General features: G+C 40.0%; 1 protein-coding gene and 1 long non-coding RNA gene across 2 annotated transcripts; both read right to left on the bottom strand.

The window, feature by feature from the left end:
• Positions 1-21,242: 21,242 nt before the first annotated feature.
• Positions 21,243-23,355, bottom strand: LOC148646977 (uncharacterized). The gene is made up of 2 exons (XR_015927777.1): positions 23,160-23,355; positions 21,243-21,455 (listed from the first exon to the last, which is right to left on the bottom strand). It is a non-coding gene; the product is annotated as an uncharacterized LOC148646977 (long non-coding RNA).
• Positions 23,356-42,645: 19,290 nt separating this feature from the next.
• Positions 42,646-45,411, bottom strand: LOC148646976 (complement C1q-like protein 2). Its single transcript, XM_088609035.1, has 4 exons — positions 45,183-45,411; positions 45,000-45,050; positions 43,864-43,998; positions 42,646-43,625 (listed from the first exon to the last, which is right to left on the bottom strand). Exons 1-4 carry the CDS (start codon positions 45,310-45,312, stop codon positions 43,345-43,347), a joined length of 597 nt encoding a protein of 198 aa, XP_088465161.1. The 5' UTR covers positions 45,313-45,411; the 3' UTR covers positions 42,646-43,344.
• Between the last annotated feature and the right edge of the window lie 15,537 nt (positions 45,412-60,948).

Here is a 60,948-nt window from a genome sequence, read left to right as displayed (position 1 = left end):
ACCTATATTGTTTGAATTGGATGTGTACTTTGCATTGATATATCATTCAGTACAGATGCAGCCATTCAAAATGGGTGAGGTATTTCGCGGCATACCCCGGTGGGCGTGTCACAGTATCACGCGGTATCACGCATTTCACGTGTGTCACGTGACTAACTATCCGGCGTCGCCTTGTAAAACCGCCAGGGGGAGCTTAACCTCTCATGTACAGCATTTGAGCCTTTAATTTTGAACTGTGTATTACAGCATGTTAATCATCAGTCATTAAAATGTTGGTATATATTATGAAAGCAAGATTGCTCAGTTGGACAGAAGTACACAACCTACCTTTATCAGAAATATTTATGCATCAAAGCCTTTACTGAAGATATTACTAATAGTATTAATAATGGATGACTTTGGACAAGCTGTATACTCAAAGTATAATTTCTTTAGCACATTTGTACAAGCACTTGGAATCTGTCCAAGCCATACTTTGTCAGGCATTTTGTTTTACTTCAACGGGGCATAAAAACTTCCTTGCTTTTAACAGGGCGTTTCATAATTTCTAGCTACGAAAATGATTTAAAATGCGACACCTATCATTCAACTAGAGCTTAAAATATCACAAGGAAAAATACACACCGGTATTCCATTTCTCCCTAAACATTGTAAGCTTCGAAGTCTTTAACTAACGTGATACCGGAGTCAACAAGCATACTTTTAGAATTTGATTAAAAGGGAATATAATATGGAATCGCGTATCTAAAGAATTTAATAACGGTATGATTATATCCGTGTACTGCGGCAGGACTGTGTAAGGCTGTTTCGCCTACCTGAACATGCGAGCTGTCTTGTAGCCTACTGGTCTAGGTGCGTGACTTCCAACTGGTAGGTTGTGTGTTCGAATCCAGCTGGTGCTGGACTTTTATTTTAACAAACATTTCTTCGAAAAAATAGGTAAGCGATATTATGGACAATCAATTGACTTTTATATTTCAAAATATCGCAACATGATCGATATTTGCGATATTTTGAATATATCTTCCCTTCTGACAGTGGTTCCTGCTTCTATTGTGTGTGTGTGTGCAACAGTAAATTTTTATAGAGAAATGGAGGCGGGACAGTATGCGTTACAATATAAACATTTATATTGATTTAAATCGTGTTCTGATTTAAATCGCAAACGCGTGTTTAATTATGTGTTTTTTAATCATGATCAGGCTAATGCATTTCTACATTTTCTGTATGAACCAGCTTAGAGGTTCATACAGAAAGACAGCTTGTGTTTAAATTGAGTGTAAGGTAATTTATGCTTCTAAAGTCATGGTCAGTATTGTTGTACTGTGCTGTACTGTGTCACATTATTTTATAGCGTTTTTATTGCGTTATTAAATCCGGTGGCGCTGTGTTAGTTTCCTGACTCACATTATTTAAACTGCGACACTGATCATTCATCTCTAAATAAACTTTATTTTATATAGCATTTTAAGCGAATAGGTAATTAGATTGCTCATAAACCTAATCACTTTTTCTTCATAAACACAGCGTGATTGCTCTCTGAAAATGCTTTTCCTTTATTTTTAAAGTAGGCTCAGATTTCAACTATAGATCGTATTATTATAAACTTTCTTGGAAAAATGTATTTTATGTAAACCATGTTTGCTATTAATTCATTTAGGGCTAAAATACGTTCATTGTCTTCTAATCGAGTCGAGTTGACATTGGAAGCCTGCCACACCCGGACCGTTAACGCATTAGCACGTCAAAGCCCATTGAGCCAGTATTGGCTTTAGTATCCCCCCCTTCTCCCCTCAATTCAATTCAATTCAAGGTGTTTTATTTACATGACAGATGGGTACAAGCAGTGTTGGGTACTGTATGTATATTGTAACGCTTACGGCAGACAGGCACTGTGTAGGAGCCGACGCACCAGAGCAGCGCCTGCAATTTTTATATTTATAACTTAGTTTTTAAAATTAGTCAAGCAATACGAAGCATCTCCTTTTACTTAGTGCCTGAGCATACTGCAACGCGTGTGAAGCCCATAAACGATATTAATTTTGGAACTTAAACATACAGTATATGGCTGGTCTCGGTACTTTAAAGAAAACATACACACCAGTATTCCATTTCTCCCTAAACATTTTAAGCATCGAAGTCTTTAACTAACGCGATACCGGAGTCAACAAGCATACTTTTAGAATTTGATTAAAAGGGAATATAATATGGAATCGCGTATCTACAGAATTTAAAGACCAGACAATCGCAAACTCGTTTTCAATAAAATTATTTTATTCATTCAGCAGTTTGTGAGAGGGACATCCAGCAGGGAGAGACACACACACCGGTTTTCATTGACAACATTGTTTTTTTTTCAATTCCTCTTGTCTAACAGGAATGTTTTGTTTGTGGACAGACTGTTAGACAAGAGGAAAAGACTGCCTCCTCCTACGAAGCATTTCGTTGATCCGATCACGAATTCTTTTCCAGTCGTACGCAGCAAGGGTTGAGAATCTCCGATTCACCATCGTACTAATGGTTTCCCGGAGATTGGGTTAAAAAAAAACAAAAAACATACTAACAACTGTGCCATCCTACTCCTTAGTTAATACATTTTATTATTCATAAACAGTTAACATTGTTAGCAAAATATTTTGAATTATATTTAACCCTATTTTTTCTTTAGTTTTGTATTTAACTTATTATATGATAGTCAGACTTAATGTATATTTGAACAATGAAAATATATTTTTACAAGATTTTACATTAAGCACTTAAAATTAATATGGTTAATAATAGTAAACTGTAACATGCTGTAACAAGATCGGTTACAAGAAGAAAATGCTTTCAGAGAAAATGTTTCAACCAAACTTATTCCCACACACCCCGCCCCCACTACCATTAGAATATACACAAACATTTTAGCGTTTCATTCTGAGCAGAAGACCCTCACACCTGAAGAGTGCTGGCTGTGACGAATTAAACCGGTTTTACAGGTTTCAATCACAGACCATGTGACATGGGACTCAGTAAACTACAGTAACACCGTATTTGATAACGCTTTAAAAACGCTATAAAATAATGTGACTTGGCACAGAACAAGTTTACAACACAGTACAAAGATAAATGCTGACCATGACTTTAGAAGCATAAATTGCCTTACACTCAATTTAAACACAAGCTGTCTTTAGCCCTCTAAGCTGGTTCATACAGAAATGTAGAGATCTAGGCTCAGAACACACAGCTTCATTAGCGAATACATATGCAGGACAACTAGAGAAGACGTTTTACAGAGGGTGGATTTTTAGAAACATCCCATCAGACATCCCATCATATTCACAACGTGAAATCTAGAAAATAATATTACGTAACCAAAATCCGCAATATGGAAACAGAACCTGTGTAATTGTTGATAGATGATGTACTCGTAACATTTTTTCAAGACGAACTACAACATTTAAAAAATGACTTGTATGTACTTGATATCTCTAATCAATCCACGGGTCCCAGCACAAAACGAAAGTAAAACGCATACCGTTTCTCGCTTCTTATTGCTCAAAAGTAATTTGACCGTATGAAATGCATAATATAAACCTAGAAACATATACGTGAGCAGTACTTAAGCACTGTAGTATCGGTGTTAAGACATACCTCTCAAATACAAGTTAAAAATATCTCAAGACCGATTCTGGTCGTAATGAAACCATGCAAGGGAGTTTTTATGTCCGTTGCAGTTCTTTTGCAACATGAATATAATTATATCGTTATTAATTTCTTGAGATACGCGATTCCATATTATATTCCCTTTTAATTAAATTCTAAAAGTATGCTTGTTGACTCCGGTATCACGTTAGTTAAAGACTTCGAAGCTTACAATGTTTAGGGAGAAATGGAATACCGGTGTGTATTTTTTTCTTTAAAGTACCGAGACCAGCCATATACTGTATGTTTATGTTAAGATTTCCCTTCAGTGGTAAAATTAGATATGAATATTCAATACTTAAACGGGCACAGTTAAGACATTAAATATACATGTACATATTGTATACAGTACAGTTTGCATACGGTAATATGTTTATGTTACGCGATTAAAAAATAAATAAATAAAACTGGAAGGTCCAGCACCACCATTATGTTTATATGGTTGTTTTTGTTGGTTGGTTGTTATTATGGTTATTAATAATTCGATCTATAGTTGTAATCTGAGCCTAAATAAAAAGAAAAAGCAAGTGATTAGGTTTATGAGCAATCTAATTACTTATTCGTTTAAAACGCTATATAAAATAAAGTTTATTATTAATTTGCTGGACAGAGCGGTGAACATTATTATGCATAAGACAAAGATAACGATCCTGATCAGTTTAGAAATCTGTGTACGCTGTAAGGTTTTTACTTCTTAAACTTTTAAAATACACGTTTAGAATTGAAAGAAATTCTCTTCCTGGTATAGCAAACCAGCACGTCTTTTTTCTCCAATCAGAGGGGTGTCAGATGGTGTCAACCAATCACCATTCTGCGTTGGGTAGCAACGGGTGACTGTTCTCAGGCGGAAGATGTAAACAGCTTAATGTTCGTGTTAAATATTTTTTTTTAATTAAAATTCATTCTATACAGCAATCGCATATTTGGGTACCGTTTCATAAAACTTTCATGCTTAAAATGTTTAGGGAGAAATGGAAGACTGGTGTGTATTTTTTCTTTAAACTACCAAGACCAGCCATACACAGTACAGTTTACATACATACAGTAATGTTTTAAATTAATATCGTTTATGACCTTCAGATGCGTTATGCTCCTCTTCTTTTTATGCTCAGCTACTAAAATTTCCCTTTAGTGGTAAAATCCATATAAATATTCAAAACTAAGCGGATTAAAATGTGCACAGTAAAGACATTAAATGATTCAATCTTTGCACTACCAACCAATGCACCACGAGTGCCCCTGTCGGTCATTTTGGCCAGCCAATCACTTGCCCTGCGGTATGCTCCGGTAGCCCGCGGTGGCTTGTGGGTAGGTTACCGTACCGCGGGTTTTTACCGCGCATTTTGAATGGCTGCATCTGTATGTCTACTTTATACAGTGACTGGGTGATTCAGTACATAACATATAATGTTTCTGGGTAAATGCCTGCACTGAAACAATTGTGTCTCTACAAGTCATTCTAAGTCATCTCTGTGTTAAAATGCATAGAAAATAACAAAACATTCTCAATGAATCATACAAAACTATCAGTGCACCTGGAACTTATTATACATGGTTCACCCACATTATAATGTAGGAGAAGCTCGGGGTGGCAGGACACTAGTCAGTTACCTCCTGGGGCAACAGCAGCTGCAGGGAATAAAGTCCTGTGAGAGAAGAGCTGTGAGCTTCCCTGCTGAGCCTTTGTCTCTCTGAGCAGAAGGATAAAGAGAGAACTAGAGGGGGAGTAATGGGAGATGAGGAGGAAAGCAGAAGCCAAAAAGACTAGAGGACGGAACAAGGAGCACAAGACCTGAATCGAAGTGCACAATTAGAAAACCAAACTGAAATGATTAAAAAGACACTTTTTCAGGGCGCACATCAACAAACCAACTCTGATCATTCCATGACTAGCCTGATACACATGGTATCACTTTCTTGTCCATAAATGTAGACAGATTTACAAGGTTATTTCTGGGAATTATGGGAAAAGTAAACCATGTTCTACTGAAGCCACAACACATTGTTGGAGTGTTTTTAGAAAAGTGCTTTATAAAGTACTGGAAATAGTGGTTAGAAAATGGATAGATGGACTTTTTTGTTGTCACCAGAGAACACACTTCTCATGAGCAGGAAAATTAAACACCTTAAATATCAGAGATTGCAGATTAGAATCTATCTCCAGCCTCACAGTCAGAATGATTAGATAATATAATCCCAGTTTTTTCAATACTGTAACTGTGTTAAATGATCCCTTTTAGTAGTAAATATATATTTTTTATTTTAAAATAAAGTTTTTTTAAGTGCACCCGCAGTAGGTCCCAGCTGCAGCAGTGCAGTCCCTGTGCAGTCTTGCTGAGGGAGGTTATTGTACAGCTGTGTAACACTGTGTGACCAGAGCTTTACTGTTGATGTTGTGTACACTCTGACAGTAATAATCTCCTGCATCTTCAGCCTTTATTTGCAGCATAAATCAGGGTTTTAGGAGCTTCTCCAGGTTTTTGAAGGTACCAAGACAGAGCATAGTATGTAACATCATCAACTGTGGTAGAAAACACAGGACTGCTGGCTTTGCAGCTGACAGTAATGGAGTTTCCCAGTGAAACAGGCTGACCTGGAGACTGAGTCAGAACTATCTGACCATTTGACTCTGCAAAGTAAGAAATAAGAAAAGTTAAATATTTTAACATTTTAAAATACACATCATATTTAAAGCAAACAAGAGATACTTTTACTTCTGTCCTTAAACACTTGGAAATTTAAATAAATATAAATGTAAAACAATTTAAAAAATACATTAAAATCCCACTATATTTTAATAAAATACCCTTCAAAATTCACACCTTGAGGAAAGAGCCCCAGTGTCCCCAGCAGTAGAATCAGTGGCATCACTGTGTGTGTCAGTGACTCTGAAAGGGCTGAACAGTGACTGATCCACACTCTGAGTCTTAAAGTGAGGCGGCACAGGGATGCAAAGCTCCTTCCTGTATATAAATCCTGTCACAGACAGTTAAAAAAGGCCTGAGCTGGGAGAACAGATGCAGTCTGCAAGGGTTGGGTCTCTTTTAATCTTATATGTATAATGTATATTTTATATACATTATAGTCACATAGTATTGTATATACAGGCACATAACAATAGACAAGTGTTAAGATTTCATAATTGTTTAAGTGTTTTTTGGTGGCTTTTCTAAATCGCAAATAGAGCAATGCTTTTATGGATTGTACAGATAAAATTACACACCTGAAGAATGCTTTACAGCCGTTGTGTTTTCTCTCTTCTCTTTTCAGCATGGAATAAACCTATTACTTGTTCTTTCCCATAAAATTATGATGCATCTACAGTATAGTTTAAAAGCATTTTTCCATTATTCCATAGGCCATTGCAGCTGTATTATAAACTGACTGTTATGCTTTTACTAATATTATTGCTTCTTAATTACCACTTGGGGCCTCACAATACAAAAGAAAGATTTTATTTACCCACACTACCTGACCCAACCCATCAAACCTAATACCTAATATTTTTAGAAAATCACTTCTCCCATTTAAATCTATTTCCTATCTTATCTCCCAGTTACCATAAATTATAACATGAGACCTGTTTTTTTAATGAGTCAATATCTCTGCAGGCTAGAGTAGAATCCATTCTGCCACAATAATAATCTGCTGTCACGATCGTCGTCCCTCCTCTGGAAGGCGCTCCTACCCTTTTTCGTTGTGTTTCTAGTTTTATTTGTCCCAGCTGTGTCTTTTCTCCTTTCCCTATTTAAGCCCGATGTCACCGTAGTTCCGGGCTCAGCTTTGGAAGGCGAATGCCCAGAAGCCCGCCTACCACTGGGCACAGGTGTGGCCCAAGGGCACAGGCTTCACCATGGCATCCTGACCTACTGAGTCCGAGACTCGGAGCGGCTTGTCCTGTTATGCTTTTAATTATTCGTGTTAGTAGCTCCCTGTTCCTGAGTTTGTCTTGGATGGATCTTCCGGCACCTGGACCTTGGACTGCGCCCTGAATTCCCCTATTTGACTTCTTTTTGGACTTTTCGCCTGCGTTCCCCCCATGCACCAGTTCACTGCCGTCACCACCCCCATTGTGTCTACCTGACCCGATCCTGCTGTGTCTTCCCTGATGTCCTCCTCCAGTCACTTCCGGATTATAATGTCTCACATAGGGTCTTTAACAACACACTCCACGGGAGATGGATTCTGCTCCCGTGACACCTGTATCTTCAGTCTGGACTCTAGTGATTGTCAGTGTAAAGGCTGTTCCAGACCCACTGCCTGTGAATCAATCAGGAACCCCAGACTGACGAGTTGTGTGCTACCTGTATATGAATTCTACTCTAGCCCGTAGGGCCATCTACCTAATTCACACAACCTGACCCCAACCCATCAAATTTGATACCTAATACTTTTATAGAATGCTCTTTTCTTGTAAAGGTTCACAATTCAGATTAAATGGGATTTCTTTTTAATTTAAAGAAGCTTTACAATATCATTCTCCACATTCCAGACCCTTTTAATAATGAGTCAGCATTTCTGCAGGCTGGAGTCGAATATGTGTATCAATATGTTTTTGTTACAATCCAGGTCCTGCAATCCAATGGCAGGATGAGCTGTCAGGTCGGAACACAGGTGCAGGGCTCTGTGAGATTCCCAGGGTGTCAGCAAACCGAGTGTAGTGAGCTCCAGCTGAGAGATGTGGAAGACAGGCTGATACTGTGCTGAAAGCAGGCTGATAGTTGAGGGGAAGGGGAGGTGGCAGAGCAGTGACACTCTGGGGTAAGACAGGCAATGGAGCCCCTGAGCAGGAGCTGTCTGGTTGCTCAGTTAATAAGAATGGAAACTGCAGTAGGAAGTGAAGCAGCTGAACGAGAAGCTGTGTAAATACTGACTGAAGAGAAGGAAGAACTGAAGATCTGATAATTATAGCCAGATAATATGTAAGCAACTATAGAGATCAGCAAGAAAGATCAGCAACAGAAATCGCAATGGTAAACATAATTAATGTGTGTTTTCTTAAGCAAAGGTTACAGAGCCTTTTTGGAACAAAGCAGACTTTGTAGGAATGATACACAGTTTAACAGAGAAATCATTTATAAAATCATTAAGTAATAATGGGACTCAGTTATAGCAATGGAGTGCAATGAACTGCAAATACAGGTTTAAAGGGATATCAGAAAGGCCACAACAGAGATAAAAATGAAAATGGAAATGGAGACTGAAACCAAAAATAAAAGTTATTTCAGTCATTTAACAACAAAATAATCATTGAGAATACACACTAAAGTGTGTTCCAACAATGCTGGTAAACTTCTAGATGATGAAGGGGAAATAACTAAATGACTGCTTCACTTGGGTTTTCACTAAAGAAGAAGTAGACAATCTGCCTCAAAGCATTTCAAGTATTCTTCAGATAGTGTAATAAATAAACCTCCGGGTACTCCAACTGTACCCAGAGAAATGAGAGGTGTTCTTCAGAAGACACTGACAGAAGTCTTCCAGATATATCGTAATTATGAGATTGCACATTCTCTGGTACTTTATGTAATCACAAGTTAGCACAGTTGTTATACAATACCTACATCACCATTATCTGACTTTCAGTTCTAAACAGTAAAATCCATTCCAGGGCACACTTGTTCTTGTTTGAAGATAAATCTTTGTAGCAGCAAGGCTTATTAAAATACAGGAATTAAGTTTTCTGCTCCCTTGCCAGTGAGGCCCCATCTCTCTCTTCATCTCTGTGGTGCAGCTACAGAGAAACTATTCATGCAGGCTGATTTAAGGTTTCTTTTGATAAGGGACAGCTCCCAAACGAGTAACCAAAGGATCCACCCGAGGTTAGCATCAGCAGCAAGCCTTGTGAACAGGTCGGAACTGTGGACAGCTGAATCACTATTCAGAACTAGCGCTTCATCAGGAACGAACCGGTCTTCTTCCTGACCTGCAGGGACCCACAGTCACTCTCCTGAGCACAACTTCGCTAGTTAAAGCCAACACTAACTAGCCGGTCAGTGAGCATCAGCAGCGCACCGTCACAAGCCGAACAGCACAGCCTGGCACGGAGCCAGAGAGCGCGGATTGGACAGCAACAAGCCTGCAACTGTTTCTTTGTGCCCGCAGGAGATCTGAATCCCCAAAGATTGGATGAGTATTCAACTTCACTGCATTACTGCTCGAGAATTCAATTGTTATCCCAACCAGTTGATATCAATTTAATTCCTAAGAGTTATGTACTTGTTTTGAGTATCTAATGTAGAAGTTATAACCAAGTTCATTTACAAAACAGCCTAAATGAATGATATACTGAACGTATGTCCTCTTGATATATGTAACTCTTTGTGACTTATTGAATATATACCTTTTGTATTCTGATAACCCTCTCGATAAGATCTGTTAGGTTTATGCATATTTTATGCATATTTTATGTATTAATAAATGTATTCTTGTGTATTAGTACCTATGTGTGTGCGTTGTTTGAGTTATACCGCAAGGTTGGATTCTAAAGCCATTAAAAGAATAATTTTGTGACTTACTGCTACAATTAATAATTGTCCCAGTAAATGCCCAAACCCCTACAGAACTGGTGCCTCGTGAGAGCACACTACAGTCTTCATGGTTAAAACTGTGTTTACATGAGGCACAAAATGTAACATTTCATTTTGAATAAACTCCAGGGGAAAGTTAGTCTGTGAGCGTTATGCAGTTTTGCATACTGTCATACAGGAGCATTAAACCCACAGTGCCAGCAAAGCTATCGGCAGTTTGTAGGCACTGTCATTGCACAGTTACTTTGGTAATTTTCCACAGTTATTGTGGTATTTGTCTCGCTGTTCTCTGGTGGCATTAAATGCTTAAAGTCCCAGTGATTTTTACCAGGAAGGTAATTGCTTTGGTTTCACACAAGAAAAAGAATGAAATTCTATACAAAAAACAAAACAAGCTCACAATACTTAACAGAGACAGATAGATATTCTCCATCCCTCTACTTTGTTTGAAATCTAAACAGGACAATCACCATTGTTTTTCAAGTTCAGCATTGAAGTTCAATGTTCTCTATACAGTATGTTTTAGCCAGAAAATTATTTTTCTTCTTCAGGCTGTGTGTGAAACATTTGCTTTTATACATTATGCATGTAGGTAGTTGGGTCTATGCAGTAAGACTACTGTAGCAGTCCCTGTGTCCCCAGGAAGCAGTGATTCCATGAAGAAGCCAAGAGGATAGTGAAGATTAGAAATGTGCAGATTAGAAGAGGTTTTCTGGGGAACAGACCTCACTCTTCAATATGAATAACCCAGATACATCATGTACATAATGCGCATTCATTTAGTATGGACTGGTGTTCAAGACATGTGAACTGACCGCAAATTATTGAGTTTTCTTTTTTTAAAAGAGTAATTTTCTTGTATAACCATGACTTAAACACTTCTCCAAATTTATAAAGAGAAAAACAAGATTTATTATATATGGTATATATTTAATTTTATTTTTTTTATTTTTTTATTTATATATTAGATTTATTTATTAGAATCCTTCACGAGACAGTTTCACTGATGAAATCATAGTGCTGTTACAACAAAGACAGCAATGCCCTGATCTGTCTCCCTTTTGTGGTCAATGTTAATAACTGATCAATAACTGTTTCTTCTTGAGGTTCTGTTTGATGATCAACACGTCTCAATGAAAAACATCCAGATCCCCAGTGTCTCACAGTAACTTCTGTGATCTGTCTATAGATATAGAGTATATTGCTTTCTATTCTACATAAACAATACAAGTTACAAGATAAATATAGATATATAGTTATGCAAAAATATTGAAATCTTTTGTTTGATGGCATTTATTAGCTATAATGCTAATAGTTTGTTTGATTTGTCATTTTGAGTTTCGTAGTCTATTAAGCTTAATACTTAAATACATCTACAGATCCTTTCTGTGTGTTTATTACACAAGATTTACTGTATACATGATCAAGTAAAGGTTTATTCCATGCTGAAAAGAGAAGAAAAGAAACACTACGTTTCAGCTGTGTAGTCTTCTTCGGGGAGACCACCTTTACTTTTTGCCTTTGCAGGCCAACCCAGATGATGCAGCTACGTACCTACTTGAACTATTTATAAATGATGTACAAACACAGTCTGTTTAGAGATATAGCAGCTCTGCAGCTGTTCTAACTCTCAGTCCTCAGTGGTTCTTGTTATGAGCTCCTGTAGAGCTGAGGGAGGTTTTTGTACAGACGTGTATCACTGTGTGAGAGGGTAGCTACTGTATATTTCTGCTGACTGTAATAATCTCCTGCATCTTCAGCCCTATTAATAGGACAGCACCTCCTACAGGGCAGCAACTGAATTCCTGATACAGAGGAAGGTCTGCAAACTGCTGCTCTTCAAGCACCACTCACAGAAACACAATCATATTATTGATTTGCCATTGCAGTCCTGACTGGCCTTGCTTAGGTTCAGGGTCACGTTTAGCCAAACATTTTGGTGATATTTAAGAAAGATATTTATTGCACATTTCTGAACTGGACACAACTTATCAAAGTGTCAACTTAATAAAATTGTCATTCCGGAGTGAAGTAAGAGACAAGATGTTAAAAGGGTTAATAACTTAAGTCAGTTCTGCCTGAAAATTAGACTTCTAAGCAACAGGGGTTTATGGCAGGAAAGGGGGTTAACTGATAAGGATTCCAGATGCGAGCAAGGAACCCCCTGGGGGCATAATCTTAAACTGACCATTTGGCCAAATACCATGACCCCCCCCCACCATAACATATATTGACGTCTGAAGCAGCAAGCAAGGACTATATAACCTAAAAGTTTGTACCGGCACATCGAACAAGACTTCGGTTTTGTTGTTTCTTGCGGGAAACAAGACTTCGGCTTTATTGTTCCTTGCATGCAATAAACTCATCTGTTTTACTTCAAGAATCAAGAACCTTATTCGTTCTGTTACAACAGGAGTAACCATTTAGCCTTTTGCATAAAACACAGCAATTCATACAGCATACACTGTATACAGCAGTAACTGATCTTCCTTGAGGTATCATGAATAGAAGGGATTTTGAAATCTTCTCTGTTTTACTGAGGTTTTCCCAAGCTCAGGCAGTAACAAATCCAGTGTTCTTTTCCCTGCCCTCGTGTTATTTGGTTTTGAACCTTCATTTCTCTTTTCTCACTCTCTTGTAGATTTTTTACACCTTTAAAAACCTGGAGTTCAGCCCAGCAGAGACTGTTGGGCCCAAGGCTGCTGATACAGTACATGTGATATAATGAATGACACAAAGTACTGGCAAATCCTACAGGAAAACATATTTGACTCACTAATCGAAACAATGGGCAAAAAATTCACTCTTCTTTGTGAATAATGATCCGAAGCACAAGGCCAAAACCTCACTGAAGAGGTTTGACAAGAACAGACTGAGAGTCCTTGAGTGTTCCAGTCCCAGTCAAAGCCCAGATTTGAATCCCATAGAAAAGTGATGGAGAGACTTGACAAGTTTGGTTCATTAACTCTGTCAAGAAGAATGGGTACAATTACAGTATCCCACAGTGCAAATCCAGTACAGACCTGTCCAAAGCTGCATTCTGTGTAATAACTGAGCTGAAAGGAGCACAGTGGTCTGGGTTGGTGGTGAATCCTACATGCAGGCAGGCAGACGAGTGAGCAGGAGGGCAGACAGGCGAACAGGCAGTAATCTGCAAGCAGGTGGGAGACATTCAGAAGCCAGAGAAACAGTCCTGTGGCCATACTGTGGTCATGCAAACAGGATTTGAAGGAAAAGAATTAATGTGCACACACAAAAGGAGTATAGTCAGGTGAAGTGAGAAGGTCTGTAGCACAGGAGAGGATTCAGACAAGGTAGAAACTGTCTGGGTCAGAGATGGGAGGAAACAAGCGAAGCACAAGTGAGATCTGAAACATAGTATCACAGCCTAGTTATGGCTGTATTCCATTGCAGTTGATAAGAAAGCTAAGCTTATCTTTGATGACCCAATCCAACCTCTTCATTCCTGTTTCCAAGAACTGCCTGCAGGGAGGTAGTTTAGAAAACCTACGGCCAAGAAAAACGTCTACAAGAAATCCACTGTTTCCTGAAGAGTCAGTATATTAAACACAGCTCAGTGACTGTTTCCTGTATGGAGCTATGGGAATATGTGTAATGGTAGCGGAGCTGGTTTCGGCACAGTGACGTCATCGCCCTCCCTGCGTGTAGCAGGGACCTCAGGTGGCTGGGTTGGGGGAGGTCCCCTTTAGCTCACTCGGCTGGTTCCCTGTTATGTTACACCCGAAACCCGGGTTCGTGCCCAAGTGTTGCAGGATGAACCGGTGGGGTGGAGCGGCGAGGGCACAGGCCTGCACAGAACCGCAATGGTCACATAATCGTAGTGTAGTATTGGCAGAGCAAGATGTGTGTACTGTATACAATACTTAATTTTGCATGTTTGTATTTAATGTACATAGATTTTATGTTTTTTTAGTTTTGTATGGTGATGCCAAAGACAAATTTCCACCCTTTTGGATAAAAAATAAAGTTATATCTTAACTTATATCATTAATTAAGTTCAGCTTTTGTCTCAGTTCAATTGCTTCATACAGTAAACTGTGTTCTGTTCATCTGTTTTCATCTCAGTAGGTCCCAGCTGCAGCAGTGCAGTCGCTGTGCAGTCCTGCTGAGGGAGGTTTTTGTATGGCTTTGTAACACTGTGTGAACAGATATTTACTGTTGATGTAGTGGAAACTCTGACAGTAATAATCTGCTGCATCTTCAGCCTGGACTCCTGTGATGGTCAGAGTGAAGTCAGTCGCAGATCCACTGCCACTGAAACACTCTGGGATCCCAGTCTGACGGGTAGTTGCATAATAGATCAGGAGTTTAGGAGCTTCCCCAGGTTTCTGTTGGTACCAGGCTAGACGGTTATTACTGTACACTGCAGGACTGGTCTTACAGCTTTCAGTGACTGTCTCTCCTTAGAGAACTGATCTCATTAATTGAGTCTGAGTCACAGTTACCTGTCCACTGGATTCTGAAAATAATTTAAAAAATATTTGTCTGATCCCTGACTGAATTTAAGGGAGACATTGACCAACATGAGACCCCAGTAGGTGAGGGCCAGGGACAGATCATAGCATCTCACTCTTTACAACATCTCCCTCTGCTGGGGACTGTGGGGAGAGCATTATCATTACAACCCTGCTGTCCTTACGATCTCAACTTTCTCACACAGCCTGTGCTCAGCCTCCAGGAGACAGCAGCTCCCTGTAGTGGAGAGCAGGGACTTGTAGCCTCCAGTCGACAGTACAGGGAGGCTACACTGAAGGCTTTTCTTTCCACTTGCTGGAGGGTAGAGTTCACACTTTCAGTATGATACAGTATATACAGGGAATTAAAGATAGAGGTTGCTGTTGGGTTTTGAAGAGCCTCCAGAGGAAAGTTTTGCTTTAATAAAAACTCCTTGCACTTTTTATATTATTTTATAGTTGCAAGTTTTATTGTGCTGAGGCCACATGATCCACGGGCATTTAGGTTGAGAACTGTCACAAGTAGATATTTTTATAGCCAGCCTTGTGGGGTGAATTACCATCTCCCTGCAGTGTTGAAGGAGCTTTCTGCTCTTCACTGTGATAATACCATCTGCAGCTGAGTGTTTTGCCTCCTTTTTATACCGCAGGGAAACTGTAACCTGTTGAAGGCTTCTAGATATTTCTCTATATATCCTTGGACATGTTTATTGTAATTTCACAGTGGAATGTTATTGTTGATTTAATTTTGTTGGATTTTATTTTAAAATGGAAGTATTTGCAGTATTAAAAAAAGTATTTTCCACAGCCATTAGACTCCTAAACTTCAGCTCTTAATTAACCAGCCCCCACTCACATCCCACAGTTTCTGCACTGAACTCACAACACTGCCTCTGCTGGGCTTTTGCACTGTGCTGCTGTCTGAATGCTAGTGAACATTACAGCTGTTATACTTCTAATTTATACTACTGCTATTGTATTCTGGATTAATCGCATGCATATTCCTGCCAACCACAGTTTTATTTTTTTATTTTTATTTTATACTGTTTCTTAACATTATGCTGTTGGCACACATGCCATTATGCTCCTGTCTCTAGCAATATATGTTGTCATCTGTTATGCCATTTGTTATGTGAGGAAACAGGCAAGTAAGCATTTCATTGTACTCAGGTCCATATGACAATGAACCTGAGCTTGAGGTGTGAACAAATGTGACCCTTGTGCTTGATTAATAATCAATTATTAATCAAAATTATGGATTATATTTTGTTAAGTGCTATTAGTATTAGAGTATTGTATTTATAGAATAGTTTAAAGAAAGCTATTATATCTTAAATAGAAAGATTTCTGTCATATGATGTTGTTTGTTCCTGTTTTATCTGGGGTATGAATATAGCTGGAGCCACTGTGTCTAATCATGGAACTCCATTTAACTACAGATATGTCATTCATGAAATTCAGTGTGTTTGTGTGCAGTTGAGGTCCTCCACAAGCTAAGTCCAATTTCATTGTCTTCCCTCTCAGCACCTGCACTAGGTCTCAGCTGCAGCAGAGCAGTTGCTGTGCAGTCCTGCTGAGGGAGGTTTTTGTACGGCTGTGTAACACTGTGTGAACACACCACCTGTCCACTGGACTCTGAAAGGAATAAAACAACAAGAATTTACAGTACATTTTTAACTAGAATATTGTTCATACTGTATATGTAGTATGACATTTTTTTACATACATCTTCCACACATTTTGTATCTTTCTACAGTATACCATTCTTAGCTTGAATACAAAGAAGGAAGGCAGAGATGAAGATGGCAATGAAGGTCATTGTTGCTGTGGCTTCTGTTGCCATGAAGGGCAGCTCTCAGTCATGAAGTGTTAAACTCATAGGGCTATAAACACTCCCAGAGCACTGAAGCATGTGCTGCCAATGCAAAGTGTCTCTTCGATGCAAATTGTTTTCATTTGAATCATGGTGTAGCGGCGAGGCTTATTAATAAGGCAGAATTAAGTGTTTCTGAGCTTTCCCAAATTAGGCCCCATTTCTCTGTTCATCTCTGTGGTGACTATTCATGTAAGGTTCCTTTGATTTAAGGTCCTAGGACAGCTCCCAAAGGGGGATGCACTTAGCTAAGCCTGGATATCATGATCAATGGTCATCCATTGGCGCCTATCTGTCTAGGGAGTGCCAGTTGGACATCTGGACTGCATTACTAAGTGTCAGGAGTAAGTGACTCATATCTCACCTTGATCAACCAATCAGGGACTGGTAGGGCCGAGTAACCCACGTGGGACTCTGATGCCCATGGAACTTTCAGCCAATCAACGAGCTGAAGTTCCTCCAGGTAAAAACAGGCAACACAGAGAGCCTGAGAGATTCAGATTCAGAAAGGGAGATTCAACGAGATTCAGTGAGATTCAGAAGGGATTCAGGAGAATTCAGTGGACTGTTCTAAAGGGAATTCAAAGGAGAATTCCAGGGCAGGACGGCCCAGGAGCAGAAGGCTCCCAAGGGCAGGACATTCTCACAGCGCGCCTCCTGACCATCCTGAGATTCAGCCCGGACAACCACGGAACGGCCAGTGTGTCCGAGTGCCAGAACTTTCCTTTGTTCTAAGAGTCTAGAGTGGAGGTTGCCAGAGAGTAACCAGCAGCAGGCCTCGTGAACAGGTCGGAACTGTGGACAGCTGAATTACTATTCAGAACTAGCTCTTCATCAGGAACGAACCGGTCCTCCTCCTGACTTGCTGGGACCCACAGTCATCTTTTCTCCTGTGCACAAACTTTGCTAGTTAAAGCCAACAATGAGCATCAGCAGCACACCGTCGCAAGCCGCACAGCACAGCCTGGCACGGAGCCAGAGAGCGCGGATTGGACAGCAACAGCCTGCAACTGTTTCTTTATGCCCGCAGGAGATCTGAATCCCCAGAAATTGGATGAGTATTCAACTTCAATGCATTACAGCTCGAGAATTCAATTGTTATCCAAACCAGTTGATATCAATTTAATTCCTAAGAGTTATGTACTTGTTTTGAGTATCTAATGTAGAAGTTGTAACCAAGTTTACGAAACGGTCTAAATGAATGATATACTGAACGTATGTCCTCTTGATATGTGTAACTCTTTGTAACTGAATGAATATATATCTTTTCTATTCTGAAAACCCTCTCGATAAGATCTGTTAGGTTTACATGCCAATTCTATGAATTAATAAATGTATCGTTGTGTATTAGTACCTGTGTGTGCGCGTTGTTTCAGTTATATCGCATGGTTGGACTCTAAAGCCATCAAAAGAATCAACTTTGTGATTTACTGCTACAATTAATAATTGTCTCAGTAAATGCCCAAACCCTACAGAACTGGTGCCTTCAGAGAGACACTATGATTACATATTTGGCGTCCCTGAATGGCAATGAATCATTACAATGGACACTCCAAGAAAAATGTTTGTCTTTGAATAGAGTAAGATTAGCAGTTTAGTATTAAAACATCCATGAAAAAACAGATTTATATGGAGAACATGATAAAGTACAATCAGCTGAGGCCATATTGTATGTGTTAAGGTATATTTTTTAAATAAATATATTTTTTAAATAAATTATTTTTAGAAATTATGGTTTGTAACTTCACTACATTTTTAGCTGAAGTCTGTTCTTATACTGTACACATCAACTCGCTTTTGAACCAAATTAATGATGAAGTGTTCAAGAGGCACAAATGACTTTTTTTCTTTAATCATAGTGATGTTCATCATTATGTACTAGAATGTGCATCATAACACCCAGATCCCTAAATAAAACCTCCTTTTCCCTAAGGAAAACAGGGGGCATGCCCATGGTGCGCTGGTGTTCGGGGGAGGTGTGGCTGAGGCAAACAATCCGAGGGAATCCGAGGCAAATCAGAGAGTGTAGCAAATGTCCAAGACCAGGTAATCCATCCTGACAGACAAACAGAGTTAAAAGCCGGAGCGGGGGAATAAAAAGGGGGTAACAGGACCAGACGCTCCAGTCCCAGTCCCAGATGGTCAGGACGCTATGGTGAAGCCGATGCCATCGAGTAAACTCCTCCTTAAAGGAGGAGTTTACGATCATGACACATCCTTGCTCAGTCTTAGGTTTTCACCTGAAGGTTACACATCCTGTTTTACCATGAGATTCTCTCTGCTGTCCCCTTTTGGCCCATGGACTTTTGCCTTGTCTTTTAACCACGATTTCTGGATTTTCCCTTGGATACTTATTGCTCCAAGACTTTTTGGCTTTTTGACCTGTTGTTTGTTTGGACTTCAACCTTGGATTTCCCTGTCTCTTCTGCTTGCAGCTCTTTGAGTTCCCTGTATCTGCATAGGGTCCATCCCTGACTATAAGCTGCTCTCAGCGGAGCAGTATGGATAGAGGCAAAAATATACTGTAGAGGAAAACATGTTTTAATAAATTCAGTAATAGTGAATTAAAAATGAATAGACAATTCACTCTTCTTTAGTGCAATGGCTCGAAGTCTAGAGCCACACTGAAGAAGTCTGACAGGAAGAGACTGAATGTCCTTAAGTGTTCCATTCCCAGTCAAGTCAAAGACTTGAATACCATAGAAAAGTGATGGAGAAGCCTGACAGCTGAAGTTCATAATCAACCCTCAACAAACCAAGTGAGGACTGAAGCAGCTTTCCCAGGAAGAATAAATATGATTTTACTACACCATCCTGCTGTACACAATGAGGGACATGCACTGTATCCAGGAATGTTGACAATAGTATTTATTGTCAAATTAGTTTCCAACAGTGATTGCCTTAGGGGAATGAATATTGATGCTTCAGTAAATTTCACAGTCTTTGGCATCTTCGAAGGTTTCACTGATATTTATCCCCCTACACCTACTGTATAACAGAGTTCTTTTGAAATGCAATTAAAAAAAGCACTTGAAAAATTACATTAGACACATTACTTGGAATTCAACAAAAGCTGATATCATTGGCAGGAGGTACATGGTACTTTGTAGTACTACAGTTTTACTTGTACTTAATACTACTCATTTATATGTATAAGTAGGAAAGCTTTGTGGTATGAAAAAAGCCTTAGTTATTTTCAAATGTAAGAATGTAATCATTTATTTCAAGCTTTAAAACCTAAAAATTGCTTGAATCACAAGACTAAACTACAACCAACAGACCGAAAACTCCTGAAAAAGATCAATTGTGTTTTATAATTACTTTGTCACTTTTTGTACTGTAAATCAATGATAGACTATATATTAAACTTTGTGAATTGTCTGTACCTGTATAGTTTGTTAGATTATTGTATTGACATGTTGTATCTTAACAAAAATATTCTGAATGTGGGAAATGGCCTAATTTACAGAAAGACCTTATTTCTTAAAAATGGCGAGATTAGAAACAGATGCCACAATATCACAAAAAATGTGCAAATTTGTCTTGTACTGTATGTGAAATAAATAACTGTGGGTAAGAGTGGGGATTTCTTGTACACTAAATAACTGAATAACAGAATACAGTATTAATATAAAATATTGTATTTTCTCACTTTGTTAATTCTGTTTTCATGTTTGAATATGTACTTGAAGCTTTTATTTTCCCTGTTGTTTGAAAATAGTATAAATATGAAAATATAGGATTCCTCTAATATTTTTCTTCAATGTTAATCAAACCCCACCTACTGTACAGTATATGGACTGGGGGCTCAGGATGAGCTGGGATATTACACGGGGTCACTATGAGCTCAGACAGTAGAGACAGTGAGAGACTGTAGGTGTGAGATGAGGACTTTAATAACATCACTGTTCTTTTTCACACAGACTGATTTTCAGATAATTAAGCTGGGCTTTATGATCTTGTGTTTGAGCTTTCTTTCTGTTACAGAGTGTAGGAATTATTATGATCAGAATTGAATTAATTGTATGAAATACATTATAGAATATGCAAACACAAATTTTAATATTATACCTAAAAAGGATGATTTTGTACGGAAACGTATTGCTGCAACCAAGGGGAAAAAATCTCACCGTTATCTTATAATTAATGATCTTGTAATTACGAGGTAGTAATTCTCATGTACTTCATGTGATAACGCAATAGCACAGTTGTCATATAATACCTATAATATTTCTACGTGCAGACTTACAGTTTAAAGCAGTGGAACTGCTTGCACGTGTATATAACAGAACCAGCGTTGCTTTAATCTCTAAATCCCACACAACTAGTCCTCATGCTTGTAATAATTCTGTTCATATTTGCTTAAAATGGCAATTTCATTATGACTAAACCCCAGTCAAAAGTAGATCCATACAAATTCTGCAGCGCTTGATATCATTAAACCGAAAGTGCCAGCCGAGCTCACTGTAGCTTCTAAATGTGTTCAGTGCACAACATAACAGGTTGTACATACAATGACTTAAGCATTGCTATTTTGTAATTACAAGAAAACTATCTCGTAATTATAAAATAACAAATTATCTCGTAATTATGAAATACCTGTACTTTTCTCGCAATTACTGTTATGCTGGGCATGTGGGTGGAAACGGGGCACGGCGAAGTAATTATTTCTGGAGCCTGTTCAGCGGTGAAGACTAAGGCGTTTATTGGATGATGACAATGGGAAATAGAAGGAGGGATTGTCAACGGCTGAGATGCACAGATGAAGCAGGTAGGAAACGGAAGGCAGGAGAGATGCGCAGGAATGGCAGATGGGTCTGGGATGAGGTCAGGGCGGGTTGATAGATGATTAGCGGTGGCAAGGTCTGGGAACTGGAGCTGGGAGACCAGAAACTGAGAAAAAAAAACTGTAGTTACCTTCTGGAAACTGAAATAGAGAGCAAACAGACACTAGGGTTATTGACTCAATGTCTGAGCCCTGAGGAATACTTCTTCATGAAGCTGATAAGCCCAGCCTGATCTTGTTATAGATGGTCCTGACGAGCTCCTTCCATGTGTGGAATGTGTCGTGGAATCGGAAGGAATAATTGTGGGAGCATTGGAACTCGTCAGCATATCACAATTATGAGATAAAGGGGCGTTTTTTTTCCCTTGGTGTCTGCAATGCACTTCCATACTTGTGTATTTTATATTTTGTTAAATTATTAAAATATTTTCATTTGGGGCATTTCAGTAATCCTTCTTCAGGTGCTTAGAAAGCAATGCAACCATTGGCACAGAAGAGACAAAGCCAACAATGAGAGAAGGGTGAAGGGTGAGAACTGCAGGCTGTTCTGTTGGCTTGATCAAGTTGCTGTTGTACAGTGCAGGTAGCAGTGATCTGTCTCTCTTGTGATCAGCGTTGAAAACTGCAGTCTGTAACGATTGTGGTTAAATTTGACAATAAACACACCAGGAGAATGATCAAGAACTTCTCTGTCTTCAGGCTACTGCTTCATCTGATTCATTTTAAAAGATCCTGTGTCCTGTGAACAGGCTAAGAAATAAAAAAAATAGACTATTGCTTTCTCTTCTCAGTGATTGAGGTTATCATTAAACTATAAACTAAAACTATACATAATATTTAATATTGTTTATATTTAACTATATTTATTACAGCTATATTTTTATTTCTTTAAATTGTAAGAATGTATAACATTTATTTAGCTGTTAAATGTACAAATCATCTTTAATTTTCAGTTTCATTTAATAATGTGGATACATGTTTACCCAGTAATTTGATACTGATACCCTGTACTGCCATCAGATACAGTAACTCATTTGTATGGGTAGAAATGGACCAAGTAAAGTCTGTGTAATTCTAGAAATCATATTTGACTTACCCAATAAATTAAAAATGAGTAGAAAATTAACTTTTCATTAGCACAATAACCCATAGCTCACGTCCAGAGCCACACTGAAGAGGTCTGACACGAAGACACTGAATGTCCTTGAGTGTTCCAGTCCCAGTCAAAGCCCAGACTGGAATTCCATAGAAAAGTGATGGAGAGGCTTGACAGCTAAAGTTCATAATCAAACCCTTAACAGACCAAATGAGGACTGAAGCAGTTTTGCCAGGAAGAACAAACAATTACACCATCCTGCTGTTCACATCTGAGGGAGACATACTGTATCCAGGAATGTTGACAACAGTAATTACTGCCAAATTTGCTTCTCAGTAATGCCTGCCTTAGGGGACTGAATACTGATGCCTCAGTAAATTTCCCCATCTATATCATCCTTGAAGGTTTCACTGGCATTTAGCCTTCTACACCTATAATAGAGTTCATTTAAAACTCAATGAAAATAAATGCTTGGAAAAAAATGAATTAGACATTACTTGGCATTCAACAAAATGTCTATATCATGAAGTATAAGATAAGATCACTTTATTGTCCATATACAATTTCTTGTTTAAATAATTATATAATAAATTTATTTTTGCATACCCCAGCTTGCTCTCCGGTGAGAGAGAGAAGCCTGGGGTCAGAGCGCAGGGTCAGCCATTTGTGGTGCCTCCGGGGGAAAGGCTTATGTGATAGAGACAACAGTACTTACACCACGCTCTCTTCTTTAATTTTCGTGGAGCTTTTCTCCGTTTCCAAGCCAGTCCACAATCCGTTCTCTCAATCCTTATTCAGTCCGAGTTCCAAAGTCCGTAAAGTTCCACCAATCCATGCCGTATCTAAATCGTAAACCGTAAACCGTAAACCTTTATTTCTTCCGTGAATCCGTTATCCTTAAATCTGTCCCAATACCAACTGACTTCCACTGTCTTCCACGCCGGTTCACTGTTTCCAGGGCATATATATTTTATTTCCTGCTGAGACACACCTGTGTCTCGTTGTTTTTCGGCCTAAGCCCTTTCCATCTGACTTCTCTTAGCGGCCATCTTGGTCAGGTCTAATTCAAGTATAGTGAGCAGATCACTCCTGAAATACCTGTCCTGGATGACCCTTCCTCTGGTCATCTTACACATTGTATACAGTGCCCCTGGAGCAGATGGGGTTAAGGGCTTTGCCCAGGGGCCAAAAACCGGGGGTTAAAAAAACGAAAATTACGTGAATCACAAGTCCAAACTACAATCACAGACCTGAAACTCACGAAAAAAGATGAATTGTGTTTTATGATTACTTTGTCACTTTTTGTACTGTAAATCAATGAAAGACTATATATTAAACTCTGTGAATTGTCTGTACCTGTTTAGTTTGTTAGATTATTTTATTGACATGTTGTATCTAAACAAATGCATTTAGAATATGGGAAAACCTAATTTCATTAACATTACAATATTTGAAACAAATACCACGATATCAGAAAAAAAATTGAATAAATTTATCTTTTATGTGAAATTAATAACTATGGATAACACTGGGGATTTCTTATAATGACAGTAAATAAGTAACAGAATACAGTACGGATATGAAAAAATATTTTAATTTCTCGCTTCGTTAATTCTGTTTTCATGTTTGAACATGTGCATGAAACTTATTTTCCCTATTGTTTGAAAATAGTATAAATATGAAATTCTTGCATTACTCTAATATTTTTCTTCAATGTTAGTCAAACCCCATCTACAAACTGTTCTGATTGACTGAGTGTGGTCTTCGGGCTCAGGATGATCTGGGATATTACACAGGGTCACTGTGAGCTCAGACAGTAAAGACGGTGAGAGACTGTAGGTGTGAGATGAGGACTTTAATAACTGTACATCACTGTTCTTTTTCACACAGACTTTCAGATTTATAAGTTGGGCTTTATGATCTTGTGTTTGAGCTTTCCTTCTGTTTTGGAGTGCATGACTGATTATTTTCAAATGAACACAATTGAATTAAGTGTATAAGTTATAGAATTTGCAAACACAAATGTTTATATTACACCTAAATCTTTTTTGTATATTTTATACTGTGTTTAATTATTAAAAAAATGTTTTAATTTAGGGCATTTCAGGAATCCTTCTTAAGATGCTTAGTAAGGAAGGCAACCATTGGCACAGAGGAGACAAATGCCAACAATCTGCAATGAACTGCAATGTGTTTTGTTGGCTTTATTGATGTGCTGTTGCACGGTGCAGGTAGCAGTGATCTGTCCCTCTTGTGGTCAGTTTTGAAATCTGCAGTCTGTAATGATTGTGTTTCTATGTGACAATAAACACACCAGAAGGAGAATCAAGAGCTTCAGTGTCATCAGGCTCCTGATTCATCTGATTGTCATTCTAACAGATCCAGTGTCCTGTGAAAAGGCAGTCCCACATGTTAATAAGAAATTAACTCAGCAGCTTTTGCTTTCTCTTCTCAGTGATGGAAGTTATCATCGGAATAAACATAAACCATATATAATATTGTTTAAAATGCTAAAAAGATGTACTTTTAAATTTTGTCAAGAATGAATAACATATTATCTGCTTACTGTAGTTGTTCAAAGCACAAGTCACTAATTATTTTTCATTTTCAATTTCATTTTATAATGTGGATACATGTAGAAGTAATTTGGGTAAAAAATGACTATAACATTAATATAAAAGTTTAATACATTATGTACAAACTTAGTGGTGCTCAGTTCACTTGCAGCAGCTCTGCAGCTGTTCTCAGTCTCAGTCCTCTGTAGTTCCTGTTGATGAGCCAGAGCAGCTCCTGTAGAGCTGAGGGAGGTTTTTGTACAGACGTGTATCACTGTGTTACCCGCTATTGCTCTGCTGACAGTAATAATCTCCTGCATCTTCAGCCTGGACTCCAGTGATTGTCAGTGTAAAGGCTGTTCCAGACCCACTGCCAGTGAATCTATCAGGAACCCCAGACTGACAGTTTGTTGCCAAATAAACCAGGAGCTGTGGAGCCTGACCAGGTTTCTGCAGGTACCAGTGCAGGTAGCTGCTAACTGACTCTGGCTGTACAGCTGATAGAGACAGAGCTTCCTAGCAGAACAGACTGAGCTGGAGACTGAGTCAGAACAATCTGCCCACTGGACTCTGGAGTTGAAATGGAAAAAAGAAAGAGTATTAATACTTGCTTGTTATAAACGTTAGCTGTTTTTACACACTGATCTTCTAAAAATTAGGTTAAATATTTTGGCACAATAATGAAAATCACGACTGCTTCAGTACTTCAGTACTGTATATCAGGAAAAAATTAGATCTGTATATTCAGCTTCAGTAATGAGCTAAGATAGAATTAAATTAACTGGAACATAGGGTAATTGATTAAATTGATTACGTTGTTTCAAATAAACACTTTGACTGTGCTGTGTCCAGTTAAAAAATTACAATAAATATCTTTCTTAAATATCACCACAATGTTTGGCTAAACTTGTGACCTCTGAGCCTAAGCATGAGAGTCCTTGTCAGTTCTGCAATGAGAAACCAATAATAACATTGTTTCTGTGAGTGGTGCTTGTAGAGCAGGAGTCTGCAGACCTTCCTCTGTATCAGGGATCCATTAGCTGTCCTGTAGGAGGTGCTCTCCTATTAATAGGGTCTGCGACACAGCGGTCATTTTTTTCACCTGAAGTCCCGCTAGTCACAACTAGGGGGGACCGGAGGATGAATAACTACACTCTCAGTGCTCAGTGAACTAATTATAATTAATAATTGGTTATACTTATGTAGCGCTTTTCTGGACACTCCACTCAAAGCACTTTACAGGTAATGGGGACTCCCCTCCACCACCACCAATGTGCAGCATCCACCTGGATGATGCAATGGCAGCCATAGTGCGCCAGAACGCTCACCACACACCAGCTCTCAGTGGGGAGGAGGGCAGAGTGATGAACCAATTCAAAGAGGGGGATTTTAGGAGGCCATGACTGGTAAGGGCCAATGGGAAATTTGGCCAGGACGCCAGGGTTACACCCCTACTCTTTTCGAGAAACACGCTGGGATTTTTAATGACCACAGAGAGTCAGGACCTCGGTTTTACATCTCATCCGAAGGACGGAGCCTATTTACAGTATAGTGTCCCCGTCACTATACTGGGGCATTAGGACCCACATGGGCCACAGGGTGAGCGCCCCTGCTGGCCCCACTAACACCTCTTCCAGCAGCAACCTTAGTTTTTCCCAGGAGGTCTCCCATCCAGGTACTGGCCAGGCTCAAACCTGCTTAGCTTCAGTGGGTTGCCAGTTATAATAATAATAATAATAATAATAATAATAATAAAACTTTATTTTATATAGCGCCTTTAAAGTTGGCTTCTCAAAGCGCTTTACAGGATGACAATAACAATAAATAAGAAGAACACACAAGATAAGACACAATTACAATTACAACAATACAACAATAATAATAGAGGAGACCATGGAAGGTGGTACTAAGAAGAGCAGAGGGGTGAAGAATGGAACTAGTTAAGTAAAGGCTTTTCTGAAGAAGAAAGTTTTGAGTCTGGATTTGAAGGAGTTTAGAGAAGGTGACTCTCTGATATCAAAGAGTTCCAGAGCTTGGGGGCATAACAGGAGAAGGCCCTGTCACCCATACAATGTAGACGGGCTTGGGGGACAGTAAGGAGGGCAGAATTTGAAGAGCGGAGGTTGCGAGGTGGGGAGTAGGGCGATAATAGTTCAGACAGGTATTGAGGTGCCAAGCCATGTAGAGCCTTATAGGTGAGCATGAGGATTTTAAAGTCTACATGGAATTTGACCGGAAGCCAGTGCAAGGACTCCAGGATAGGAGTAATGTGAAAACTTGCACTAGACCTGGTCAGGATTCTGGCTGCTGAATTTTGGACATACTGCAGTTTATTCAGAGTACATTGAGATACCCCAGCATTGCAGTAGTCAATTCGAGAGAATACAAATATGTTGATCAGCTTTTCAGCCACAGTTAATGATAGCATAGGGCGTAGACTTGGGATATTTTTAAGGTGAAAAAAATATGTTTTGACAGTATGCTGCACATGTGGGTCGAATGTTAAGCCAGAATCAAATATAACCCCAAGGTTTTTCCATTTTGATTGAAGCTCAAGTACAGAGCCATCTACAGATAGGGTTACAGGACTGGCTTTAAGAAGTTGATGGGGGGTGCCAATAAGCATGACTTCAGTCTTGTCGCAGTTAAGATGAAGGAAGTTTTGAGTCATCCAAATTTTTATGTCAGAGATGCAATTTGATAGAATAGAGACAGCCACATCAGTGTCAGGTTTGGTATGGATGTATATTTGAGTATCGTCAGCGTAAAAATGAAAGCTGAGGCCATGTGATCTTAAAAGCTGACCAAGTAGGAACATGTAAATGCTGAAGAGCAAGGGGCCCAGTATTGAGCTGCAGAGTGATATGGCTGCTGGTACTGAACTGCACTATCCCAGTGCTCTGAGAGCCGTGTGGGAATTCTGTCTAAACGAAATGACCGGCAACTGGACCTGTTGACAGGGGCACCTACAAAACATTCTCACATGGCTGCTTCAGTGTTCAGTACAGAACCTCATCTCTGCTCTTCAGACACAGGCGTAATTTTCCATTTCACAAGAAGAACAAAGGTCTTCTGTCTTCTTTGTCGAGACTAGTACTAACTTGGCTTGTGGCATTTCCTTTAAGCCTCAAAATAATTAAACGAAAGATCCCTAAGCTGGTCCTCTGGCTCTCACTCAAGGGGTATTGATCTGAGACCACTGTCAAAGCAGGACCAGAGTTATTCCAGCACCACAACCCTGTTACAGGTGTTCAGTCAAATTCTTGAGCTGCTGGTTATTAGACCTGTGACACTTTAAGAATGTTTACCACGGCATCCAATAATATGAATTTGCACAAACAATAATAACTCTATATTTACTTATCTTGAAGAGTATGAATCCTGAGTAAGTGGACTGATTGATCCTGCAAGTTAGGCCAGTGTAGTTCAAGTTCAAGCTCAAAACTATTTGCCATAACAAATAGTTGCATGAAATTTGGTTTGGAAAGCTCACACAACTAAATGCATGCAATAAAAATACTACATAAACCCAATAACACAAAATACATCAACCCAACATATGTATTTTATGTGGGTAGCTGCGTCAGAGAGAAAAAACACAACGTTTCGGCCATGGAGCCTTCTTCAGGTGTTTTTTCTTATTCTGAGCTTATTAAAATATTTCTTTGTGATTCCTGAGTGACTAATCAGCCTTTTGCATAAAACACAATTCATACAGCATATATACAGCAGTAACAGATCCTCCTTGAGTTGTCATGAATAGAAAGGATTTTGCAGATAAACCCCAAATCTTCTCTGTTTTACTGAGGTTTTTCCAAGCTCAGGCAGTAACAAATTCAGTGTTATTATCCCTGCCCTCATGTTATTTGGTCTTTATCCTTCATTTTTCTTGCCTCACTCTCTTGTAGATGTTTTTACATCTCCAATAACCCGGAGTTTAGCCCAGCAGACACTGTTGGGCCCAAGGCTGGTGATACAATACATGTGATATAATGAATGACATAAAGTACTGGCAAATCCTACAGCAAAACATTTTTGACTCACTAAACTAAACAATGGGTAAAAATTCACTCTCCATTATGAATAGTGACCTGAAACACAAGGCCAAAACCTCACTGAAGAGGTCTGACAAGAAAAGATTGATTGTCCTTGAGTGGTCCAGTCCCAGTCAAAGCCCAGATTTGAATCCCATAGAAAAGTGATGGAGAAGCTTGACGAGTTTGGATCATTAACTAATTCTGCCAAGAAGAATGACAAGATGTACAGTACACTATCACACAGTGCAAATCCAGAACAGACCTGTCCAAACCTGTAACCTACTGTATGTAATAACTGAGCTGAAAGGAGCACAGTGGTCTGGGCTGGTGATTAATTCTACATGCAGGCAGGTAGACAAGTGAGCAGGAAGGCAGACAAGAAAACAGGCAGTAGACTGCAAGCAGGCAGGAAACATTCAGCAGCCAGAGAAACACAGTCATGAAGCCATGTTGTGGTCAAGCAAATGGGATTTCAAGGATAAGCAATGTGTACACACAAAAAGAAACCCACAAGTATAGTCAGGTGAAATAAGAAGGTCTGTAGAACAGAAGAGAATCCAGACAAGGTAGAAACTGTCTGAATCAAAGACAGGGGAAACAAGCAAAGCACAACTGAGATCTGAAATTATACTGCAGTTCAGAAGAAAGCTCAGTTTATCCTTGATGACCCATCCCAACCTCTTCATTCCTATTTCCAAGAGCTGCCTGCAGGGAGGTGGTTCAAAAAGCCTGTGGCCAAGAAAAATGTCTACAAGAAATCCTCTGTTCCCTGAGGCGTCGGTATATTAAACATAGCTCAGTGACTGTTTCCTGTATGGAGCTATGGGAATATGTGTAATGGTAGTGTAGTAGAGCAAGATGTGTGTACTGTATATTGTATACTGTGCATATTTGTGCACACCTAGGACCATTGTTTGTATTTAATGTGGTTTGATTTTGTGTTGTTTAGTTTTGTATGGTGATGCCAAAAGACAAATGTCCACCCTTTTGGAAGGAAAATAAAGGTATATCTTATCTTATATTATTAATGAAATTCAGCTTTTGTCTTAGTTCAATTGCTTCTTTATGAAGTAGACTATGTTCTGTTTCACTGTCTTCATCTCAGGAGGCTCCAGCTTCAGCAGCGCAGTCGCTCTGCTGTCCTGCTGAGGAAGGTTTTTGTACAGCTGTGTAACACTGTGTGAACATATTTTTACTGTTAATGTAGTGCTAACTCTGACAGTAATAATGTGCTGCATCTTCAGGCTGGGCTCCTGTGATGGTCAGTGTAAAGCCACTCCCAGATCCACTGCCACTGAAACAACTTGGGGTCCCAGAGCTCAGGGAACTTTCGAAATAAATCAGAAATCTAGGAGCTCCTTCAGATTTTTGATGGTATCAGGTCATATGTTTACCTAGTGAGTTACTGTAAACTGGACTGCTGGTCTTACAGCTCACAGTGACTGTCTGTCCTGGGAGAACTGATCTCACTGATGAGTGGAGGTGAAGATGGAGGTGAAAGTCATGGTTGCTGTGAGTTTTGTTGGCATGAAAAGCAGCTCTCAGTCATGAAGTGTTAAACTCACAGGGCTATAAACACTCCCAGAGCACTAAAGCATGTGCTGCCAATGCAAACTGTCATTCTTAGAATAGTAGACCTTTGTAGAAATGCAGTCAAATCAGAAACTGATTACAAGACAACAAAAACAATTGGGGGTAAATTAGTCTTACAGTATATAAGTTTCAGCATTGTGCCTAATTTCTTGAAATCAGGTGAAAAGCTTGTGTGGAGGATCACACACGGAAGATAACTGTCACGAAACAGTTCTTTCTGGGCCCTATGCAGATGACACGATCCGGAATTGTGAGGAAACACTGGGGAAAAAGTCATACAGGAGAGGGTATGGAGACAGGGGGCTTGTCCAAGGGGTGCAGGTGTCCAGGGAGAGTGATTCCGGGGCGAACAATCCATGAGAGAATCCAAATGGGTAATCTAAGACAGAAGGTAGAGTGCAAGGCGAGGGGATCCATCCAGAGAATAAAACCATGAACCGGGTCTGGACCGGCGGGGCGGGGAATCAGGAACAGAAAGTTAAAACCATAATGGAGCCAGACACAGCAGGACCCCGGGCTCTCACGAAGCAGAATTCAATGAGGAACCAGGAGTGACGTCTGCATCTGGCTTTTAAGGTGGAACGGAAATAAGAAACAGGTGCAGGTAATGGGGCAGAACAAGGAAGGGCTAGAGTGCCCTTAAGAGGAGGAGTAGCAATTGTGACAATAACTTTGGGGAACATAGGAGGGCATCTTGTGATGCCACTATGTAACTAAAAGAATACAAGTATGAAACGATACAGTCTTAAATGTATGTGTGAATCTCTTTGAATCTTTTTCCCTAATTACTTGAAAACAGAAATAGAATAAAATATTCCAAGAAATTATATTTTCCTCCAATCTCAGACAAACCCCACCTACTGTATCTATTGTTGTGATTTATGGAGTGTGGGCTGTGGGCTCAGGATGAGCTGGCATATTACAGAGGGTAACTGTGGGCACAGACCGTAGTGGATCCTCAGAGAGACAGTGAGTGACCATACTGTTATGAGATGAAGACAACATTACTGTACTTTTTCACACCAGCTCATATAAATATTTAGAAGTATATATAGTATATGGACTTTATGTTTGTTATTTAAACAATATTTAATGTGAACATACAGCAAGTGAGTGAACTTTTTGTTACAGTGCAAAACCAGATACTGTACTTTTCAAATTAAAAGAATTTACTTGAGTGTAAAAAATCCATGATGTAATTTACTCAAAAGGACAATTTAATGGTGTACCCAAGACTCAGAACACAAAAAAAGTATGTTAATACAATTTCAGAGAAGAGTCCTTCTTCACATGAATAGAAATAAATGTAATCACTGGCTTAGAAGAGAAAATTCCAACAAAGGGAACTCTTGTATGCTATGAGAACTACAGGGTTATTTTCTTTGCTTTATGAATGTGCTCTTCCAATCAAGAGGCAGTGATCTGTCTCCCTCTTTTGGCCAGCATTGTCATTGATAAGAAATAACCATTCTAACTAAGTGTGCATAAATTATTAGTCTTTTCACCAAACCTGTGCCAGTGATCAAAGAATTCTAGATGAAATTTCCAGGGTGGTTACTGATAGGGACCAGAAGGGGAGGTCAACTCAAAGAGTATGAGTGAACACCAGAGGACAGATGTGGACCTGTTCCTGCGGCTGAGCTGGAGGAGACTGAGTCCTTACAGCAGGGTGCTGACGGAACTGGCTGTTTTGCTGAAGGTCCAGGAGGTGCCTGAGGAGATGGTAGTGAAAGAGGTTTACTGACTCTTTAAAGCCAAAGGGCCAACATTTACTAGAAGAGGTGCTATCTGGATGCCCGTGGCCAAACTGCCGTACTAGTGATACAGTACCTGTCACTCAGAAATGCCCAGTAAAGAAGGTCCAGACCCTCTGCTGCAGGTACAAGCAGGGGCGGCTTTGGAATATGAGGGAGTAGAATAGAGCAGCATGCTGTCTGTGCACGGAGGGCTGGGATATCACAACATCAAGAAGGCCTATGTCATGAAGAGCCTGGGGTGGTTAGGCTACACATTCTGAGGACACTGAGTAGAGCAGACTCTTTCTTTCAGAAGTATGATCTCAGATCGCTATGTACTCAGCTCTACCAAGAAATTAGGGTTCCAGTTTGGCCAAACTGCACCTAGAGGAAGGATCCATTCAGCAACGACTAATTGGGTTCTGGTTCTTATTCTCAGTCCACACCTGGTCTAGGATATACCTTCTACATGTAGCCGTGGATGTTACTGGATACTGAGCAATGGGATAAGGACTAACGCTACTTAAAATAGAGAAAGACAGAGAATGTGAGGATTGAACGAGACAGATGAGTGGTGAGGTATTCTGTAAAGGTCTACACCTTCTTAAAGGGGACGAATGAGAAGCTGGAAACATAACACTGGAAAGCTAGAATTTAACAACATATCTGAATCATCTATAGAAGCCATTTCTGAGAGAGATGTTATCGAAGGCTGGTTGAGAGATAGGGATGGAATAAAAATGTTTATTAAACCTGTGGTGATCAATAGGACAGAGGGTGGTGCTGTCCTATGTGATATCACATAAAGGTGATATGTAAAATAATGTTTTTTTATTATTGTTATAGAGAAACATGATCAGATTTTCCCCGGTTCAGAAAAAAAGATCTAAAGTATACTAGTTAAGAAAAATAAATCTAAACGGGGAGAAAGCTATGCTGAAAGTTTATTAAAATACTTAGAAGACAAAGATATCAATTTATTTTAGTTAAAATTGTATATATCACCTTTAAAAGTGGAATCTCAAAGCAAAGTTCATACCCAACACTGATTGTACCCATCTGTCATGCTAATAAAACACCTTGAATTTAATTGAATTGAGGGAGAGAGGGGGGGAGGGCGAGCGAGATAACCAGGACGTAAGGCAAATAAGATACACTCCACAGACATTCACAACAGCGACATATCATAAAACGTTTGCACATATAGTTAAGTTATTACTTGGTTTTCAAAGTGCAATGAAATACAATATTGTTGTTGTTGCTGTTCTTGTTGTTTTTATCCTGTAAAGCGTTTTGAGAAGCCACCTTTAACCTTTTTTTAATCACGTATCTAAGGAGATCTCAGTATAACTTTGTTCATGCACAAACAGTGGCATGTTACATTATTAATTTGGGTGTCTCCTCTTGCCAGAAAGCTCTAAATTGCATTTTGAGTGTCACAGTTTAAATAATTTTCGGTGTTGGAAATTATGAAATGCTCTGTTAAAAGCAAGGGAATTTTTGTATCCATTACAGTAAAAGAAAATGCCTGATAGAGTAGGGCTTGGACAGATTCCAAGTGCATTTTTGCAATCGGCCTTATTTATGGGTTGCAATTTAAAAAAAGTCAAAAACTGCGCTCAAAATGCAATTTAGAGCTTTCTGGCAAGAGGAGACACCCAAATGAATAATGTAACATGCCACTGTCTGTGCATCAACAGGGTTATACTGCTATTCCCTTAGATACCCGATTAAAAAAATAAATAAAAAATGTTTTGAATCCCCGGCGGAACAGGGCATCCATATGAATCAAGTAACAGGTTTATTCCATGCTGAAAAAAAGAAGAAAGAAAAAACATTCCATAAGAATTGACTGAGCTCCGCTCTGTACCACACAATGATCCCCCCAGAGTCTCTGCCCCGGGTTATTTGGGTTTTTTGACAGAGGATAAAAAACTCTCTCTCTCCCTGTGTATTGTCCGTTTTTTTGTGCTGTCCTTTGACAAAACAAGACTCGCCAGCTAATGTGAATCGAAACCTGTTTTTCTAGCTTTTAAAGTCGTGCGATGTGTAAGCCACAATTCAAATAGAGAAAAAAGAGCTGACTGACAAGATTTAAGATGTGGCTGTAAATGTTGGATTAAAAAAAACACATTACCCGACGTTTGTTGCATTGCTTGAAAAATAACTTTATTTTGAGAGACTGGATAAGTAATTCAAGTGTTTTTTTTAACTTCCTGAAAAACAACTAATAATTTAGAGTTTGATTAATAGGGAATATAATACAAAAATATAGTACTAAAAATAAGATACACTCTACAGACATTCACAACGGCGACTGTCAGAAGATAGGACACAGCAGCTCAGGCACCTGCTGAATGGAAAAGGGGCACTTTAATGTTCTGTATGGCTAATACTAAAGCCAATACTTCAATACTTTAATATTCTTTTCTGTATGTTTAACAATAGTGGGTACTGGCCTAATTCGTCCCTGCTCCTGTTGTTAGGTGTTAATGTGTTGTTAAGTGTGAATTTGTACCTGTTTCCCTGAGGTCTGGCTTTTTTTCTGGAAAACCATAACTCTGGACTTGTCCAGATTGACTGTCAGCGCCCAGGTCTGACAGTGCTGCTCCAGCAGTGCCAAGTTCTGGCGCAGCCTCTGTTCTGTGGGCGACAGCAGGACCAGGTCATCTGCAAAGAGCAGGAACTCGATTTCCATAATTAATGCAGATCAGTAAATCAAGGGACAAAAAAATTATTGCGCCCGGGTCCTCAATGGGCTTTGACGTGCTAATGCGTTGGTTTAACACTCCGGGTGTGGCAAGCCTCTAATGTCTCCCTACTTCGGCAAAAGGCACCCGCCTTTCATTGGAAGACAATGAACATTCTAGCCGTACATGTGAATATAGCATAAATACACCAAGGGATTGGGTGAGCTCCCATCACAAAAAAAACTGCGAACCTGCACTACAGCGACCACAGTACAGTATGGAGACCAAGACCTTTTACGGGAAGAGACGGGGTGCTTCTACCACCCCAGCTTCCAAAGAGCAAAGGGTAAGCAAATACAGCAGACTTCATCTGAAATACACGATTACAGCGCATATTACAAGGTATTATTGCCGTTTTGAATTTTAAATTCAATTTTAATTATTTCTTCGTAGCCTGTTCTTCAAGAAAACACCGCACGGGCAAAACGATCTTCGAAATCTACCACCAGGACAGTAAAAAAGAAAGCAGTAAGACGGAAAAAAAGAAAAGTTTATTTTGACGTCTGTAACGTGACTGATGAATACTACTGTGTGACTTTATTTCTTACATTAATTATGTTATTTTGCCACAGGCCGTGGGTCTCCGCTCTCGGCCACTGGCCAGGGTGCCAACATGTAGAAGCAGCATCTGTGTGGAGACATTTTGGCAGCAGCGGGAGCAGTACGATGCATTACTGGGGAGGATTGGGAGGCTAGATACACTCCTGAAAATGCAGAGGAAGGAGACAGTATGTTCCAGCAGTCAAACAGTTGAGCAGCTGTCTCCCGAAAAGTGCCTCTCCCCGCTGCACAGGTTGCAATGCCTGGCGGAAGCTGTGCCCCCCGCAGAGCACACACCGCCTCAGGACACTCCATCCCGGCCTCTCCGCTCACCACCGCGCAGGAATTTGTTGATGCTGTCCCCGCCGTCTATCTCCCCCCAGGAAGCACCGTTCACAGAGCGGAATTCACAGACGCCAGTGGGATGAATAATTCTCCCAGATATCCAACTGCTACCCATCACTCAGGAGATGGAGGGGGGGTTGTACTTGCAGTGCATCGGCATAGACGGGAAAGCAAGAGCCGACCGCTACGCCGCCCTCGTGTTTCGAAATCTTGTGACTTTTGACTTTACTGGGGGTGGACCACGTCTGTAAATTTTGATGGGTCCAGAGGCAAAAGTGCCTTGCCTTGCAATCTCCGGGAAACCATTAGTCGCATGGTGAATCGGAGATTCTCAACCATTACTTCGTGCGACTGGAAAAGAATTCGTGATCGGATCAACGAAATGCTTCGTACAAGGAGGCGCTCTTTTCCTCTAGTCTAACAGTCTGTCCACAAACAAAACATTCCTGTTAGACAAGAGGAATTGAAAAAAAACAATTTTGTCAATGGAAACCGGTGTGTGTGTCTCTCTCTGCTGGATGTCCCTCTCAATCTCTGCTGAATGAATAAAAGCATTTTATTAAAAACGCATTTGCGTTTGTCTGGTATTTACTTTGGTCCCTTTTAACTGTTTTTTGATCTACTGTATTGCTTTGAGATGCCACTTTTAAAGGTGATATGTAAAATAAACACGATTTAAATCAATATAAATGTTTATATTGTATCGCATACTGTCCAGCCTCCATCTCTATAAAAATTTACTCTATTACACACACACAATAGAAGCAGGAAGCAGAAGCAGGGACCGTTGTCAGAAGGGAAGAAGGTGACTATTAATTGTTATCAAAAATGACTTAGATTCGATCATGTTGTGATATTTTAAAATATAAAAGTCAATTGATTGTCCATAATATCGCTATTCTATTTTTTCGAAGAAATGTTTGTTAAAAGAAAAGTCCAGCACCAGCTGGATTCGAACACACAACCTGCTAGTTGTAAGTCAGGCATGTAGACCGGTAAGACCATATCATTATTAAATTCTTTAGATACGCGAATCAATATTATATTCCCTTTTAATCAAATTCTAAAAGTATGCTTGTTGAATCCGGTATCTCTTTAGTTAAAGACTTCGATGCTTAAAATGTTTAGGGAGAAATGGAATACTGGTGTGTATTTTTTCTTTAAAGTACCAAGACCAGCCATATACTGTATGTTTATGTTCCAACATTAATATCGTTTATGGCCTTCACACGCATTACAGTATGCTCCTATTCTTTTTATGCTGAGCTACTAAGATTTCCCTTCAGTGGTAAAATTCAATATCTACAATGGGCACAGCAAAGACGTTTACTGTAAGTCTTTCTACGACAGATCAACGGACCACGAGTGCCCCTGTCAGTCAACCAATCACGTACTGCGGTGCCGCGCGTCATTTTGCGTCACACTGTGCGACGCCACCTTCGATACGTGTCTGTAACGCGCACTTTGAATGGCTGCATCTGTAGATTTGGAAATTTATATCCTTAAATTAATAGCATGATTAATTTATTTAGATACGTGCTTACATATTCTCTATTATAAAACAGATAATTTGGTCCTGGAATCTGATTGGCTGACACCCTTCTGAAGAGGTACCATAATCTCTGGTATACGGACGCCCCTGAAATTTGACTTGTTACTGTGTGATAAATTTTAAAGACATAGATAAAAAAGTTTGGATTCTCATATATCTGGTACAAGTATCTTTTAAAACAGTCTTTGTTGTGCTCTTGAGGATCCTTGTGATATTTTGAGCTCTGGTTGAACTATAAGTGTCGCAGTTTAAATAATTTTCATTGTTAGAAATTATGAAACGCTCTGTTACGAGCAAGGGAGTTTGTACATCTGTTATACTAAAAGAAAATGCCCGACGAACTAGGGATTGGACAGTTTTTCAGTGCTTGTACAATCGATGGAAATGTTCAAATAAATGTGCTAAAGAAATAAACAAAAAAAGTAAATTATTCCTTTATCATATTGGCTACCTAATGTCCCGTCCTTGTTAGTTAGATCTACGAAATGCTGTGTTGTTACTTTTTTTTGTCGATGAAAAAATAAAGTCTTTTAAATTAAAATGACGGTTACAAATAATGTGGACCAGCGTAATACTTTGAGTTTACAGCTTGTCGAAGGTCATTCATTATTAATAATATAAGTAATATCTTCTGTAAAGGCTTTGATGCATAAAATATTTCTGCATAATTAAAATATTTATGATAAAGGTAGGTTGTGTACTTTTGCCCAACTGAGCAATCTTACTTTCATAAAAGATACCAACTTTTTAATGACACACAGTTTAAATTTAAAAGCTCAAATGCTGTACATGAGAGGTTAAGGTTTATTTGCTCCTCCTGGCGGTTTTACAAGGTGATTCCGAATACTTTCCGGTATGACGTCAAATGTCGCGATACACTGCATGATACTGCGTGATACTGCGTTTTGATGCGACACGCCCACCGGTATACCGTGAAATATCCCACCCATTTTGAGTGGCTGCATCTGTACCTCCAGATCTAAATGCCTCTCAGAGCCTTTAGAGAGGACTTACACCACACTGTTCACAGGCAGGGAACGAGACCTAGAACACCCCCTTCCTTGATCAGTAATTCACCATCCCCAGAACGCCAGCATCGCTGCTTTTACCCCAGGGTGGACTTACACACTGAGCTAAATCAGGGTGATTCTCGGGTCTCAATGTCCTTTAAATCCTGCTACTTAGTGCTTTGCTCTTTTATTATGAGGTGTGTTTATGTACCATGCGTGTGTATATGTTCACAAACAAGAAATACACCAGAAACATACATCTATATCTACGTCTCTGCTGCTCCCTTTAAACGGAGGAAAACACGAAAAGCATACATGTATCATCTACGTCTTTCCTGTTCCCTTTAAAACAAAACAAAACAAAACAAAACCACGCCACCCCTATCCGTGCACGATCAAAGCGTAGCTACTCTCAGGACCCAGTCCTGAATTATACGTGCATTCAAAGCACCACTCAGCTTCAGAACCCCGGGGCACAATTAAGGCCCACAAAGATCCTGAGCCTCACGGTAAAGCTCCAAACCCGTTCAAAACCCCGTGCAATTAAGGAATACACCCGACACCAGTTTCATACGTGCAATTAAGGCATACACCCGACACCAGTTTCGAATGCCTGTACACAATACCGTGAATCACAGCCTGCCAGACCAACTTCTGCGCTTACAGCAAACCACCCATTACATACACCGGTGTCTTCCCCAGGCCAGAGGTATCCAGGACCTCACATTTACAGTACTATATGTGAATATAGAATATAGTACTATATAAATATGTGAACCCATTCATTTAACATTTGTCATTTTCTCTCAAATATACAGTATTACATTTAAACCCATAATGTCATAGTTCCCTAAGACTTGGTATTAATGGGAGAAAGTAATTCAAACATCTAGGCCATTTCCTTAGTTAGCAGCTAGTTGACCTGAGAAATTACCAGCCACTTCTTGAAGTGAAGTCAGGGCTTCAACAATTTGCCTAAAGAACTAATCTTCCTTCTGTTCTTGGTTTAGATCAGTGGTTCTCAAACTTTTTGGACCAAGTACCACCCCTCATCCAACCAAAGCATCCAAGTACCACCTACAAGTCATCATCTCATAGGAACCCCAGAAATTCTCAATGACCAACATGAGCGCACGTGCACACACACTCACACATACATATAATAAATATTATAATAATAAACTGTATTTGATATAGCACCTTTAAAGGTGGCTTCTCGAAGTGTTTTATAGAGAAAAAACAGTAACAACAACTAATAAAAAAGCACCATTTCAGTGAGAGGAGTGAGCCTGTTTAGTCGAGCAAAGCAGATGTGAATTAATTTTTTGAGCCTTGATACAATTCACAACAGAGTCTAACAGATTTTAAATCGTCAGGCATTTTCTTGACGGCAAAGGTTTCGTGGTGGATGTTGCGATGCGTCCATTAATTTCTGGAGCAACCTCTCTAATTCGTGCAACTACACCGTTATGTCGGCTTGTCATTGTTCTAGCACCGTCTGTACAAACTCCGACACATTTTATCCAGTCGAGGCCATTCTCTTCGATAAATTTATTCAGAAGCTGAAATATGTGCTCTCCTGTAGTTCCTGTTGGTAGCGGCTTACAGAATAGAAATTCCTCATGGGATGTACCCTCAAACTCGTATCTAACGTAAACGAGCAAATTGGACAAATCGACTACACACTCATCTAATTGCAGTGAAAAACATCTGCTCATCTTAACGTGCTCTATCAGTGTACTTTTGATATAATCCTTCATTTCAATAATTCTATGAGTGACTGTGTCTTTCAGGGGGAGGAGGGCAGCAGGTCGAGCTGTTTAGCAGCTTTTTCTCCACACAATGTGTCAGCTCTTTTGCCAACGGTAAATACGGTTTTTCAAAAATAGTGTGGCTTACCTGCTTTAGCAATCCGCAAGCTTGCATTTTTCCGCGTTTCCGTTTTTATTTCCGTATTTATTTAAAGTTTTTATTTAATGCGCATGGGAGCGAAACACAGAGACGCTCGGTGTATTTTTCTCAAATTAACTTAGAACAGTTCTTAAATATTTTTCTGTTATCTATCACGCTTTCCTGTGCTCACAAGATTATCAGCGTTCGTAGCACGTATTTCTATGCATTCCTGTGTTTACAACTTGGCATTGTTCCAAAATCACGCACATTATCCTTCCTCTCTATTTGCTGGAGATACAGTAGCTTTTTTAAATACAATTGGTCACTTGCATCCATAGCACGCATTCCTATAGAGTGGTATAGAATTACAGAGTATCTCTTGTGTCCACTGAAGTATTAGCGCGCACTGTATCGCAGTACGTAGGCTGCGTATTCGACATGTTTAAAATACAAAATACAAAATATGAAAACCCGTCTTGATTTTTCAGCGCACACGACACAGTTCCAGGGTCTTTTGGCGTACCACCTGGAGGCACTCCACGTACCACTGCCGGTACGCGTACCACAGTTTGAGAACCACTGGCTTAGATAACCTACCACTTGTGATCTTTGGTTCAGAAAAGTCATCATAGCTGTCAGCAAAGCCATACACAATCTTATCCTGCAAATGTTTAATATGGTTTGAGTATGGTATCTGATTGCACATCTCCAAACTGATGCCTAAACAAATATTTATGAGGCAGTGAAAATTGTGCACAACATTCTAAATGCAATACCATTAATTGGCTGAGGTCAGAAAACCCTGGTGTTATAAATCTCCCCTACCTTGTTGCTCCTCAGTCCTACCCTCATTCTACTTTCCTTGTTGCTATAATTATATTGTAAATGACTAATCCTGTTTGGCCATGGATATATGTTAAACCTACAATAGTTCTGGCCCTAACTCAGCATCAGGCAGTATAACAAAATATTGACCTTCAACACAAATGTAATCATTTTTGCTTCAGAACCTATAGGAGATTACTTTTTTTACCTTTCACTGAAATGTCTGAGTTTTGCCAAAAAAGACAATAGACGATAAAACAGACACTGCTTGAGGTTTCCTCCTACACCACTACCTATCTATAGCAAGTTTATTAGATCAGAAAATCAGCTCACTGACAGCTGAAAATGTTTTCTCTAATATTCTCATGGGGAATGAAAATCATTCTCTTTCTTGTTTGCTGGAGTGTTCCTACATTGCCTTCTAGCATTTTACGGCCAAAATTACATTTCAGATCCCATTATAGAGTACTTCTTCTGATATGGTCAATGGATAAGATATGGATCATAAGTAAAACTATAACAAAAGGTTGCCATTCAGCCTATTTAGCACACAGTAAAAGGTTGTGTGTTATTTTGTTCTCATTTTAAAATATTTAAAAAAAAACAGAATTAATTAAAATTGTTTAACTCCTTTCTTCCTCATTGTTTCTTTGTTTTAAATAACAGTCGTTTCCTTCATTTTTCCTATATGACACTTCATCACCTCTAGAACAAGTTTAATTAAATTTAACAGATACAGACATTGATGGACTTCCTACAGGAGCAAAGCACCTGCTCTCAGCCAAGAAACTTCCACACCCACATACAGCTCAGGGCAGAAAAGAAAGTCAGTTAATTAACACTTTACTCATCCATGCTGTGATAGTTTTCTGAAAACTTTTTTTTCAGAAAAAAATGGTTTATGTTTTTTTTAGTTGTTCTCCATCCATCCATTTTCACCTCAACCAATTCAACGCAAGTTTGATAGTTCCTAAACCTACAGTAATCACACATTACTGGCATTTCAAATTATTACCGTAAAGGTTATTAGTTATTTCAAGACTAACTTAATCACTTGGAGTCTGAAAAACAGGTTTTCAATTAACCTTTTCTTACAAAGGAATGTGGTGTTAAGAAGGTTTCATTTGTTAATATACTACACTTCTCCAACCATAAAATGGTTACAATACAACAGGATTACCAATCATCGATAAAATTTAGGGAGACCACAGATAGCTCTGTCTCATCTTACCTACTGATCTAGACCAGAGGTTCTTATACTGAGCTCCATTCAGAACGTCCCTTGAAAGTACATAAAGAAAGCATGAAGCAATGTGTAGATCCTTTTATAGAGATAGATAGATATGATAGAGAACCTAGACAGAATGATTAAACATTTATTTTATTTACTACAGAATCTGGAAATGAATAATACACATAAATTATTAAAGTAATAGCATTTACGGTAGCTGGTTGTCTATAGCAAGTAATATGTCCCTTTATCCCTCTATAGCAGAACAGGTGTTCATGGAGTCTTGGCCAATGCCTGTAATCAATATCCTCTGGTTAAAGTCTTGTTTCTGTTTACTTCTTTGTCTTCTCTCTCTTGCCCAACGCAAAGCTGGGTTTACAACACCCAGATCATGCCATCCAAGTTCACCAAAAAAACCTGACAGCAGTCCCATGATGCATAGAGCATTTTGTGGTTTTCATCAAATTATTCAGATCTATACATTAGGCATTGAGCATTCAAACAACTGGATTAGAACACATGAGAGGCAATATAATTAGAAAACAGAGAAATCAATCAGTCTCATGAACATATCTAGACACATAAAAACAATTAGGATATTTAAAAAAGAAAAGACAAGGTAAATTACAAGGGACCATTGAGAAACTAAAATACATGAAACTGAGAATGGTATACTGTAGGAATATAGATTACAAGTAAGAAAATAAACAGAAAAGAAGTTATATTTAGCAATTAAAAAAAAATCTTAATGCTAACGTTAATATAGATAAGATGGTCTGAGACTGGAACTAATTAGGGTCAGTGAAAGCACTCTTTAATGCCGGGGTAGTATGTTAGTTGGGAAAGAGCAAGAACCCATGGAAGGTGGAGTGGTGGTTATGATTATCAAAGATATACGTGTTTGCTGCAAGCTGGAGATAAACATTGTCTCCTATTTCGAGTTGCAGGATGGCACTATTGCTTACACTGCCGTGACCAGTATGTCCATAGGTTTCCCATAAGGTGACTATCGTCTCATTGTTTTTCATCAATCTCACCGCAGTGTTCACATTGACCTCTTGAAAGACAGTGCCAGTTAAGTAGTAAATGCCCCTCACCAAGGCAGTGAAAATACCTGCAGAGACAGTTTTAAAAATCAGACTCTGATAGAGAAAATAAGCTGAATGTTGAATGAAATAGTTTAATAATGTGCTTTTATGACTTTTATTTACCAAAAAACTCATTTTTTTATAAGGTATCATTATTTTTAGAGATTAATTAAATAATTAAATTAATTATCTTTCAGTGGCTTCACCACACTGTAATTGACAACTAGAGGTAAGCTTGTAAATTGACCTCCTAAATTGTGGTACCTGAGGCTGGGTTGTAACAGTTTCCAAGATTAGTTATGATTCGTCTAAACACCAGGGTGGTATCAGTGTTGAACGGTCCTGTATTTTCAGGTCCAGTTGTTCGTAAGGAAGCAGAAAAGACAATCTTTGGAAGTGCTGGAGATTAAAACAGAACAACTTTTCCAGTACAGCCAATCATTGTTATGCTTCTCTATTTTCTTACAGTTAAGGTATTGATGTATAACTGAAAAACAATATCAAAATTGTAATGTTGTCAAGATATCCTCTTTGTTGCTTGTTCATTGGCGTGCCACTTCTTTATCACCTGATTCAAATTCAATATACTACTCAAGACAAAACTGCTATTTAATAGTTAGTGTGACATAAGTATAAGGTATTTTAAGATTATACACTGTGAAATGTTGTGCTTTAGCACTGGAGAAAGTGAATGATATAAATAGGTATTATACCGTCTGACTATTTTTTCTCACTCACATTGTAGTACTTTCTAAAAAGAACCTACGTTTCCCTGTTTTAATGTGCTGTCCCATGTGCAAATGTTTAGGTCTAATAAGTTTTTTGAGTGTGAAACACTTCATCAGTGTTTGATGTTTTGGTGCGTACAGTTAAAAAACTTTTTGATCATTTTGAAAACTTTCAAATTAGCACTGGCCTCCTGCATTGAAACCTATAGCAACGTCTTCAGAAAATTTTTACATTCATAGTTATTATTAGAGATGTATTTACTATATACAATGAAGAAAATCTCTTTATATTGCCATATTTTACATTTCTTTAAATTTTAAAAACATATTATAATCTTAAATTAGACAAGATGTTCTCAGATCTCTTAACTAATTTAAATATTTTATGTTCATCATTGTACCTAGTTAACCTTCTATTTATGTCTGTTTCTGACAATCAATAAAACTCAAATATAATAAACATGCTACAAATATGTATTTAAAGTAATAATAAATCAGAATACATTTTAGTTGAGTGTAAGCAATCCCAGGAAAGATCCTGTAAGTAATACAACTACAGAGAAAATAATGCATCCTTCTGAAGATTTTAGAGTAAAGGTACAGAAGACAAGATGCAGATTTGCAACAAAAATGCTATACGGTCCACTATGTAAAAAAAAACAACAATAGTACCTTCTCTTGCCTTTTCCATTTGCTCCAGTTTGTTCTTCAGGCTGCCCAGTTCTAGGCATAAATAAAACATTAATTTAACTTCAGAAATCAAAGTACTCTTTATTCAGATTTAGAGTTTGGACACACTAGACCACTGCAGGAAGTATTCTTGACACTATTCCTCAAAGACACAAAACTCAATACCATTCTGCAGCTTGTCAATCTCTCTGTAGAGATGCAGCTGCATGCTGTCCTCAGGAGCATGGAGCTGTCTCTGGGAGTCAGTCTGTACATAGCGGGAAACTTCTTTCTTTGCTTTAACCGCAGACTTCATCGTTACTGGAGAAAGAAGACTCAGGAATATGTTCTCTTTGACTTCATTGAGGTACTTATAGAGTAAAGCTTCCACGTCAGCCTGATGAATATTAACTGACGACTGAGGGTGTGTGAAAGTCATATCAGTATAGTATCTGTTGATGCCTCAAGCAATCTGGCATGAACAGTGCCCTTATTTTCTTTTCTTTAATAAAATATTTTAATATACAGTATAGGTTGAATCTCCAGTTTGTGTAGTGCTATCGGACATTATTTACAGAGGAGCAAGAAATGTGCTTTCATCCTTTATTGATTTCAATGCAACTGGCAATTCAGAAACTATGAGGTTTCCCAACTCTTATATACAATGTAGATTCAGAATGCTGTATGTGATAAAGTTACAGCAGCTGTTAATACAAATCAGCTCTTCTCTTTTTTTTTCTCATTATTGTAATGATGCAAACTGACTGGAAAGGGCAATGGTTGCAGAACTAAAGGGTGAATCCACCTGCTGAGCTCTGAGCAGTCAGCTAGCAGACAGGCAAGAGTGAAACTGAAATGACTGCACTGACATTAGTGTTAAGTGGAAGCTTATTCTGTTGCAAAGGGCAAGACCAGGAGATAGAGTCAATGTTGTAAGCAAGGTTTAAAGCCACGTAGGCAGTAGGAATAAACAAGCCAAGGGAAATCCAGGAAAGAAGATGAAGACATGAGCAAGGGTCAGAGCACAGAGAAGCAAAGCAAGGAATTAAGCTGAGACTAGTATCACAGCAAAGCGCAACTAGGGAATGTGTTTGACTCGAGGGAGCAAACTCACTGACTCAGTGCTGGACTAAAGCTGAAGCATTATAATAAGGACTCATAACAAGTTTGAACAGCACCAGTGGATGATCAACCTGCATGGAGAAGCGTTTGTTTGCTGTAGTGACCTTGGAGTGCGAGCTTGCTTTTCATATTTTTAACATACCTTCTCTATTTTCTTACAGATAAGGTTTTGATGTGTAGCTGAAAAACAATATCGAAGCACATGTTGTCAAGAAATCCTGTCTGTTGTTTGTGCATTGAAGTGCCACTTCTTTATCACTTGATTCAAATTAAATATCCTACTCAAGACAAAACTACTATTTTAATAGTTAATAGGTTACATAAGTTTAATAGTTTAATAGGTGACATAAGGTGCCTTTTGGTACACGTGGTACAAAGTTAGGTTAAATTTCTCCAGAAATTACTTTTAATAGCTCCCATTATGCAAATCAGTAGCAACACTGGAACCTTGAATATGTGTTAGATGTTCATACTGTATGTCCCACTTCAGTTCCTCCTGTTCCACCTGGTTATAACACCCCGGCCGGTTACCCATGACACCTCAAGCACAGAATGTACAGCAGTATACACTGAATTGTTTGATCAGGAAGTTTGTGTAATTTGCATTCTTAGGGCCTCAGACTTTACGTATTAGTAGGGTTTGAGCCTCGGAAATTTGTTTATATCCAGTATTGTTCCCTATAGCCTGTTCTAGCACAGGTGGTAAAACCTTAGTTCCTCTTCCCTTACTAAAAGGATTGAATAATATACATAAATCAGGTGATCACAATTTAATAGCAAATGATAAAACTAACAACAGGAACTATCAGTGAGGATCCAGAAGTGGAAACCTACTGTACCTGTTCCTCACCAAGTGTTCCAAGAGGTGTATTTACCAACTATTACAGAATCTGCCAACTTACTACTGGTATTCCTTGTTCCCTACTGACTTTTATTTTAATGACCAATTCTTTGGTCATTACAAATTTCAGAAGCATACTGGCACACTTTTGCTTCCAGCAAATCATAAGTATGAGTGCTACACACCGGTGGTGGTAGAGGGGAGTCACCATTACCTTTAGTTTAAGCAAAATAAATTAATATATTGTGTTTTCATATGTTTAGAATATTATTTATTATTGATTTTCAGAGTCCAGTGGACAAATTACTGTGACTTAGATGGGAGTGAAATCTGCTAGAAATTTGATTTTTATCCAATATGTCTATTTAGTGATTTATGGCAAATGATGTATCTCTGTTGACAGGCCTCCCGTAATAACCATTATAAAGGTATGTCATTTCTGTCCTGCCCTGTTACACTGATAAGTTTTATTAACAGTGCATAGATCTTACCCTGACCCTGAGCAGAGATAAGGAGTGTCCAGATGAAGATGGTGATGAATGTCATTGTTGCTGTGGGTTCTGTTGCCACAAAGAGCAGCTCTCAGTCATGATGTGTTAAACTCACAAGGCTATAAACACTCCCAGAGCACTGAAGCATATGCTGCCAATACAAAGTGTCTCTTCTATGCAAATTGTCTTCCATGGACCAGCAGTTTAGTTGTTAAAGGTGTTGTGTGAAGCAGTGAGTTTGGCTCAGGTTTGCAAAGTACCTTCCTTTTACAAATTCTGTCACAGTTATACAGTATATAAACCACTTCTTGTGTCATAGTTCAGTACCCAGTCTAAATAATCTAACACACTAATAACGTTTGCAATAATAAATTCTAACACACTATTGTAAACATTGTTTTCAGATTAAGAATTATTTTCACATTATGAATGATTTTTTTATCATCAGTTAGGAAATATCTCTGTGTCAAATATTAGTTTCAGTGATTATTAATGTAAGTGTGTTACAGTATGTATACTCAACTCCCAAAAAACACAGTGAGTTCAGTGTCCAATCAGTGTTTTCTTTATACTCTGGGACAGTCTGGGGAGTCAGAAAAACTTGTCTTTTTTAGAGTTGTTACCAGCACATCTCTCATACTATATATTTAGATCCTTACAGACACCAGGAAGAAGAATTTCTCATTTCATTTTCCCTAACAAGTGTAGTTGTGAACTGGATGGGTGAGATAAAAGTTATGTATGGGAGTGTGTTAAGATGGGAACAGCAGAACATGATCAAAATTTTAAACACCCATTCCAGGTCTCCAGCACTGTCCGTTTATCATCACTGTATTGAAAATATTCCTTAAAAAGAAACGTCATACATAATTTTCAAGACGAAGGACAAGAAAATTATTTTACCTTTTAATGTATCAAAACAGTATCTATAAAATGGAAAAAGAGAGAGGATTCACTTTGTGTCCTTCTGCAGGTAGATTTAAACACCATGAAAACTCAAAAATCTCAAAACCTCCAAGTGTCCTTCAAGAAGGCAGGGTTCAATACACTCAATTTACTTGTAGTTTCCTTGTTTCTCTGTCTTGATTTGCCTCTGGCGTTGTCACTTGATGAGCTTTTCACTTTCTTTATTGGTCTCGTCAGACCTGTCTTTCTACCTGCATTGTGACAAGAAACCAACCACCTTGAATTTCTATTATGTTTTTTATCTCTGATCTGTTGCTATTTATCTGTCACCAGGTAGGATTTGTTTCATTATTGCAAGCCACTCAATCCTTGAACCCCTAATCCACTCAACAGAGCTGGAACAGAGTGAAGTGTGGAGTGGCTTTTCAGAGCAGCACTTGACACTGCATGTTCAGAGGGAGCAGGATAATAACTACCCTGGCGCTCACTCTCAGGACAGGGAGTTAATAATAGTGAAGTAAGACACAAGATGTAAAAAGGGTTAACTTAAGTCAGTTCTGCCTGAAAATTAGACTTCTAAGCAATAAGGGTTTATGGAAGGAAAGGGGGTTAACTGATAAAGATTCCAGATGCAAGCTAGGAGCCCCCTGGGGGCGCAATCTTAAACTGACCATTTGGCCAGGGTTTCTTAACTGGCCAAATACCATGACCCCCCCTTACCATAACACCGAATGACGTCCGAAGCAGCAAGGAAGGACTATATAACCCAAAAGTTTGTACCGGCACATCGAACAATACTTCGGTTTTGTTGTTTCTTGCGGGAAACAAGACTTCGGCTTTATTGTTCCTTGCATGCAATAAACTCATCTGTTTTACTTCATCTCAGGATCCAGAACCTTATTCTTTCTGTTACAACAAATTTGGCGTAGTCGCAGGATGCTCCAGAAGGCGCAGAACTTCCCATCGGCAGGAGAGACGGTCAGTGCTCACAGTACTAAGAGGTAAGGACTCCTCTTTTAAAAAAAAGTCCCGACTCTCTCTGACCGATTGGGAAGTCTCTGCTCCCTGCGAGAATCGCCCGAGATGAGAAAGTTAACGTGAGTTCCTGAATTCCTCTGGCCCGGGGAAGACACCGGTGTATGTAATGGGTTGTTTGCTGTAAGCCCAGAATTTGGTCTGGCAGGCGGTGATTCGCGGTATTGTGTACAGGCGTTCGAAACTGGTGTATGCCTCAATTGCGCGTGGAGTTTTTGAACGGGTTTTGGACCTTTACCGAGAAGTTCAGGACTGGTGTGGGCCTTAATTGCGCCCGGAGTTCTGAGTCTCAGGATCGGTGTGGGCCTTAATTGCGCCCGGGGTTCTGGAGCTGAGTGGTGCATTAAATGCACGTATAATCCAGGATTGGTGTGGGCTTTAATTGCGCCTGGGGTCCTGAGATTAGCTACGCCTTGATCGTGCACGGATTGGTGTGGCGTGTTTTTTTGTTTCAAAGGGTACAGGAGAGAAGTAGAAGATATAAATGTATGTTTTTGGTGTTTTCCTTGTTTGTGAATACATAAACACACCTCATAATAAAAGAGCAAAGCACTAAGTAGCAGGATCTAAAGGACGCTGAGATCCAAGAATCGCCCTAATTGAGCTCAGTCCACCCTGGGGCAAAAGCAGCGATGCTGGTGTTCTGGGGATGGTGAATTACGGATCAAGGAAGGGGGGTTTCGAGGTCTCGTTCCTTGCCTGTGAACAGTGTGGTGTAAGTCCTCTCTAAAGACTCTGAGAGGCATTTAGATCTGGAGGTAACAGACACCCTTAGCTGAATGAGTGCAGTAATGCACAGGATTTTCAAGTAAAAGCATCTCCCTACTGTATGAGCTGTTACCTCACACACGACAATAGTAAACTCTTAAAGAGACCGAACATGTGTGCTAACTGATGGTTTGAGAAAGTGGTGGAAGGGTCTGTTTATATATCGGAAAAGTGTAAATTGACGGAAAAGAAGGAGAAAAATATGGGAAAAGCTGAGTTTGTCAGAGGGAGTTTGGGGCGAAGACGCCTGTAAAGAAAGCATATGAGTATTGATTGGCAAAAGCACAAGCATGTAGCTCCCACCCTGGTGCACGGCCGGCACCAGTGGTGGCAGATACATAAGAAAAAAAAAAGAAATTGGGATGTGACTTCTTAAAAGTGTGTTTATGGGAAAAACAAAAACCCAAAAGAAAAGATACTTTACTCGCTACGAAAGAGTATGAACAAAAGCGAAAAGAGGCAGTGCAGGAGAATCAGAAACTAAAGGAAGAATTAGTTCCTGGTCGCACTGCACTAGTTAATGTGTTACAGCCGTCAACTAAATTATATCCTGCTCTCCCATAGGGGAACAGACAGGCAGGAAATAAAAATAATTGGGATCAATTCTCACAGTGACTATATGGAGAGGGGTGGACTGGGTGGGATGACACCTGGAACGAGTGTGATAGAGACGGAACAAGGACTCCCTTCTTAAAGGGAGGGCGCCCGCAGACCTGTACTCTCACCCTAAGTGGGAAAGGACTTGATGTAGCGGGGGCTGGCGCTGTTGATGACAGCGTCACTCTAACTGTCTCGCACCCTGTCGAGGGGGTCCGCACTCCCACCTACCTTCCCTGATTCCCCCATACGATCAAATCCAAAACTGGAAGATATTGACCGGTGGGCTAAAGTACCGCACCTGAAATTAGAAATGCAGCGAACCTGGAGTGCGCTTCAGGAATTAAAAGGATTAATGTAGAAGTAAAACAAGAATACAGCACATTGTAGTATAAAGAGAAAAATATATTCTCGATGTGTATGTGTCACGACCACCAGCCAGCTGAGATCAACACGTAAGCGAGCCAATCAGCACCAGCAGCGGATTACTACTAACTAGCGCCGCCGCACGAGTTAACACACCTGCAATTGCTCTACCGTGCGGCACGCCAGGTTATTTATACCATTCTTACCTGATTCCCGTTGCTCGGTATTGAGTTCTCTACTTGTTGCTCAGCCTAGCGTTCTTACCCCTCTTTTGCCTTCCTGGAATTCTGCCTGCACCTTTTGCCTTCGGACTTCGGATCTCGTCCTTGGATTGTTTGCTATCATTGCCTGTTTTGGATTTGACCCTGTAGCTCTCTTTTCGACCACGATTCTGTCTCACGTTTTGGATTGTTCACCACCAGTGCCTTTACCGGATCTCGACCTACCTTCGCCTTCGGTATACGACTCAGCTCCTGGATTTGCTCGGTACGTTTACTTACCTCCCTGCGACTCCTGCATCTGCATCGGATCCTTTTCACCTCTACAGAGCAGCGTTACAGTATGTGTGTTTTATGAATTTGTGTGCCGGCATGTATGTGTGTAACTGTGAGTTTTGGTATACTAAATGACGGTGTGAGTGTGTTTAGCCAGCGGGACTGGCTAGAGACGTAACTAAAGAGACTTGACGAAAATCAACTTAAGGAGATTGGAAAATATAAGAGCATCTGAAACGTATAAGTACAGTACAAGTGGACGTAAAAGTAGTTAAACAGTTTTTGTATTTTTATACAATTAGTTGCAATAGTGGAAACAATTTGGTTTTATTCGAATGTCTCAAAACCAGACATGCTGAAATGCTGTAGGTTTAGAATCGAGACTGGGGAGAATAACGTCTTGTGAGAAGATCTGTTTACCTAATGATTAGATCCTGTAAATCCCTTGTAGCCTCCCTAAGTCTGTCCCAGTCCAGTGGTTAAAAATGTACTGTTAATGGAGTGTTGGTTTCTCTGTTAGGGGATACTGGAGCACTACTGTCATGCTTGTTTCACTCCTCTGTTCAACAGTGTGCTATAGATTAATGTATATGGGAAGACGGCAGGAGGCCACAGGAGTATTGGGACAGCAAGTTGAGTAACAGATTTTAATGGGTGGTTTTATTCCGGATCTATTGGGGTGGAATATTATGCATTACAAAGAATGACTATCCAGAACAGGGTATCACGTGGCTTCAACTGACTGTGATCACTCAGTATGTTGATGGTATTCTGAGTGCTTCCCCTGATGAGGAAACCCACAAGTCTGAGTTGCTTCAGCTTTAGAGTGTCTAATAGAAGCAGTTATGATAAGGCCCTTTTGTGTCTAGCATTGTGAAATTTTAACAGGGCCTGGGTGCAATGTTTTTACGGGGTGAGCACAGCTCTTAACAGATCTGCTTAAGAGGGGAGTTCAGTACAAGGACAAGATTGCCTTGGTTCCCGCAGCAAAAGCCGCCTGTAATAATTTGAAACAAGCTCTCTTACAGGTGCTAAGACTGGGGTTTCCTCAGATGGATCAACCATTCCTTTGTATTATTGCAAGTTGCTGACAGAGGCCACCCAAGGAGCCCGCGAGCAGGTCCTGGAGGCGTGGGGACCACCACCTGAAGGAGGGGACAACCTCATCCCAGGAGAGTGGGTGTGGATCAGGTAATTTCCTTCACAGGTTCTCCAGCCCAGGTGGGACGGACCCTACCAGATCCTGTTGACAACCGAGTCTGCGGTTCGAGTGGAAGGAAAAGATCGCTGGATCCACGCGTCACACTGCCGACGAGCGTCATCCCCAGTTGCAGACTCAGAATGAAATCATTTCTGTTAATAACGATAATTGTTGCTGTAGGACTATGTTCTGCAGGGATTAATGATCATCTCTCCCACAAAGGAGAACATGGAATTAATTCCTTTTTAGGCCTCTCCTATCTGACAGCTAAGAAAACCAACCAAAGTGCCTGCTGGGTGTGTGCCGCATTACCCAAATATGTACTGGGAGGACTTCCCATGGGGGCCATTCCTTGGCGTCTCGAGGAAGTCATGGGCATGATCATTTGGAGGGATAATTTAGGAGATTTTAATATAACAAACTATGGGGGTTGCCATAACACGACTTTAACCTGCACAACATTACAATATCTACAGGAGCGAGGCTTAGAGCCCACGAGTTTCACAGGCTCTTACGCTCCTAAATATAACAGAAGCCATAAACCACCATACCTGACTCTAAATAAGGAACGTGAGGGAAACATATGTTTTCAGCATGCTAATGGTCTGCATTTGGTTGGATGGAGTCGTTGCAACCTTACCATCGCTGCAAATATATCCACCTCTACCTTCCAAATTCCAGGATGGGATCGGCACACACCACAATTCGGTATAAGCTTTTTATTTTCAGAGGCATGGGGAGCGCCAAACAGAACATATTTCATTTGTGGAAAACGAGCCTTTTAACTTTACAAAATGACAACAATTAAAAATACACAAGATATACACAATGAAAATACACAGCAGAGGAGACAGTAGATGGGGTTACTGAAATCAGTTGTGTCAGGATAGGTAGTTTTAACACACTCCCTTGTGTTCTAATTAGTCTAGTAATTGTGAGAAACTCCCTAGAGTAAACTAGTGTGAGTTCGAAGATGGCTGACCTACGAACAAACTACTAAATAATCCTTCAAGTACAAAGTTAAGTTAAACACAGTCCTTGTGTTCCGTTCAACTATGTTTAAGATGTAAATATAAACAAACCCAAAAGGCAACAAGTTTGAGCAAAGGGGTATAAACAGAGCCAGGTAAGCAAAGGCCCTTCTAAACAAGAAGGTTTTAAGCTCTTTGAAAGAAGGAATCTTGATTCCTTGTGATTGGAGGTAATAATAATAATTATAATAATTGCTTACACTTATATAGCGCTTTTCTGGACACTCCACTTTACAGGTAATGGGGACTCCCCTCCACCATGACCACCTGGATGATGCGACAGCAGCCGTAGTGGGCCAGAACGCTCACCACACATCAGCTATTAGTGGGGAGGCAGAGAAATGAAGCCAATTCATAGAGGGGGGATTATTAGGAGGCCATGATTGGTAAGGGCCAATGGGAAATTTGGCCAGGACACCAGGGTTACACCCCTACTCTTTTTGAGAAACACCCTGGGATTTTTAATGACCACAGAAAGCCGGGACCTCGGTTTTATGTCTCGTCCGAAGGACGGCACCTGTTTACAGTATAGTGTCCCCATCACTTTCCTGAGGCATTAGGACCCACATAGACTGCATGGTGAGCACCCCCTGCTGGCCCCACTAACACCTCTTCCAGCAGCAACCTTAGTTTTTCCCTGGAGGTCTCTCATCCAGGTACTGACCAGGCTCACACCTACTTAGCTTCAGTGGGTTGCCAGTTGTGAGTTGCAGGGTGATATGGCTGCTAGTGACCTCAACGGGCATAGGGATGGCTACACACAGTGCCATGGAGGCCAAGGCTTCGGTGCTCACAATGACGATGGCAGCCGCATCCTGGATTTCATGGAGACACACGACCTCACTGTGGCCAGCACCTTTTTTAAGAAGAAACCGGTGCACTTGATCACCTACACGTCTGGCGGGCGAGCAACCCAAATCGGCTTTTGGCTACTCCAGTGGTGAGACCTCAAGTTGCCGACCAATGTGAAGGTGATCCCGTCGGTCAACATTGCCTCCTTGTGTAGCGGCAATGCTTGTTAATAAGACAGAATTAAGTGTTGTTGTGCTTTCCCAAATGAGGCCCCATCTCTCTCTTCATCTCTGTGGTGCAGCCACAGAGAAACTATTCATGCAGGCTGATTTAAGGTGTTTACTTCTGATAAGGGACAGCTCCCAAATGGGGATGCACTTAGCTAAGCCTGGCTATCATGATCAATGGTCATCCATTGGCGCCTAAAAGTTTGCAAGATTCCAAGGGAGAGCCTCATCCAAGTGGTTACAACCCCAAGGTCAGAGGGCATGGTTACTCATCATCAACCAATCAGGAACTGGTATGGCCGAGTAACCCACGTGGGTCTCTGATGCCCATGAAACTTTCAGCCAATGAACGAGCTGAAGTTCCTCCAGGTAAAAACAGGCAACACAGAGAGCCTGGAGAGAAATTCTAAATACTATTCTAAGGAGAATTCCAGGGGTCCAAGACAATTCCAGGGTAGGACGGCCCAGGAGCAGAAGGCTCCCAAGGGCAGGTCATTCTCGCAGCGCGCCTCCTGACCATCCTGAGACTCAGCCCGGACAACCACGGAATGACTAGTGTGACTGAGTGCCAGAACTTTCCTTTGTTCTAAGAGTCTAGAGCGGCGGTTGCCAGAGGAGTAACCAGAGGATCCACCCGAGGTTAGCACCAGCAGCAGGCCTCGTGAACAAGTCGGAACTGTGGACAGCTGAATCAGTATTCAGAACTAGCGCTTCATCAGGAACGAACCGGTCTTCTTCCTGACCTGCTGGGACCCACAGTCATCTTTTCTCCTGTGCACAAACTAACTGGTTCCAGCCAAAACTAACTAGCCAGTTTTCAGAGAGCATCAGCAGCGCACAGTCACAAGCAGCACAGCACAGCCTGGCATGGAGCCAGAGAGCGCGGATTGGACAGCAACCAGCCTGCAACTGCTTCTTTGTGCCTGCTGGAGATCTGAATCCCCAGAGATTGGATGAGTATTCAACTTCACTGCATTACAGCTCGAGAATTCAATTGTTATCCCAACCAGTTGATATCAATTTAATTCCTAAGAGTTATGTACTTGTTTTGAGTATCTAATGTAGAAGTTATAACCAAGTCCAGTTACGAAATGGTCTAAATGAATGATATACCGAACGTATGTCCTCTTGATATATGTAACTCTTCGTAACTGACTGAATATATATACCTTTTGTATTCTGATAACCCTCACGATAAGATCTGTTAGGTTTACATGCATATTTAATGTATTAATAAATGTATTCTTGTGTATCAGTACCTGTGTGTGTGCGTTGTTTGAGTTATATCACATGGTTGGATTCTAAGGCCATTAAAAGAATCAGTTTCGTGATTTACTTCTACAATTAATAATTGTCCCAGTAAATGCCCAAACCCCTACAGAACTGGTGTCTCGTGAGAGCACACAACATTGGTTTCAGTTACCTCCTAAATGCCAGCCAGACCACCACTGCTGCTGTTGTGCCCTTTTAGAATGCCCCTCACCTAGATTGCTGCAGTAAAATACTTGGGTGGATCGATGCCCTTTCTTAAAAGCGAATGACTTGGTGATTTTTGATGATCTGAGACCTTGTGTTTCAAAATGGGGTTCACGCTTGTCTTGACTGCTTAGATAAAATGACCAAAGAACGTAAAAGCTGCTCAGAGACACAAGAAAGATTATAAACGAGAAGGCTAGTGGGCCCAACAAGTTGTGGGTTCAAATCCCAACTAGACCACTGCTGTTGTGCCCTCTTAGAATGCACATCACCCAGATTTCTCCAGTAAAATGCTTGGCTGGGCCAATGAGCTGTCTTAAAAGTGAACTAGTTGGAGATTTTTGATGATTATAATTGCACATTCAGCCTCTTCTTGAATAGACCTGTCTTAAACACCACAGCTGTGACAGCTTGTTCTATGCACCTACATTTCTGTGTGTAAAGAGTTACTTCCTGGTCTTGATGCTATAAACATTCTTTCTAGTCTGTGGTGGCTCAAGCCAAGGCTTTGTCCAGGGCCTCTCCTAGGAGTGAGAATTGGAGACACCTGGCTTAACTGCCTGGACAGTGCCCTGTATGACTGGAATGCCACTAGAAATAATGTGATAGGTCCAGTGAGCAGGGAACTAGGACACTGCCCAGGGCCCTTAGGCCACCAGGGGCCCCCCTCATTGTGCAACACAACATCTTTCTAATCAACAAGTTCTAAAGTAAGCAAAAAAAGTCCCTATAGTGGCTTCTGTTGTTGCTGTGACTTATCCTAAAAAATGGCAAATCATAATAATGATCGTAATGCTTCCGAAGCACAGAAAAAAAGAGTGGGATAAGTGATCACAAAATAGAGGTACACTCAAAGTATTATAATAATGTATAATATGCATGATAATGTAATAATTTAATTCTGTTTTGTGTTTGTCAGATCCATGTAATTAGCAAGCCATTTCAAGTCCCAGTCAATGCTGAGGGACAATCTTTTTTCCAGTTATATAATGTAAGTTGTTTATACTGTTGACTTGTATTAATTTTAAACTGTATTATAGCATATTAAATATTGAACTAATTAAAAAGGAGGTATATTTTACAGAAGCAAATTGCTCAGTTGTATATATAAAAAAGAGTTTATTATTATACCATAGCTTGTGAACATAATGTGCTTCTTTCAGGTTTACTGTATTTAATCCTCTTACTTAATTAGTGTGGACTGTAGTTCAAAACATGTTAACTGACAGCAATTTTTAGTGTAAAAATACTTAGCACTTCAAAAACAGAATTGCCTTGCATGAGCACTATGCAATATGTTCATTAAAATGCTTAATAAATCTTAAAAGACCTCACTAAAATGCACACTGAATATCAAAAAGCCATGTTACAAAGGGTAAGAAGAGGTACAGTACAGAGCAGAACTGTTTAATTATAATTTGACCCTGGGCTCATGTTTGGATTTTTTTTTACTGTACCAGGTGCCAGCAATGGTTTATTGCTTCTATTTTCACACAAAAGGGGCAGGGTAATTAAAACTATTAGCCAACCTTTTAAACTTCTTCTAATGGAGAGAGAATGAACACTGGATGTGCGTTTCTTTCTGCACATCCACGGCATGTGGATGTGCAGGATGCCGTTGAAGGATAAGGCCATGCTTGCCCTGAGCCTGTGGAGAGCTTCCAGGCAAGCCAGCCAGGAGCCCAGTGCTGTCACTGCCCAGCTAGTGAGGACTCAGCTCATGTTTTGTTTCCACAGCACTGCTTCTGGTGTTCAAGCCCTCAGGATATATTCACAAGCCATCAGGCTCTGAAGACCATCAGCAGCGAAAACACGTTTTTTTTACGTTTTTTTACATTTTGTGTGAAACGTAAAAGTGCAGAAGAAAAATAAAGAAAGGAGGCTGATGAGCCAACACAGGATGAATAGTTTACAAAATGAAAAGAATACATAAGGAAGAGAGACAAAAACGAACAAGACAGAAAGGGGAAAATGAGAACCGCCGTCTCGTAGTACAGGGAAGCAGGAAAAACAAGCTTTTGTTTAGAGAGCTGCGACCGCTCGCATAGAGATTGGAGCTCTAATGACAGAGCAACGATAGTGCAATTCAAAGAAACTAAACAGGGCATCTAATTAACAAGATGATGAAAAAGGTTTGGTTTAATTGAAGGGCATCCTGATCGAGTTGTAGTGATGGGTATGGGGCCTGGGGCGGATGCTGCCGTTGCCAGGGGCAACAGGAGGATGCAAATTGTGCCCTGCTGGATGTGACAATGTGTGAACCAGTGCAGTGACGGTTCAGGAGTTTGTGTGCTATTAAACTGTTTGATAATAAGCACTACCAGAAAGATGGTGTTAATGAATGAAACATGTTAGTAACAGCTCAGGGACATGAAACAGTATTTTGCTCCCTTAAACATTGAAAATATTTTAGAACTTATCTCCTTCCCACCAGCAGTTCTTCATTGCAAAGTACTGAGGCCGGCTAAACCGATGGTGTACTATATAAATTACCAGTTGCATTCTGTGAATTTCTATTATATTAATCACAACACACTTAGATCTAAAAAGTGTTTTATTTAGAGCCAGAATAACATACTGTAGCTGTCAGGTTTCCTGCTTAATATGTAGATTTGCGCGATAATGGATATTTGCACATATTGCAACCAAAACAGAAACATGCATGTTTTAAAAGGTTTAGACATTTATTTACATGAAGGAATGGGGGGAAAATGCCAAACAGGGCAATAGGCAAAGTTATAAAATGTAATACAATCTCTCCATTAAGTGCATGATCAAGGTTGCTGAGTCACCAGACAAGCAGATTTGCTTCTCAGTCTGAAGCCAGAGTTGCAATGGGAAATATACTGAGCTGTTTCCAGTGTGTGTCCTGTCATTGTACACTATGGGACTGTCAGAGAAACACAGAAGAGAAAGCTGATGAATGCTGAGTTGATAACAGAAGAGGAAGGAGCAAGAACTTCTATCAACCAAAACTCAGAAACAAGAGAAGCAAAGCTTTCAGTGCCAGCAAGAGAGAACACAGACCCTACAGTGTCTCGGACAGAACTACAGAACAGGCCTGGGCCACTTAGGAATCTGGACTAGAGAGCAACTCCATCCCCACTGAGCTCACACAGCACAGAGACGAACAGGAGAAAACTCCAACAGAAGATAATCACGAAAACACGAACAAGCAGTCTTGGCCAACAATGACAATAACTTCAAAGGAGGAGAAAGAATGAAAGAGTTGCAGGGATGAGGAAAGGACTCCTAAAGAAAATAAGGACATGGGAAACAAGGAGAAAGAGGGAGAACCTACAGATAACAATGAAACACCAAAGGACGAAAATAAGCAACATGGTGAAAATGGTGCCAGGGGTGAGGATGAGATTGAAAAAAACAAAGAAAGAGCCAGTAGACAAAATGTTGTTTGCAACACAATTGACAAAGGTGAGGAAATACAGGAGATGTAGAGCAGGGCACAAAAAGAGGAAAAAGACATTGGTGCCAGCAGAAAGAAATGCTGATGTTTTTTTTAAATAATGACAAAGGTAAGAGCAGAGTGTCAGAAGATAGCGAGGAAGTGACACCTCACAGCACTGAACCCCTGTTGTTGCCCGAATCACAGAAACAGAGAACACTCTGCTCTACTGGAGCTTCACAGAGCCCTGTTCCTGCCACACTGCTCCTTCACCAACAGGAGAATGAAATGGAGAGACAGACGACAGGAACGGAGAAGCAGGAAGTTAGAAATGAGTCTGAATGTATTGACAGTAGCCAGGAGAAATAAGCAAAAGATGCAGGACAAATATGTGCTACAGCAAACACACTCAGAGAAGAAGATATGACAAAGGATGGGGTGGGAAGACAAATGTAGGGCAAACATAAATTCAGCAGTGTGCAGACCAGACACAGGAAGAAGGATTCCAAGTCCCTGTGAAGCCACAGCTGTTCTGCAGCAGGACAAAGGAAAAAAGAAAGAGACGGCAGCAAAGGCAGGAGGGAGAAATATCAGTGATGACTCAGTATCCCCACAGACCTCCAAGGTGAGGTCAAGTACCCCAGACAGAGGCAGACAGAGTCCTTCACTTTCCTCTGAGCCCCAGACATAACAGAGGAGAAGGAGCACTCAAAGCACGAAGGAAAAGAGAGATTTAGTGGCAGAAATGCCAGCAGCTCTCCCACCTGACAAAACACCTGTCGATGTGGAACAAGATGGCTGGTCAAACGTACTCAAGTTGAGCTGCTCCTGCTTCCCCAGAGCCCAGCCAGCACCGCAGGGGAAGGATCAGGATCAGAAAAATAAGAGAAACTTGGTGGAAGTAGGGGCTGCACCTCCCCCATCATAGAGAACACCAAATAATTCCTGCACCATGGAGACGCAGTTCAATTACCCTGCTGAGACAGAGGGATAAAGGAAAAGAGGGAGAAACAAAACTGACAAGGAGGAGAAAGTGTTGCAGAAACAAATGAGCAGAGCAGCTACTGTACGTTGACACCTGAGTTCATCAAACTGACAACAGGCTTCCACACTGGGGCTGGAGAGGTCCTCTGACCTCACAGCCTGGGCTAAGGAGCAAGGGAGCTGGGGAGCACGTGTCTTCGTCCCCAGAAAGCCACTCC

The sequence above is a fragment of the Lepisosteus platostomus genome, chromosome 16 (assembly GCF_059453375.1).
Source record: "Lepisosteus platostomus isolate fLepPlt1 chromosome 16, fLepPlt1.hap1, whole genome shotgun sequence".
Classification (NCBI taxonomy): Eukaryota; Metazoa; Chordata; class Actinopteri; order Semionotiformes; family Lepisosteidae; genus Lepisosteus; species Lepisosteus platostomus.
Note: the sequence above shows the minus strand (reverse complement) of the source record. Positions and strands in the feature narration are given on the sequence as shown.

Bases quoted from the DNA above. Each gene is read 5' to 3' on its own strand.
- LOC148646976 (XM_088609035.1), bottom strand. From the start codon at position 45,312: ATGAAGTCTGCGGTTAAAGCAAAGAAAGAAGTTTCCCGCTATGTACAG. The intron at 45,051-45,182 runs GTATTGAGTTTT...ATTTATGCCTAG, and splicing joins GATTGACAAGCTGCAGAATG to AACTGGGCAGCCTGAAGAAC. The intron at 43,626-43,863 runs GTACCACAATTT...CTGTCTCTGCAG, and splicing joins CTGTTACAACCCAGCCTCAG to GTATTTTCACTGCCTTGGTG.